At 41.5% G+C, this 60948-nt stretch overlaps 2 protein-coding genes across 2 annotated transcripts; one reads left to right on the forward strand and one right to left on the reverse strand.

Moving 5' to 3' along the window:
* Nucleotides 1–11991: 11991 nt before the first annotated feature.
* On the forward strand, nt 11992–13302 carry LOC142401371 (paraneoplastic antigen Ma1-like). Its single transcript, XM_075486771.1, has one exon. The coding sequence runs from the start codon at nt 11992–11994 to the stop codon at nt 13300–13302; it is 1311 nt and encodes a 436-aa protein (XP_075342886.1).
* An 8453-nt stretch (nt 13303–21755) lies between these two features.
* Nucleotides 21756–54144, reverse strand: ttc3 (tetratricopeptide repeat domain 3). Its single transcript, XM_075486847.1, has 46 exons — nt 54039–54144; nt 50967–51046; nt 50841–50874; nt 49776–49932; nt 49605–49686; nt 49062–49115; nt 48467–48599; nt 48192–48277; nt 47207–47301; nt 46728–46790; nt 45892–45946; nt 45367–45529; nt 45031–45055; nt 44846–44921; nt 44319–44349; nt 42756–42816; nt 42374–42443; nt 42118–42270; nt 41597–41677; nt 40645–40754; nt 40413–40539; nt 39736–39858; nt 39550–39651; nt 38432–38524; nt 38286–38350; nt 37965–38101; nt 37245–37565; nt 36736–37011; nt 36613–36650; nt 33751–33807; nt 33585–33661; nt 33351–33506; nt 32667–33219; nt 32498–32566; nt 31930–32079; nt 31676–31815; nt 31427–31495; nt 31246–31342; nt 26980–27083; nt 26263–26347; nt 25536–25637; nt 24719–24927; nt 24507–24621; nt 23419–23550; nt 22804–22896; nt 21756–22510 (listed from the first exon to the last, which is right to left on the reverse strand). Exons 2-46 carry the CDS (start codon nt 51033–51035, stop codon nt 22400–22402), a joined length of 5199 nt encoding a protein of 1732 aa, XP_075342962.1. The 5' UTR covers nt 51036–51046; nt 54039–54144; the 3' UTR covers nt 21756–22399.
* Between the last annotated feature and the right edge of the window lie 6804 nt (nt 54145–60948).

Below are 60948 nucleotides of genomic sequence, written 5' to 3' on the forward strand. Positions count from 1 at the left end.
ATGGCCACCCTTCCTGAGTCTGGTTCTGCCAGAGGTTTCTTCCTGTTCAAAGGGAGTCGTTCCTTTCCACAGTCGCTTCATGCACGCTCAGGACGGGAGATTGGACTGATGAGAAGTTTCAGTACAATCTGTTGGTTTCCTTAGATGATCGGAAATTGTTTTTGAATTGGCTCTGTATGTATGAATTGGACTCATTTTAAATCTAATTTTTTGGGATTTGATTGAATTATGCTTAAATTGAATTGAACTCCAATTGGCTTGAATTGGATTGTATTATTGATACCTTGAGATGACATTTGTTGTAATTTGGTGCTATATAAATACAATTTAATTGAATGTATTCAGATTAAAAGTACTGAGTAATAAAGATAATACAGCATTTTGTTGGATCATTGAATTTTGCACTTTTGCTTGAATAGCATATTTAAGCATTTGAATTCATAAAAAAAAACTGTCAGTGCAGTTTGTTATTTGAAAAGCACATTTGGATTTATCTACCTATCATTTAATTGTTCATCTGCTTTGATGCTTCAAATATGTCCAAAAGCTACTCCTGTGGACCTGCTGTGTGAAGACCAGCATCAAATATGCCCTTCCAGAAGCAAGGAATTATCTCACTGTTTAGACAGGTGACAGTTTTGAAATACAAAACCAGCTCAAAATAGCCTGAAGTAGCCTCGCTGCCAACCAAATTATACCAAATCACAAAGTTCCAACTATAAAGTATGTGCAAATCATAATGGTATGATAATACTGCAGTATATTGTTAAATTAAGATACTGACCAATAAGACTCCATTATATCTGAAAGATCTCATAGTTCAAAAGAGAGCACTTCACACTCAGACTGCAGGTTTACTTGTGGTTCCTGGAGTTCCTAAAAATAGAATAGGAGAGGCAGAGCCTTCAGTTATCAGGCCCCTCTCTTGTGGAACCAGCTGGCAGTCTGGGTTCAGGAAGCAGACAACCTTTCTACTAGGGATGTCCCGATCAGGTTTTTTTGCCTCGAGTCCGAGGCATTTGATTTTGAGTATCTGCCGATACCGAGTCCCGATCCGATACTTCTACAGTACATTAGAAAAATGAAGAACGGCGAAGAAAAAGATCCAGGATGTCCCTGATTTTTCATTTTATTCACTTATCTTATCATTTAACACTTATAAACAGAGCACTTCTGTGAGGTAGCAAGAACAAAAAAAGTAATCAAGTAATAAACAAATTCTTCACATTGTAGTTTAGTGCAACAATGTCTGATATAAAAACGAGCAGCAGCTCAACTTGAAATACCTGGCAGGCATGTAAACAAATAAGCAAATAAAAGTGCCACGGTGTTATAAAGTAAGGCCAGTGATGTGCTTTTCGGAACTGCACTCCTAATTCTTACTCTCCGCCTCTGGCTTCACAGAAGAAAATGTAAGTTTTTCCGGAGCAACAGTAATTATGTAATCAGAACAGACCCATTCCATATTTCATCCTTTACCCAATTCATGATTTGTTTTTGTTTTTTTAACAAGAAACCTCCCATTCATTACTTTAAGAAAGTTTCCTCTGAGCTGGCAGAAACAAAGAATAATAAACTTAAAAGAAGTCATAAAAAGAGGGATGGAGTCCATTACCTAGATGTGTGTCTTGCGTATGAACTTGATTATTTAAAACCGTGTTGATATCAACTGGGCTGTAGAGTAATCTTTCACAGCACCCAACTGGCATTTACAGCCGGTTTTCCTTTAGGTTTACGTTGCTTCATGATTATGTCTTTATACTTCTTGTAAAGAAGATTATACTTCCTTTTCAGAATTTAGTTCACTGTGATTGTTGTTCTTGCTGTAACAACTTCATAAAACAAGAGCAGATTTTTATCTTAGACTATTAATAGATTGGGGGATCTTTTGAAATATAAAAAGTAGAAGTGTAAGTTTGTGGGCTTGTGTGCTTTTTAGAAATACATGAATGAAATAAAAAAAATGTAAAAAGTTATCTTTGCTCTATTTAACAGTCCAGACCTGAACACAGTGGTACTCAGCTCGGGCCACAGCAGCATGGAAGACAGCTTTGAAGCTATGCTTCAGGTAATGATGCCTCACTGTTGGTATACTTAGTAAAAAGACCACTGACCAATCACAGCACTGCACCAAACCTGGCTGGATGTGCAGAGCAACCAACCACCTACATCATTCACTGAGCAGGAAGTCACCAACCTGCCTCTCTGTCTCTCTTGCTTCCTGTAAGTTCTGCTTTGCATCTTTTCTTTAGTCTTCTGTGATTTCCACATTATGGGTCAGAGCAAGATGCACTTTTTGGATATCAAGTTAAAAAAGTTCCCCGGAGTCAGACCTGAGGAGGAACTCACTGGCGAGTCCCGAGTGGCTGAGACTTGGCAACTAGGACTCACCGCCTATGGGGAAATTTGGAGGTCTAAGTGTGTGCTTTTAGGACTATTGGAACATCCTTATCTGATGGGAGAAAAGCCTGAGCTCAAGTAATTTGACTTAAATGGCATTTAGGGAAAAAAAAAAAAAAAACTCATGCTAATGTAAAAAATGATGTTCATTACCAAATTTAATGGAGAAGATGAGAAAAAATAAAATATATTTTGCTCAAGCTATCCACAATTAGATAAAATTCTATTTTAAAAAGAGCTTATTTTTCAATACTGTACCAACTTTATTTGAATTTGTGTTCAACATTTGCAATACGAATACAAGTTGTAATACAATGGATAGTTTCTCCTGCGAGGAGAGGCTGTCCTGTCACTAATTTTAACCCCTTAAATGAGAAGGCACAAACAACACTCAATTAGAGGACACAGATCAATCCAAAGTTACAGTTGCTGATGATTATGATGTTGATGTCCATCTTTCACCTGGTGGCTACAATTTTCCACCACTCAAACTGTTTCAGAAGTGCAGCATTGTAGACGTTTTGCAGTTTGTCCAGCACCAGCATAGTTCTGCATGTAGATCAGAGTTGCTGGATCATCACAAAGTTCCGTCTGCTCTTCAGCAACATCAAAGCTGCACTTGACAGCACCAGAAGAAGAGTGGAGCTTTATCTAAAGAGGGCCTGCACAAGAACTGCATCTGGTACGTACAATAAGACAAAGATTGACAGTTTTTTGTAAGGTTGAGAGAAAATCTTGAAGCTTCAGCTCTCAGAATCCATCAGCTAAATCCAGATATAGCTCTGACTTTTGGTTTGGGTTGGCTGATAGTTTCCAGTATCCCCTGATGTGCTAGAGCTTTCACAAGACTCAAAGTTTTAGTTTTTGTTTTGAGAACCAGAAAAGATCTTGAAGCTCCAAGAACTTGACATTAACCTGCTTATATTTCTTATCACAAAAATGATCATAGTTTTCCAGACATTATACAGACAAATCCATCCATCCATCCATTTTCTATACACACTTAATCAGTCGCTCAGGTCGCGGTATTCAGACACATTTGAACTGTTTGACGGAACACAACGAAACATTTTCAGCTGCTTGCTTCGACTCCAGATCTGACTTTGACAGCTGTGACTGAAAACTGCAGCTTTCTACGAGATGACTAAAAGAGACTTTATTCACTAGATTCATGTTTTTCCACCCACGGCTGATCCTGAGGGAATGGAAGTTTTGTTATGATTGAACTATGATTATAAATGGACCAGACGTCCACTGAATAATGAATGAACGAAAAAGAATAAAGTCAAAAGTTACGTTGTCCTCATGTCTTTTTTAAACACTTGGCCGTAATCTTTTACCTTATTATAGCGACATAACTTCGCTGATCTTCTATAATAAGGTAAAAGATTACGGCCAAGTGATTTAAAAAAGACATGAGGACAACGTACCTTTTGACTTTCTTCTTGTTGAGTTGTAAATACATTTTATGTTAGTTATCCCATATATACTCTGTTTTTGTATTGATTAAGAGTTTTAAGCAAAGTTGTGCTTTGCTCATTTGTGTGAAGGTCATAAATTCCACTGTTAGGAATGCGGCCTTAAACTGGATCCCCCTTCCTTTCTTTTGAGAGCCGTTTGTTAACACCCACTTCTTAATAAAATGGAGGCGTGAGGATATGGTTGGAGTGATCAGGATGAAGCTGTGAAAGCCGTCTCCTCATCAGCTCTCCTCATGAGTATAAAAAAAAAATCCTAAACATCTCTCTCTCCTTTATGAATTTGTAGGTATTTGAACCTGACACTTCTCTTTCATTAATATTGTAGATCTCCCATAGTCGATCCCCTATCCCACAGGTCGAGACTGCCTAGTTGCCTGGCGAACTTCCGTTGTGTTTTGCAGTGCGGTTTTTTTCTTGCATGTGTTTTGATGTTTGCAGCATTTCTCTCTTGCATGCGTTTCGGGGTTTGCAGCGCGTGTGCTCCAGTTGTTTTTGTGACTGCCGCATTTTTCTCTTGCAGCGTTTTACTGTTGGATTTGTTTCGCCGTTTGCACGTGTTGGCCACCGTAAAACAACGCCACCTGGGGACTTGCACCCCAGGATATGACAACTGAAACCCAATTGCTGTAAGGACACAAGATCGTGACTGAGGAGGCAGAGACAGTAGAGTAAAGAAAATATATTTATTGAAAATAATATTTATGAATAAAACTTAATTTAAGCTGCTGCTGCGAAGAAACGAAAGGTTAAACACAAGACGAATTTAGTAAAGTATTTTTAATGACAAAGCTAAAAGGCTGGCTATAACCATATTAAAAGCCAAATGACAAACAAAATTAAAATCAGTGGGCTGAGGTCTCAGGGGAAGGCATACTACCGGATGTGTGTCTCTTTCTTAAGCTGGGGTGCAACACTACAATTGAAAAGCCATCACAAACACGCTAAAAGTGCCCCAGTGTACTTGCATGCCAAAACGGAAGTGAGGTCCTCACCACCTGATAACACCCAGGCCACACTGAAACTCAAAAAAAGGAAAGGTTAACAAACCTAATAATCAAATCAATAATCAACCTAAAAGACAAAGAACTACACAAGTAAAACAAAAGTAGAACCAACCAAACACTGCACAACAGAACAGTACAAACAAACTAACAGCAGGGCTCTCAAGTCTCACGCATTGAGCGTGAGACACACGCATTTCAACAAGTTCACACGCTACACATGCCAATCAGAAAACAGAATTTCTTGCTGCCGGGTAAGGTCTGAAATAGCTTTCAGCTGCAAGCACGCATCCATGAATGCACAACGGACATAACCTATTATGCTCTGAATGCGTGCAGAAGTTGTAGACGAGCTGGAGGTGGAAGAGAACCGTCAGGATCATCAGCAGGTCATATCTTCATTTATTTGAATCTTTTGTTAGTTACCTTAGTTTTCCTACTCTTTGTAAAAGACCAATACCTGCCGATTAAAGTGTTCGTTGGAGTAGTAGACCTAAATATTCAGCACACACCCTTTGACATGAGCAACTTAATGAAAAATATGTAGGAGTGTAATTAGGCTTCCGTGGTTAATTTTTTTCAAAGGTGACTGGTATGAGCAGATTCCCAATAAGGCTATCTACAATTGCCAAACTGGTATTAGTTCTGCCACACTGAAATGCTGATGCAGAGAGGGTTTTTCCCATGGTGGGGCTCAATAAAACCAAGACCAGGAACACATTGGCTCTGAATGGAACTCTGTCATCCATCATGACTGTGAAAATGGCTGACATTGAGCCACAGTGCTTTAAATGGGAGCCCCCAATATCAGTCATCAAGCATCAAAATCTGCCACAAACACTTACAACACTCATAACACAGAGAGGGACTGCTCAAGGGGCCCATTCGGGGTTATGTTTGTTTTTCTTAATTTAATTTGTCTGTTTTTTTGTTTGTTAATTTATTTTAAAATATAGCAGAATTTAGTGTAAAAGTGAAGATTTGTGATTTTGGTATAAATAAAACAATTTCTTTGTTCTTTAAGTAGCTAAAAAAAAAAAAAAAAGAAAGAAACCACCCGCGCACAGGGCCCAGCCCCTGCCAAAACAGCACAGCAGAACTGTACAAACAAACTAACAAAACAGCACAGCAGAACTGTACAAACAAACTAACAAAACAGCACAGCAGAACTGTACAAACAAACTAACAAAACAGCACAGCAGAACTGTACAAACAAATTAACAAAGCAGCACAACAGAACAGTATAAACAAACTAATAAAGACAAAGCACAGCAGCAAGTGAACCTACAAAGACAAAACACATATTAGTCGGACAAAGGATTGCACCAAACATGATGATGAAACGGGGACCCTACTCACCACCTGAATTAGGTCACCACACAAGCTCAGCAAGAGGCTGAAGGGAGCCATTTTGAGGCTTTATATACAGCATGGGGAGGAGCTAAAAGAGGTGCTTACAGGTTGACTTGGGTTGTGTTAAAGACCTATAGGTCCACTACAATCGCAATAATACCGTATGGTTGCCACGAAATCCCACGGCACACCTGGGGGGTATTCCACGAAAGTAGCTAAAGAAAGCCAGGCTATAGCCGGAAAGCGTCGCTTGAACTAGCGCCATCTCCCAATTAAGCCTCAAGTCGTTCCACGAAGACATTTTAGCTGCATCTCGGTGAGGCAAATCCAAGCGAGGCTTACATAGCCTAGCTAAGTGCGAGTGCACGAGGAACGTAAGAAGCTCTGACGAGTGGATGGTGGAAAAACGGAGATCTGTGTGAAAAGGAGAGCAATAGCGCTGTTATTTTTTCGGCAGCTGAACAAATAATGCTGATGGAGCTGTATGAGGATTTTAAAAGTGTCATCACCAGAAATGGTAATACAGCTGCGATCAAAAAAGCGAAAAAAAACGTCATGGCAAACAACTGCAGACAGACTAAATGCGTAAGTTATGAAAGTTTCATACCATTGTCTTTGTTAGACATTTATTTTACTGTCCTCATGTAATTATGCTGTCCTCTTTGTGTTATAATTTGTTTACATAAAGCATGCTGAATTGTCTCTGTATGAGATGTACAGCACAAATATACTGGCCCTGCTCACTTTATTAATAACCCAATAATCGACACGTATCATCATACTTTGTGACTGTATTATCGTGAGTGTGAGACCCACATATTAATTTTTCACTGTTATATCTCAACAGGAGCTATCTTAACAGCCAAAAGCGTACCTGGCAGCAGGTGAAAGTAAAGTACAGGAAAATATTTCAGAGTGGTAAGTAGCCTTTGAAGAAATGTGTTTGTCCAATAAAGAGAGCACCAAACTAGATATGGAACACAAGAAACTGAAAATAAAAAAGATCAAGCTAGAGATTATGAAACTGGAGAGGGATGGTAGCATAAATTCATATAAAGGAGAATTTCATGTTGTGAAATGTATTTAATTCTGTTTTCTCTCCACAGCTTAAGAAACATGTAATAATAATTAAACAATTCAACACAACTTGAACTCAAACTTATTGTACGGTTCATACAACGTATTAGAAATGTGTTTTTTACATTTATATTCACAGTGGGGTGCCAGGACCTAAACGTGTGGAAAGTTATAAATCATCTCTGTCCATTTAGCCTTCTTACACTTGCTCTGACTTAAACTGCTACTGTGTCAATGCTAAATTATGAAAAGAAGTTCTAACTCAAGGGTCACAACAAAAAGGATCAAAGGAAATATGTGTCCCTGTATAGGTCCCTCACTGTGTCAGGAGAAACTAAGTCCTTTCAGGCGCTAGAACCTGCAGGGACTCAACGAAGAAAAGACTTGAGCCTGAAAAGTTGTCCACAAGACAAAATGTATAAAATATGAAGTATACTATTAATTTAAGATGGCTCTGTCAGAAGTCAGCCATAGTTCCTGAGAACTTTAAGCAATTAACCTGTATTTAATTTGGCCAAAGGTCATTTCTATCCGTGCCCTTGTTTTTGCATGTGCATGTGCATGTGCATGTGCATGCCCTTCTTCCTGGATCAGGATATGGTGTGAGGAGGTACCGCCAGCATGCATAGTGTAGCGTTATTGGGCATTTATATATGTATTAAATATAAGGAATTATAAGATGTTCTCACAGTCTCAATAAACCTTAAACCTCGAATATAGGGCACCACCTTCCTGTTGTTTTAACTTGTTTTTAAGTTACAGTCCAGGGAGGACAACTGTTAAAATCTTACGTTCTTGGTATGTTAAATTAATAATCGATTAATAATCAGTCTCATATCTCGCTACTTTCGTGAAAGTTCTCGTTTGGTTGGACAGACATTACGTAAAGAAAGCATACGACAAAATCCGTGATTATAACATATATATAGATATATGAACTATTTATTAAAATGATATGAGCAAAGACATGAACCTTAAAACAAACAGGAGATGCATAGAATATGGGTGATTATATAAAACACTCAGTGAATGGAAAATAAAATATGGGGAATGGAGAGATACTGGATTTATTCAAATAGTTTAGGTTTGGCTTACTATTTGAGGCTAAAGACTGACATCTTTGGATTAATTTATCATTCTAATAGTGAAAGTCTCGAAACATCCATCAAACCCACTTTAAGGTGAAAAACGGGTCGGTCTTACGTTACTGAAGTTCTGTTTAGTCGGTTCGGAACACGGCAGGTAGTGGCCACGCAGTCCGAGGGGTTTTCTCTGCTTTCTGCTCCCAGGGGCCTTCCGTAGTCGTGGATTACTTCAGCGGGTTTTGCAGCGGCCTAGACGGTTGTTTCTCTTCACCGGGAAACGGGAGCGCTGATGCCAAAGACTTCACTGTGCAGGATGATTAAACTCGTCCGAGTGTCAGAGTTGGTCCGTTGCTTCTCTGATGAAGCGAACTTAAGTTCACAGAAGATTAATAAAAGGTTGCTTGGAGTTGGCCTTTTTGGTAGGAAAAGTTCATTCTGTTTCTTATCCTTGTTCGGGTCTTTCTTTCTCGTCTTTCTTTGGGTCCTTCCTTCTGTCGTCTTCTGCATCGCTCATCCTCTCGTCTTTCCCCTCTCTCCTGAGACTCTGGGAAACTCCCAAAACTCTGGTAAGCTCTCCTCTTCTTCTCTTCTCAAGTCATCTCCAACTCTCTGAAAACCTGAACAACTGAAGAACGAATCAACTCTCTCTGAGCAACTGTGATCTGCGTTCTGAACTCTCCTCTGCCTTTTGGATTCGCGGTGTCCGTGGTTTGACTCTCAGAGGCGGGGCATGACGTAAGCTTACACTACTCTTTCAGCCAATGATATGCCTGAACTGTGGTGAACGTCTGCCTGTGTGTCTCTGTGTAAGACGATCTACTCAGCTTTTATGTGGGGATTTCTGGATGAAACAAAGAAATTCTTATTTCTCCATTACTCTGTCTCATAGAACATTTCTCTCGGTGATTCTGAAAACACCACATCTTGTTAAGATATGCAGATTAAAGGTATATCATAGACTTGTGATATAAAGACACAAAATAACACAACATGATACAGACGATTATGAGTCTCAAAATTCAGATGGATATCTGTAAAGTCATGACATATGAATAGCGAACCACACAATGTTAATTTTCTGTGTTAACAATGGGGATACCAAACAAATAACAAATAGATACCGAAGGGACATCGTTAAAAGTTAAATTGTTGCATATTTCTTGTCCATTTTACTGGGTCCTTGGGGATTTAAATGTTCAACTATTCAACACTGCAGACCACTAGGGGACAATGTGGTTCCATCAGGCAGGTTGGGCATTTTCCACCAAGATCAGTTCTCCGTCAATATTTAAGCCAGAATCGTACAAATTGTCTCTATATGCGTCTTGTGATCAAGCTGGAAACCTGAAAGAACTTGTATGAAGTTATCAAACACATTTAATACGGTTTTAAGATTCGACTAAAAGTGAGTCTTAGTAAGGTATTAGGACAGTCTTCTCAGTTCGCGTGTAGCCATCTGGTTTCTTCTCTGGTGAAAAGGGGTTTAAAGTGTCAACTTCGATTTATGGTCCAGATAAGATAGGCAGGTCTCCTACTTTTCCAAGAGTGAGTTCTTTGTTCATTTGAGCTTATTCCAATTTATGGCGAGTGTCTGTTGCTAGTTCGACTCCCCCAAAAAGCTTTCAAAGGGCCGAAGGTTGTTGTAAATTAGGCAGTTTTCTGTCTCTCTTTCCTTTGTGGAAAGAAAATGAAGATCTGGTGTTTATCCACATACGTAAACATCCCCCGATAGGAATGTTGATATCGTCAGAGGTTGAAGAACTCTTAATCCACACACTGTGACTGCTACAATAGCCTCTGTCCCCAAGCAGGACACCATTGAACTCTCCTGCAGAATAAGAGAAATGTTGGATGGATATACATTTGTTAAGACTTGGCAATTTGATGCAATATGTGCCTTATATGGCTATCTATAATAAAGTATGACGAGCACTTTAAATTCCTTAAGATGACTGTAGGAGCCAAAATGCACATTTGAGTTTTTTCTTACTGTAACACACCTGAAATATTGGCTAAAGCCAAGTATGTGTTGATATGTTTTGGTGCACTAATATATGTTTTAAATAAGAGTTTTAATAAGCATCTAATGTAATATATTGTATTTCTAACATTGTAGACAACTTGTTATATGAACTTTTATTTTGTTGACGGAATATTATAGCTTCCTATACGGCCTGCTGTTCGGTTGACAGGGTAACGAGGTTGTCATGGGAACGGGAAGAGAAGCGTAGGAGGGGATTGTGAACGGGAGAGACATCGGACGATACGGAGTTGGAAAAGAGTTTAATGAGTTATTTTTAAGTCAACATGTCAACTACAGACGTTTAGGAGAAAGAGCAGTTTGACACACTGTCTTTCTGTGTCCGTTTGGTTTCAGTTCATGAGTTATGTTTCGTTTGAGAAGTTTAGTTCACTTTCTACAGTTGGATACTTTCTACCGTTTGACACTGACAGTTGGATAATCTGTCTAACGAACGGCCAACTACGGAGACTCCGCTAGCCTGTTAAGACCGGGTCGCGGTGTTAAGACCAACAGAGGAGGCTACTTCGTGTCAGAAAACCGTTACCTTGGATGGTCATGGAGTCGGTACTCGGGTGATATCGGTGGATGTTACGTTTTTGGATACGAGGTGGATTACATTGTCGGCTGTCTGTGAGTAAGCGCTTCAGGTCAATAGACGGTATGAGCTCCATCGCGCGCCATCAGGGTACCCACAATAACTTTGCTTAACCCCGGCCGGGTATTTTTCTTTTTCTTGTTTGTGTATGGTTTTGTCAGTGTCCTGCATTTCTTGCCATTGTGTTTGGGCTTATCATTTTCAACTGTGGGCTCAAATAAATGGTTATTAGTTTAATATAACTTACGTAATGTTTTACTCTGTTTTATTTATGTGTGATTTATCAACTAAAATATGAACAGTGTGTGTTAAATGAATCTCTGAGGTGTAATTCAGAGTGGGGGCTCGAGAGCACAACCTTAGAAAGCACAGCAGTCATCAGTAAACATTTCTACTGTTTACCCCAGGCCTCTGGTAAAGTGAGTAATCATCTCTAGACCGTAAATAGCTTAACGCCATACAATGCTGATGAGCAGGTTGAATTTGATTGCTGTGTTTTAAAGGTCAATGTGAATTTAATATTTCTAATATTTGATGTTTTAATGTTGCTATTTTAATGTGATAACAGTAGTAGTTTTACTGATATTACTGAATAAGTATACTATGTTGCATATACTATGTTGGAAATTTAATGTTTAAGCTTAATTTTGCTATTTTGATCATTAGTGATTTTACTGATACTACTGTGAGTATACTGTGTTGACCATTTGAAGAAAAATACTAGTATAAATTTACACTGTATTGAAATATGGAGGCTGAACAGGTAATTATTTGGTGTAAGGACAAGGGTATTGATTTCAAAAGAGCAATAGTGCTTAGTAATGTGTCAGTAAATGTTACTGATGAGGTTGTGTACAATACATTAGATAATGCACTAGTTTTTGGTAGGTCCAAAATCATAGGTAGGTTCCTGGCAGCTTGTGGTAGGAGTCAGTTAATTCTCCTTGAGATATCACAGGATGTCAGTGTAGTTCAGATGCCTGAGCAGGTAGCCCTTAATACTGAGGTGGCTCCCTGGGTGGTCAGTGTTGCTGCTGAAGCCTTGTCTATGAAGATTCCCCCAGAGGAAGATTTTGAAGCCAAGTTGAAAGCCTTCCTGGCTTATGAGGGAAGGACTGTCGCTGATGTGCAAGGCCTGTTAACCCCTTCCATGCCAACCCCTGCCATGCCTGCAGTGTCATTTCCTGCTATGCCCATGCCAGCCACGCAAAACCCTGCAATGCCATCGTCTGCCATGTTACCACCAGCATCGTTAGACCTGAACGTGCAGCTCGTCAATGCCATCACCTCTCTAGTGGACAAATGTCATGCAGCCCCTGTGGAAAATCCAGTCCACCGAAAGCTTCGAGTGTTCTCAGGTATCAAGCCAACACCGCCTGGAGAAGAGGAATATGATGCTTGGGCAGAACAGATGACGCACCTGCTTGAGGAGTGGAAGTGTCCAGACCCCTTGAAGAAGCAGAAGATCGCTGAATGTCTTAAAGGGCCAGCAGCGGATATTGTGCGATGCTTGAGAGTGAGCAACCCCAGTTCAACGGCAAATGATTACCGAGCAGTACTGGAAACCGCATTTGGAACCACTGAGAGTGCCCTAGACTTCATGTTCAAGCTCCGAAACACCTTTCAGCTGCAAGGCGAAAAACTCTCAGCATATGTCCTCAGAATTGACAAGCTGCTGCATTCTGTGTTCCGAAAGGGGGGAATTCTGCTACGAGACATGGACAGGACCCGCATAGAGCAAGTTGCTCGGGGCGCACTGCCTAATGACTTGGTTGCTCTTCGCATCATGTTGGTATACAAATTCAAGCCTCCACCCAGTTTCACTGAGCTGTTGCGTGAAGTGAGAGCAGAGGAGGCTCTGATATTTGAAAGGCCAGCTGCCAGTCATGTCGCGGTCTCTGCTACGGTAGCTCCTGTTGAGTACAGCACCCGCCCTGCTGCATTTTCTTGCCCCAGTCCCGTGCCTACTGAACCTGTCCCTTCTGTTGAGAGTCTGACAAAGGAGGTGCAACATCTGAAAAATGAGATGACACGCCTGCTCTCCTTCTCCGTTTCATCGCCCTCAGCAGCACCACCGTTGACCTCACAGAGACCCAGCCAAAGAGTTGAGGCAAGACTGGAGAGCACACCCAGAGCACGACAGGACCGAGTTGACGTTTTCTGTTACAAGTGTGGGGAAGATGGCCACTTCGCACGTGAATGCCAGAATGCAGAGAACCTCCGAAAAGTCAACCAGCGCCTCATAAAGCTCAGACGGCCGACGGGAAACTCCCCAGGGACCCAGTAAGGGAACAAACTGGTGTCCCGGTGATGACACGTTCCACAAAGTGCAAACCGCTGCAAGGACAGAAAGCTACGCTCCCAGCAGGCCTTGTTGGCCCTAGCTCAGTTGTCTCAGTTCGAATTGAAAACATATACACCAAAGCTTTACTGGACAGTGGATCTCAAGTCACCCTCCTTTACCGCTCGTTCTACCACAAATACTTAAAGCACATACCATTGACTCCAATTCACTGCCTGGAGTTATGGGGACTCAGTGTTGAAGAATATCCCTATGATGGCTACTTGTGCTTAAGGCTGGGGTTCTGCAGTGACGTAGTGGGAGTGACTGAGACAGTTGAGGCACTTGTGCTGGTGTGTCCAGACCCGACCGTCAAAGGGGAGGCATCTATAATAGTTGGCACTAACACCTCTGTTGTAAAACGTCTTTTCAATTCCTGTAAATTAAAAGGAGAGGATTTCTTGATGACCATGAGAGTGCATCCTGAGATTAAAGAGGCATACAAGGTGTTCCAGAAAGCACCTGACGAGGGGTCAAAAATGAAGATGGGCACGGTGTGGCTCGCTGAGGCTAAGGAGAAGATAATACCCCCAGGTGCAACAGTGACCGTCAGCGGTATCCCAAGATTCCCTCACACGCTTTTGGACACCCAGAGTGTGCTAGTAGAGCAGGCTGAAGAATCAAGTGTTCCTGATGAGCTCATGATACTTCCCATCCTCAAGAGTGCTGATGAGATCCAGAACCGTCGCATCACAGTCGTTGTCAGGAACATGTCGACTCGAGAACTTAAGCTGAACAAAAGAATGCCCATTGCCCAGCTGTTCCCTGTGGATATTGTGAATAAAGGCCCCGCAACACAAAATGACTCCAATGAGCTGACTCCCGCTGCATTCAACTTCGCTGACTCTCCAGTGCCAAAAGAGTGGAAAGAGAGACTGTGCAGGAAGATGATGCAACGGAAGGAGGTCTTTTCCCAAGGAGAGTTTGATGTGGGCTGCGCAAAAACCACTGAACACACCATACGGGTGACAGAGGAGAAGCCATTCCGAGAGTGCTCCAGGCGTTTGCCCCCTGGTGATGTGGCTGACGTGAGACAACACCTGGATCAACTCCTCAAAGCTGGCATCATCTCAGAGTCCAGAAGTCCGTATGCATCCCCCATTGTGGTAGTCAGAAAGAAAAATGGCACCACACGTATGTGTGTGGATTACAGGACTTTGAATCGACGTACTGTCCCTGACCAATACACAGTGCCAAGAATCGAGGACGCACTCACCTGCCTGAGTGGAAGCCAGTGGTTCAGCGTGCTTGATCTGAGGAGTGGCTACTATCAGATACCCCTAAGCGAAGCTGACACAGAAAAGACTGCTTTCATCTGTCCTGCTGGGTTCTACCAATTTGAGAGAATGCCACAAGGGATCTCTGGTGCCCCTGCCACATTCCAGCGTGCAATGGAAAGAACTGTGGGGGACATGAACCTGCTAGAAGTGCTGGTGTATCTTGATGACATTATGGTGTTCGGGAAAACACTTGAAGAACATGAGCAACGGTTGCTGAAGGTCTTAGACAGGCTGAACGAGGAAGGGTTTAAGTTGTCGCTGGACAAATGCCAATTCTGCTGCACCTCCGTGAACTACCTGGGGCACATTGTTTCCAGGGAGGGTGTCTCCACAGATCCGGCTAAAGTAGAGGCGGTGAAGTCCTGGCCACGCCCAAACAACATATCTGCCCTCCGCTCTTTCCTGGGGTTCAGTGGGTATTACAGACGGTTCGTGAAAGAGTACTCACGCATATGCTACCCACTTAACCAGCTGCTGAAGGGCTGCATGCCGGCTGGCGTGCCCAGCCCAAAGTCCAGAAAAGACAAAGTGGCGACACAGGCCAAGCCCAACCAAGAGCCACAGCAAATGTTCCACTCTTCAGAGCCGTTCGGATCCAGATGGGGTCCAGAGTGTGAAGCAGCCTTTGAGATACTCAAGCAGAGTCTGTCAGAAGCACCTGTCCTGGCCTTTGCTGACCCACAGTATCCCTACACCCTTCATGTGGACGCCAGCCACGTAGGATTGGGGGGTGTGCTGTACCAGGATCAAGGAGGTGGCTTGCGTCCAGTTGCCTTTGTGAGCAGGAGTCTATCCCAGTCAGAGAAGAACTATCCCACCCACAAACTGGAGTTCCTGGCGCTGAAGTCCTCACTACAGCAAAGCTAGATGCAGCTGGACACCGCTGGCTAGCGGCACTGTCGACTTACGACTTCAGCTTGAAGTATCGACCGGGAAAACAGAACACAGACGCTGATGCGTTGTCACGCCGTCCTCATGCAGCAGTTCCTTCTGGTGTGTCCGGCCTGTTTGAAGAAGGGTGGGAGCAGATTCCGCCGGCTGGTGTAAAAGCAATGTGCCAAGTGTCCCATGCCTGCTGCTTAAAACACACCCAGCCTCACAGAGCAATAGACCTAATTGGAGCCCCCAAGCAAGCTGTACCCAAGGCATTCTGCAATGTCTCAGCTGTGACCACACACCATCTCCCCCAGTTGAGCACAGTTGATATTGCACGGTCCCAACGAACAGACCCATGCATTGGAGAAGTACTGAAAGCTGTTTCCCAAAAAGACTGCCATTGTGCTGACAGAAAGAAGCATGCAGACATCCCTCTGTTGCTGAAAGAATGGGACAAGCTGAAATTAAATAACTCTATCATCTACAGAGTGTCAAAGCCACCTAATGCCCCACCTCGTCAGCAGTTGTTACTCCCGCAAAAGTTCCGAGAGACAGTACTTCAGTCTTTACACAATCAGTCAGGCCACTTAGGATTTGAAAAGACTTACGGGCTTGTGCGAGAGAGATTTTACTGGCCCCGGATGAAGGCAGATATTGAGAAGTACTGCAAGAACTGTGCTAGATGCATCCAGCGAAAGACCTTGCCAGCCAGAGCTGCTGAACTTCACCACCTCAGCAGTAATGGGCCGATGGATCTCATCTGCATTGACTTCCTGTCTCTTGAGCCAGATTCCAAGAACATCTGCAATGTGCTTGTTGTAACTGATCACTACACCCGGTATGCACAAGCTTTTCCCACCAAAGACCAAAAATCCTCTACAGTTGCCAAAGTGTTATGGGTGAAGTACTTCATCCACTATGGTCTACCTAACAGAGTGCACTCTGATCAGGGCAGAGACTTTGAGAGTTGTCTCATCCATGAACTGCTGAGCATGCTGGGAGTGAGGAAGTCAAGGACCACCCCATATCACCCGCAAGGAGATCCACAGCCTGAGCGTTTCAACAGGACACTGCTCAATATGCTTGGCACACTGTCACCAGAGGTAATTTTGATTTTTTTGTCGTAAAGTGGGTGTTACTGACGTCCTCGTCGTGCTACTGCCACAGACAGCCCACAGACCTGCTGCCTATTTATTCATTCGGCTAAAATTCAAAATTAGTAACCCGGATTTTTTTAAGTAAGCGACGCACCTCCACGTTATCAGTGCTAGTGTACAGTAATTAATAAATTATAAACAGCATAGTTTGTGCCTGTATAAGCTTGCCCATAGGAAACCGTTTCATGGCCGAATATCTCAAGAGAGCAGCCAGACGCCTCGCGAATATCTTCGGAACAGCTCCAAATGACCAACAACAAGCAGGGGTGAGTAGAACATCATGTTATAATGTGAAATCAAGGGCCCAATGTCAAAAAACCGGTCTTATCCTTTAAGTGGAGGGTTTGGCACATGTGATCCTTTTGAAACCAGGCGGCCATTTTGGGTGAGTTGGCTTGGAGTGAGTTGTATGGCTTTGTTTTTGCTGGCATTGTTAGTGATTATAGGATTGTTTAGGTGAGTTTGTCTGCTGAATCTGCTAGTGTGTCTTGTCCTTCCTCCACCTCTGGCACCCTCTATATTTTCATTACCCCCTACCCGAACCAGGGTTTGAATCCCATTCCTGCTTTTCTTACCTCTTTTATTTCTTCCCCAACCCAAACCAGGGTTTGCATCCCCACCCCGCTATGACTGGTGTGCAGTTGGTGAGAGGCTGAGGTAGATTATGGTTGTTGTGGTGTGAGGGGCAGTGTTGGCTGGCATTAGGGGGGTGACTCTGGGACGCCAGTGGTCATTGTCTAGCCTCCTGGAGGTGTCGTGGGCCCAACTAGACAAAACACTGATGAAAGGAGGTTCCCACCTGATGACCCCAATGATATGTTGGTCAGCACTGCTCACTGATCTATATAATAGGGAGTGTAGGGAATTATTCACTGAGTCTGGTCCTTTATTTTATTTTATTTTATTTTTATTTTCTTTAGCACAAGTTTCTTGTGTTTATATTGAATAGGTTTTGGAACATCATTAGGTTATTTTCCCTTTTCTTTTTTTCCCTTTAATAAATTGTCATTTTTATATACCTACTGTCTCTTGCCCTGCTGGATTTATTTGGAACCTGTATGTATGTTATTGTGTGTTATTTTCCACATTAATTTCCTGGAGGGTGAAACTCCCCCAGGTGGCGTTGTCGGTTGACCTCCCTCCCCGTAACCGCATTGTGATTCCGCCACATAAGGATGACGATAAAGTGGGTCTTTCCATCGAGGGCCAGCTTTTCCTGGAGGTCATGGATAAAGAGATGTTTATGGACGACACCGACAGTTGGGTGGCACCCCTTACATTTCGTTCCCCACGGCAGCGGCTCCCAAACAAACGAGAGCAAGCTCTCAGTCGCCTCACTTCTCTTCGACGTACCCTAGAGAGAAAGCCTGAGATGAAAACTCCCTTTCTGAGCTTCATGCAAAATATCTTTGATCACGACCAGGCAGACTTAGCTCCACTATTGTCAGAGGGAGCAGAGCGATGGTATCTACCCATCTTTGGTGTATATCACCCTCGTAAGCCAACTCAAATCAGAGTCGTCTTTGAATCTAGTGCCCAGCACCGTGGTGTCTCATTGAACAACGTGCTACTCACCAGCCCGGATTTGAACAAGAGTTTACTCTGAGTCTTGCTGCATTTCCGGAGAGAGCCAGTGGCTGTGATAGCGGACATCGAGCAGATGTTTAACAGTTTCATCGACAGAAAAGACCATCAAGACTTTGTTCTGTTTCTCTGGTTCAAAGACAACAAACCCAGCAATGTGATTGTCGAGTATAGGATGAATGTCCATGTATTCGGCAATAGCCCGTCTCTGGCGGTAGCCATCTATGGTCTTCGTCATGCAGCACAATGTGGAGCAAATTAATACGGCACGGATGCCAAACACTTTGTAGAGCGCGACTTCTATGTTGATGATGGTCTTAAGTCCCTCCCATCAGTTGCCGAGGCCGTCGACATACTCAAAAGAACATAAGAAATGCTTGCCGCCTCAAACTCTGGAGTCTTGGATGCTTTCCTCCCAGAAAACCATGCAAAGGGTCTTCAGAATCTGAACTTCGATGACAGCTCAGACTTTATCCAACATAGCTTAGGGCTCAGCTGGGATCCCAAAACATGACCTCTTTACTTTCAGAGTGGCAGTTACAGCGAAACCTTTCACCCGTGGAGGTGTTCTAGCCATTGTGAACAATCTCTTCGACCCCCTTGGACTTGTTGCGCCGATCATAATTCAAGGGAAGTTCCTACTGCCAGTGGTGAGGTCCTCGACTGGGATGGCTTTCTTCCAGACGAAAAGGAAGCCGAATGGAGAATGTGGAAAAACTACTTACAGTCTAACTGACTTCAGGATTCCAAGAGCTTACACTCCTACTACACTTACCACAGCCCGCAGGAAGGAACTCCACATCTTCTCAGACGCCTCGGTGAAAGCCTTCGCCGCTGTAACTTACCTGAAGGTGATTGAAAGTGATGGAGAGTGTCACACAGGCTTTGTCCTAGGGAAAGCAAAACTGTCTCCTGCAGCTGCCCACACTATCCCGAGGCTGGAGCTGGGTGCAGCTGTATTATGGCACGTTTCCACTAGCTCGCTTCGGCTCGGCACGCTATTTCCACTAGCACGCAGTACCTGCAACCGGGTAGACTTTTGGTATCACCTCACCCCTGGTTCCAAGCGAGCCGAAGCGTTACTAAAACGTGACGTCAGCCAACTGCCTTCCACTGATTGGCTGATGAGTGTCATCACTTTTCAATACTGTTTTGTCTGGCGGCCAGGAGTCTTCTCTGGCTCTCTTCTCTTGCCTTCTGTGCGACCAAAAGCCACAGGGTGAGCAGCAACGCGAGCCCCTCGATGTCCTCCATGCTATCCTCCTCATATGTTGTTGTTCTGGTCTTCAGGATTTGTACGTTGCTCGGCGCCGTGTAAATGACGTCACGGAGGTTTCGCGCAGCCATGTTACGACGACCACGTCGAGAAGGCACAAAGTGATACTCGGTTGTAATGGAAACACAACCAAACCGAGCTGTACTGAGCTGTGCCGAGCCGTATCAAGCCGTGCCGAGCTAGTGGAAATGCGCCATTAAAGGGGAAAAAACTGCTTAACGTTCGCATCGGTCAAGAAGTGCAGCCGACAGAGCTTCTCTAAGTCTGATGTTGGACACAGACACAACAGATAGCAACGAGGCAGGAGAGGGGAGATCCAAGGGAAGTGTGAGATCACTTCAAAGAAGTGACCAAAGTCTGTCCGATAGGATTCAGTTTTAACATGATGATAAAGATCTGAGTCAGGATTAATAGCCTGAGCTGCTCACACACAAATGTCTCTGCTTCAAATGAAAGCCTCCCACTGTTTTTACTGGGATCCAGAAGAATCAGCTTTTTAAATATTTTCATTGTCAGCTGATCAGCACCACTTGCACGATGGTCTATAATGTTAAAATGCTAATTAGGTGTCACTAGAATCTGTGTCGATGTCCTGTTTGAGTACCATTAAATTATCACAAAGCGCTACTCAAACCTAGATGTTAGTCAAGTTGTCTTTTTTCACACATATCCTTGCTTGTACAAATGCTTCAAAGTTGCCATTTTGTTTATTCAGTAAATAGTAGCCAAAATTCTAAATTTTATTCATATCTAAAAGCAAATGTTTTTCTGGTTGCGCAGCCATGTTACAACGACCCCGCCCACGTCGAGGAGGCACGAAGTGATACTCGGTTGTAATGGAACCGAGCCGTGCCGAGCTAGTGGAAATGCGCCATTAGTGGTGGAAATGGCGGAGTTAGTGGAAAGTGAGTTGGACATCAGTGTAGATACATTGCAGTGCTACACAGACAGCAAAGTTGTCTTGGGATAAATATATAAAGAGACCAGGCGGTTTTATGTGGACGGCCTTCTAAGAACAAGAGAAAAGATGCCTCTTGTCATCCGAGGCCGCAGCCATATCGCAATGCTACTCATGAGGCATTACCATGAAAAGGTGAAACACCAAGGTCGTGTCTTTACAGAAGGATCTGTCCGCACAGCAGGGTTCTGGATCATTGGGGCCAGGAAATGTATCAATGGTATCCTTCACCAGTGTGTTATATGAAACAAGCTTCATGGGAGAACTGCTGAGCAGATGGCAGATCTGCTGCCCATTCGCCTAAGCACAGAGCCACCTTTCACCTAGGTGGGACATGACGTGTTTGGCCCTTGGGTTATTACCACAAGACAAACCTGCGGAGGTCTAGCTAACAGCAAAAGGTGGGCTGCACTTTTTAAATGCATGAGCACACGCACATAGAGTTGACTGAGGCAATGGACACATCAAGTTTCATTACCGCCTTGCGTTGGTTCTTTGCTCTGCGAGGACCAACTAGGCAAATCCGCTCCAAAGCCGCTTGTGCCCATCTCCTCAGACCCAGATTTACCTTTTCTTTTGACTCCTGCTTCACTCCTGACACAAAAGGTGTGTACTTACCCTCCTCCTCCAGGAACCCATTGACAGCCAAGACCTCCTCCGCCAGCAGTGGAGGCAGGTCCAGCATCTGGCCAACACTTTTTGGAACAGATGGAGATGCGAGTACTTACCAACACTTCAAAACCGTAGCAAGGGGCAGGATGTGCGGCCTAATCTGAAGAAAGGTGACGTGGTCCTGCTTAAAGATAGCCAGGTGAAGCGGTGAAGTGAAGTGGCCGATAGCTTTGGTCAAAAAAATGTTCTCTGACCAAGATAGAAAGGTCAGGAAGATTGAACTCAAGGTCACAAGATCTGGGTCAGCAGACACTTTCCTGAGACGATTCTTCTCAAGAGTGCAGAAAACACGGAGTGAATTTAGTTCTCTCTGTTATTCAGACATGTTCAAGTTATTCAGATAGTGGTGTTTGAACAATATCGGGGGGGGGGTGTCATGTTCTATGAGATTTGCCTGTATTTGAATTACCTTTCTTCCCCCTACTGGCGTTTAACAGTAATTAATTATTTTCTTGTTTACCTCCAGCCTTTGTTCTGAAAGGTAGATTAGGTCACATGACACTGCCAGATCATAGTGCAGAGTCAAAGAGCAGCAACAATGCAGACTCAGTTTTAGTCCATATTTTCTTTGAATGGACATATTAAGTGAGATCATGAACAGTTACAACAGAAGCCATTTTACTTTAATTGTATTTTTTCAAAGTCCACTTGTCGGATTATTTAAACAGTGTACAGCACATTAGAAACACGGAAGCACATCAGCAGTTGTGTGCCACATATGAAGCCACTGAAGACACGTAGTTGACAGTTTAAAATAAACAAAACACATTAAAAGTACAAGTATTAAAAAACAACCATAAAGCTATGCTGAAGTTCAATAACTAGCACTTTATATCTTTAACTTAATCTTAAAAAAAAAAAAAAAAAAAAGGTCTAAAAGCCTCATTTTGTGGACGAGTCTCGTGTCTGATCCCTTTACCAGATACAGAAACAGCAAGTAAATGTTCCACCCTAAATCTCAAACTATTCCTGTACCTGGTTACAACTTTTGCACAAAAATGGAACTTACTTTGACTGTCAGAGAGATACAAACATACAGGAGCTCCAACACAAGAGTTTTGTTTCTTCAGGGCATAAACCGGTGCCTCCCTGGACATATACCTCAACAACAACAACAACAACAAAAAAAAAAAAAAAAAAAAAAAAAAAAAAGCTAAAGCCAAATTTACTTTAGATTTTCACAAGATCAGCAAAAAGAAAAAAAGATAAAAGCAGATATGTTGGCAGTGAGGGTAAGACATCACAGGGCTTGGCGTCTCTTGCCAGACAGCGCAGGGAACTCGTCGGGCAGCAGCGCGTGATTTCTGCAGGTGGGACAGGTGCTCTGCTCCTTCAGCCAGGACCGGATACACTGAACACAAACAGAACTCCACATTGAGAAGAAAAACAAACAAAAAAAAAAAAACAAAAAAAAAACAATCACAGACCAGAGCACACGCCAATGTATTTTCATGTTTTAAATGACTGAAACTGGGAGATCCATTTTGCTTTATCAGAAAAACACTGAGCTGCTGCTGGGTTTGTCAGCCGGTGGCAAAAACACTAAAGCTGAGCATCAACTAGAGTTTAGAGGATGGCGAGCTGCAAACAGCTCTGAAGTATTTCTATAAGTGCTTTTTCTGAGTACTGCTATGGTAGACTGACCTGTTCGTGGAAGCTGTGTCTGCACTCCAGCACGCAGGTGTCCTCTGGACTCATGTCCTCGTGACAGATGATGCACGGGTCCTCCATATTCAGCTGCAATCAACACTCACAGTCAGGTCCAACCATAACACACTGCTGCCAGTGCACACACTGCACACGATCAGCTGGTAAATAGGCCACACTTCACATTCAATGTCCTGCTGCTGTAAATACTTGGCGCAACAAATATGTGTTAGTCCGCTGCTAAAAATAGTGCCATTTCAATCTGTTCAATCTGGCTCCAATGTGGCCCTTGTTGGAAGTTTGTATTTTTGAGATGAGCAGTACTTTCAGGGTGAGGCTTTCTGATTGGTCGAGTCCTGGAATCTTATTTCTGTTGTAGTCTTGTAGTTTTATAACCATCAGAGTTTGTGAAAAATGTTAACTTGAAGACTGAACAGTGGATCAGCAGAACGGAGGAAGCAGCAACTTTCTGAAAGTTTCCCAGAGTTGACGTTTTAAGGCACAAAGTGCTGCAGCTGAAGCACTTCCTCCTTTTATAACTGAAATAACTAACTAACTCTATAACTGAAAGCCATTTCCTCGAATTAAAGCATTGACTGATGTTGGACTTACTGCGTTTGAAGTTTTGGCTCTCTGGGGTAAGAGTGGCTGCCAGACTTGGGATGAGTTTCCCAAAGGAGGGGTAACACACTGAGCTGGACTCCCACGGCCCACAATGTTGGCTCTGGCACCATTCAGCCTTTCCTGAGAGAACAGAAAAACAGCAAGTGCTGATCACTTATGGTCTTCACAGGTCACTGTAACAGCATTATGAAAAAGGTTATGTTGGAATATATACTTGAGAGACTGGACAATTATGTGATGAGAAAAACATTTTCACTTTTGAAAGGAGACACTGTTTCTTTAAGATGGTATGTGTTATAATAATAAAAAAAAAAAAAAAAAGACATTTAAAAACAACTTATTGCTATCTTAAAGGAATAGTTTGCCTCTTTTGACATGAAGCTGTATGACATCCCATATTAGCAATATCATTTATGAACATTGACTTAGCCCCCGCTGCGTCCTGTATGCCGAGTTCCAGCTGAGTTTTGGCGTTGACGAAGGTAGTCCGGCTAGTTGGCTGGGGTTTAAAAAAATAAAGCGTCTTGCTTCTCAAAAGAATATGTGTTCAAAAGAGTAATACATTTGTATCACAAAATCGTTCATCCAGAAAAAGTCAGACCTCACAATCGCTTGGCGCTATTTCTCTCCTTCGTATCACTGCGGGCTGTGTAAACTGTGCAGACCGAAGAGCAGACCGAGCACTCCCCTGCTTCCGAGCACGTAAACACCGTATGAAGGGAGGCAAAAATAGCGCCAAGCGATGTGAGGTCTGACTTTTTCTGAATGAACGATTTTGTGATGCAAATGTATTACTCTTTTGAACACATATTGTTTTGAGAAGCAAGACGCTTTATTTTTGCGACCCCAGCCAACTAGCCGGACTACTTTCGTCAACACCAAAACTCGGCTGGAACTCGGCTCACAGGACGCAGCAGGGGGTAAGAAAATGTTCATAAATGATATTGCTAATATGGGATGTCATACAGCTTCATGTCAAGAGGCAAACTATCCCTTTAATTCACACACCAAAGGGAAAAAATTAGCACTTTACCAAGTCTTTTTTAAGTATTCGACTTGCAATCCCCTCAACCTACCTGATGGTCCAGGATTATCTGGGTGACTCCACCAACCACTTCCTCCAACTTCATGCTGTTAAGGCTTCCACCTCTGGATAAACGGAAATCCTTAACGTATCTCATCAAGTCTGACCTGAACACACAACCAGTGAAATGATGTGAGATTTCATCAGATTCTCATCCTGCTGAGTACTTCTGTTTAAAGAGCAGAATCTGTGCTACAGTGTTACCTTGTGGAGTCGGGAAACATGGAGGTCAGAGTCTCCATGGCTTTTTCAAACACAGTGCTGTGTGCAGGCTCCTGTTTTCTGGTGGCAGGTTTGTGCTGCGTCTGAGGCAAAGCGGCTGCAGGTGGAGCCGAGTGATGGAGGAGCGGAGGAGAGCTGTTGGACGCCTGAGCTGAAGTCTGAGGAACGAACTCTTTGGCTGCCACAGAGAGCTGCAACATTCACGCGCACACACATTTATTGGTTAAATTAGTGAATGACCAGGTGTGACGACGCTTAGGCCCGATTCCTGCTGAATTCAGTATCTGCAGGTATCTGGTAACTACATGTTGGATAAAATGTGTAACTATGAAAGTACAGCTGTGCTGTAATAAATATGTCCTTAATCAAAACAGTGAGGGTTTAAAAAACTTTCTGAAAACAAGCTTCACTTAGTCACCAGTCAGCTTTTGGCTATCATCTAAACATCAACGGCTCATATGATCCCCTGCCAAAGGTGGTTGTCAGCAGTTATATTTGAGACATTTTTCTTTGGAGATAAAACTGAAGATTGGTCATTTCTGTAAACAGCTAGTGCCTCCTCTGTGGTGGCAGTTTTTTGCTTTGCCTCCATGTTATATTGTCAGCTGTGTGTTCTCTGGTAAAAACTAATCTCACTGAAAGAAAACTTCTTCCAGCTGGTAAAACACTGGTACATTTCCACTGTCGGCTGTCTAAGACATCTTATTATTCATCATACGGTACATAGACTGTGAGGACATGAACAGACAAATGGCAGCACATCCTTATGACACCTTAGGAGCTGTTGCACCGGTCTTACCTTCACAGCTGCAGCCTCCGGCTGGTTGCTTTTTCTGACTGGAAACACCTCAAAGAATCTCCTGCCATTCTTCACCTCATCAATCTGCTCCTTGTACTGTTGCTGTGGACAAAGATCAGTCACACTTTGAATATATATAAAAAAAACAAAAAACAGACTGTGGGGTTCGAGCATAAAAGCCTGTTTCTTTAAAAATAATCCGAATGAACTGCTGTTTACTAAAACATACGGTCAAATCCTGTCAGATGCTGTTGTGTGGAAAAATGCAAGCATCAATGTCCATACTGTTAAAGGATTTGTGTGTTACACTGTCAAGAATTATTTTACTCTACGAACATCAGATTTTAATTTAGATTTTAGAGTTTTCAGGTGTCAAGGAAATAAATATCATTTGATTATGTGGGAAAAAAAATCTGATAAATAAGAGACTTAAATACACAATTAAGTGCAAACTAGATGAGGCACATATCAGTTTGTAAGATTGTTCTTAAAGTTTTTTAAAAGCTCATCATGATTTAATCACAGGATGAAACCAATCGTTTTCCTCCAGGTTTCTCACTAAATCACTCACTTTGTGGAGGAACTAAATATATTAATATGAACACACCCTTCTCAGTGTGCTTTATGTGACCCATGTCTGTGCCCATTTTCACATCTGCACCAGTATCCCTACAAACACCCAGCGACACTGTAGATGAGCTCATGAGTGTAATGTTTGTTCATTTACCTCGGCAGCAGAAATGTTCTTCTCAACTTCGTCAACTTTGGCTCTGCAGCCGTTTCTGCTCATTTCCAGCTCCTTTTTTGAGAATCTGCAAAGATTAAGGACATTATAGCAGTTATCTCACACACTCACACACACACACACACACACACACACACACGTCCTGAAATGTTCTGGAGGTGCAGGTTACAGGTGAGAATGCAAATGTCTGAAACATTCACTATGGACTTTTTGCTGAGCTTTTCCATCGAGCCCTCTTTTAAAACCGGATCATCAGCAGTTGAGACAATGTACTAACGTGTCAGCAAATATTTCTGAGAAATGTGTGTTTATTTATTGAGCCACGTTGCTTTCCGCCTACTCAGATTCATGCGGAACTCATTTCATCTGCTGTTCTCAACGTGTTTTCGGTGACTTCTGCAGGGTATTTTCTGCATCACGTGCTGGCTTTGAGCTCTCTGGACAGCTTTTTGTGAGATTCTCCTGAAAACCTGTTTTTCATGTGTGAAATCTCTTAAGTAAAAAGCCAAATTACCCACAGCATTTGACTGGTTGTGAGAAGGAGTTGGTAACTAACTAAAAACGCCTCTCTGGTTTATAAAATACTGTTAGTGAAGGTGTTCTTCACTTGAGTGATGCATCCTTCTTTGTAAGAGTCTCTCCTGGTGTAGTCTGTTAGGAGCTATGTTTAGCTTGATGTAAGAGCTCGGCTCCTCTTACCTGTGTGCTGCTTCGTCCAGTTTGGTTAACAAAGCCTTGGCTTCTGCCAGCTCTCTGTAGAGTTCGTACAAACCCTGATCTCGGCTACTATCCACAACTGACAGCTGGAAGAACAAAATAAGAAGTGAAAAGACATTTTCATAATGTTTTAACCCTAAGATTGTTTTTTGAAAATACTGGATTTTGACATTAATATTTCAAAAGCTGGTGGCTGAAAGGGGGTTAAAGATAGATGCCTACTGTACATTAGAAAAATGTTGCCCATGATCCATAGTTTATGTGGGGCATGAAATTATTGATCTAATTTGCATATTATGACGTCATCAGGTGGCAGCCATTTTGAATCTCATTATGTTCAGGAAATATTGGAATTGAGTGATTATGAACTTGTTTTTTTAAAACTTTTTTTCTTTTTGTCTTTTTATCATCATCTATAATGATCAGGGAACAGGAAAGCAACAATAAAACAGAATAATGTAGTAAAATATTACTATATCATCATTACCATATAGTAGGAAAACACATTCGAAAAGTTGCCTATATTTTTTCAGGAAATGGTGGATATTGACTTGATGTTTGAACTTATTTTTTCATTTTTCTGTCTTTTACCATCATTCATAAGGAGGAAACCAACAATAAAACAGGCGAAAGTGGTAAAATACTGTCATCATTACCATAGGGTCGGAAAACATGCAAGAAGTGGAAGACATTGAACTGATTTTTTTTTTTTTTTTTTAACCTGTTCAACCTTATTCATAATGATCAGGAATGAGGAATACAATAATAAAACAAGTGGTAAAATGTCATCATATAGCAGAAACACACTAAAACAGGTGACAACACATGAGAGGACAGATACTGGCGCGCATAACAATTTGTCTCCGTTGTAAGGAGGTTCCAAAAGTCGTCAGTGAGAAAGAGGGAGAGAAAACCTAAGGGGGAAGCATTTGCCAAGTCATCCTCACCCAAAAAACCAACAGGCTCACTAAATGACTTTATCAAGTCCTCATATTCTTCCTCTCTCGGCAAATGCACCCAGCCACTATCATCGGTGACATCTCTGCCAACATGTCGTCTCCCCCTCCCACGCACACGAGGAGTGCAGCGGCTACTCGCCGCGGTGCCACCCACTGGACGGCTAATGCTATGGCCTCTCACGCCCCTGCTGCCACGACCAACACCTCTCCTACGGACACTACGGCCACGCTCGCCACTGCCACCCACCCCGTAAAAGCCAGATAAAGGGACAGAAGGAGTGTGTGTTTGTGCTTGAACATTTTGTGATCCGATGTCAGGATCATTGCGCTGGCGGACAGGTGCGCCGCGGCTAGCCGCACCACCGGGGGCTGGGTGGAGAGCGCGCATGCTAGCGACAGCAGACCCACTTCTCCCACCCCTGATTCCTCGACCAACACCTCTTCGGACACTGCGACCGCGTTCCCCACTACCACCCACTCCATTGAGGTTGGATAACGGCACAGAATGAGTTGGAGTGTGTTCTTGGAGAACAGCCTCGCTTCGCATGCCGGCACCATTGCCTGGGGAAGTTTCACCGTGGGAAACATGAGTGCTCGTCCGATCCTCATCCTCAAGAGGTAAAAACTCTCCTTCGGAGTCGGAATCGGCAAATAGCATGCTCAATACTTCCACACGGTTCAACTTCTTACAAGCCTTGGTGTAAAAACTCAGTAATAGTTCGCTGACAATAAAAATTCGACTCGCACGTCTGCTCTGAATCACTGCGTCTGTGTCTGAGCCAGCGCGGCTTTTTTGCACTGTCTTATAAAGACAATGTGAACTACAAAATGACTACAAAATGACGTGAGCTTGGTCTTGTTTGAAAGGGTAACATGTTTGCCAACTAGTGGTAGGAAGACTGAACACCTTAAAGCCCGTTTATTTGATCTACAGACTGTTTTGTTTATGCTGACGTCATGTCGCAATTCTGCGACTTTGGCGGTTAGAGGGTTAAGCTCGTTTCAGAGCAGCCCCATCGTCCTGCCCATCATTCCTACCAGCATAAATCTGAACTTTCAGAGCCTCAGTTCGTACTGTTTCGTTATTAGCCGCATTCGGACAGAGCCGTTCTAAGAACGGTCCTCCTTGAATTATGTTCTGATAACTGTCCTTCCCCAGGGGAACTGTTTCAGTCTACATTCGCACATGAGTCGGGACCAGGTCGGGACTGATGCGACGCAACCGTCTGCGACAGTGACGTGTTACTTTAGCGCCACATTCAACAACAATACAAAACAAAACCCGGTAAAAGTAAGGAGAGAAGAAAAAAAAACACTACCAAGAAGCTAATATGGAGAGCAGGTAGGCCACCGTGTCCATGGTCTGCATGATGGTGATATTAATCATGGACGATCACATGGGGCGTCTAACATGGAGGCTGGAAGAGCTCACAGAGAGATTCAGGAGACAAAGGATCGAGCGCAGGCCATACTTCTTCGTTCCATGAAGGAAGGAGAGCAGAGCACCGCAGACAAAGGGGACCACGTGTAAGTTTAACTTATTAAACACGCGCCGGTTGTGTCTGTGTCGTATGAGGAAACATTTCAGCCGTGATAGCATGACATGGGGCGGAGCTACCGACCACCAAACACCTCCGTCAGATGTGTTCCTAAAGAACCCAGAACAGACCCAGCCTCAGAAGGAGCTAATGCCCCTTTTCCACTGAACATTTTCGTAACGGTACGACTCTACCCTGATTGGGAGCTTTTCCATCACGGGTTGAAGGTGGGACCCGTTACGATTTTTAGTACCTGCTTCAGAAGTGGGTCTAGTCGGGCCGAGCTGACACTAAAACGTCACGTGATCAGTGCTGTCCACTGATTGGTCAGGTGAAATTACGTCATACACGCGACAAAGCTCGGGGAGCTTTAAATAATCACCCGCCATGTATGAAAACACACCTGCGAGAGCAACAGAGAATAAACAGAATTGCGAAGATGGAAGACCAGAGAAGGAAAGCCAACCCATGGACAGTGAGCGAGGTGCAGACCTTTCTGTATGGTGGCCAAGGACCGCATACAGAAGGAACTGGACGGAGCAACACGAAATGAGAAGGTGTTCCAGGAGATAGCCAAGCTGATGGCTAACCATGGCTATCACCGGAATTCTCAGCAGTGCCAAGACAAGCTGAAGAGCGATTACCGGCAGGTAAAGGACCACAACAGCCGGAGTGGGTCAAACCGAAAGACATGGAAGTGGTTCGACCAAATGGACGGCATTTACGGTCACCGCCCGGCGAACCGGGGCAAGGAGAGTGGCGTGGATACGCCGACGTCTTTGTTGGAGGCGATGGAAAATGGTAAGTGTTGTTCTTATCCCATTGGTGCAACGCTTATATCTTAACAAATGCATGTTTTATATCGTAACAAATACATGTTCAGTCTTTAACTTGTGTAAAAAGTTACACAGGTGTCTCATGCAAGTTGTTCTGAGTGAGCTAGCAAACAACGCTGTTTTGGAAGGCTAGCACAGTGTCTCACCGATGCGGTTACGTGTATGCGTTTCATATGTTCACACTTTTTTTTTTTTCCCTCAAGACTCGGTTTGTGCAACCGATGAGTGTTCGGTTGCTGAGGTCAGCGAAGATCCTCCAATCCCGCAGGCTTCAGAACCGACACTGGCATCGCAATCTGCAGCTGAGGCAACAGCTGCTATCTGCATTCCACCGGCACCAACACTGGCTTCGACGCCTGTATCTGAGACAACTCCTGCTGTTTACTTTTGTACTGTCTTTTTTAATAAAGAGCTTGGTTTAACTAAACAATATGGATTGTCAACTGCATTACACATTACACTCCATCGTTGTGTTTACTTTTGACTAACCGCGGCGTGACACTTTGTAGTCGCCTGAAACCGACGTCACGTTAGTGGTGAACGGGCCGACTCCGCCCACTTCCAGGTCACGGTTTGTGTGGAAAAGGAAATGGTACTGGTGCCGTGTCGCGCTATATCGAACCGAGTAGAGTAGGGCTAGCTCGGTGGTGGAAAAGGGGCATAAAATGGTTATAGGAACTGAGGGCCATGGTCCAGAGTTCCTGTATGTGCGAATGCGGGAAAAAACGGCCCTGTTCCTGAAAAGGTTATAGGAACTGCCAAAGGTTCCTACAGTGCGAATGAGGCTATTGTTACCAACCCTCAGCAGGAACTGAACTGGGGAACCCGGAGAACGACTGCAAATGTTCGGCTTTTTCCAACTCTGGATGAATAAATCCTGTCCAAAACTGTGGGTGTTTAAAAAGTAGACGCTACCTGAGCTCTGTAAGACCTCCTGGTGGCCGAGGTTAGCAAGTCTTTGCAGCGCTTGACTTCGTCCTCCAGGCTCATTTTCTCTGCTGCCGACTGATTGCTGGAGAAACAACAGGAACAAAGTGAGAGAGATGTCTGGGGCTTTCAGTGAAACCTGCCTTTTATCCTCCTGCTCAGAGCTCACCTCAGCTCCAAGAAATTCCTCAATTTGGCATCAAAGCTGCTTTTCTTCTCTCGGATGCTCCGAGTAAGACTGCACATAAGGAAAAATATTAAAGAGATCAGCCCTCACTTTATGTAGTGTTGACTCACTCTATTCAAAGCACCATTGTGGCACAGCCTTAAAAGTACTGGGGTGGACACTGCAGGGTGTATGCTGACATGCACGAGCCATGCAAAAGCCGATGGATGATCGTCATCAGCTCAGTCTCACCTCGACTGTTCCTCAACCAGCTGCTCGATCTCCGTCTTCAGGGACTTCATCACCTCCTGGTTGGCCCTCTTCTCCTTCTGGTCCTTTTTCACCTCCTCTTCCAGCTTGTGCTGGAACATCACCAGCTCTTTATTTGTCACCTGCAAGAGAAATAAACGCGTAACGGACACTTCAGTCACTCAAATCACACATAGATACATCAAATAATGCATGTATGAATTCAGTGTATTCAGTTCCAACTGTTTTAGACCTACTTGTATATTCACAGTGATCTTCTTTACATTTTCCTCGAGTAAAAGGAGTTCTTCTCGGTTGCGTACACTGACTTTGTCACAGCCGTTCGCCATTTTCTTGATCTGCTTCTCCATCTTCTTGTTGGCCTTCTCCTTTTTGTTAATGTCACCCTGAAGAAAAGAACAACAAAACCAAGCGACAGTGTCTTAAAAAGGCCTCGGTTTTACATCTCTTTTTATTTTGGGGGTCTTAAATGGTTGAATGAAAACAAAGCGCCTTCTTTGTTTCAGCTCAACAGTTTCAGATATATTAGCCCAATCTGATGTTTCTGCATACTGTGCACATTTTGGCCGGTCTTTTATGCCTCGTTACCGTGTCATGTTTGAATGCAAAATGTAGCAATAATATCAGTTCGACATGAGCGTAAAATAACATTCGGAGGTTACCTAATTTTATTCATCTAAAATCACCACACTGAAGGCCGCAAGACTTGCATATAAAAGGTAAGCTTCTATTCATCTTACAGTTAAAAACCCTCCACCTCAACAGAACAACCTTTCCGTTGTGGCAGATGGCAGGTGAACTCACCTGGCAGATCTCAAATCGCTCCAGAAGCTCTGTGTTCACCGCCACACTACTCATGGTCTCCTTACATGTCTAAGAAAAGAAAAAGAGACAAATGGACAAACTTCAAGCATTTTCGTAGTTTATTTTCCAGTGAGTTGAATTCAAAGTGTGGTGAAATGTTAGTGCTAACCTGCACTGCTGCATGTCTTTTCAAAATGTCCTCATCAGTTGGCAAAGAAGCAACTCTGCCTGAAGTTGAATCAGTTTCCAGAACTGTATCAATAGCATCAAAAGAATCGAGATCAAGCTCCTCATAACTATTACGTGAAAAGTGAGCTGCTCCATCAAAGCTGCCATCAATCCAATGGAAGGCGTCATTGCCTGATGACTGGAAGCCAGACATATAAGGACTTGGAAGAATGGGATTGGTTTCAGTGTCTGGAAAGGAATAACTGCCTGTATACAAATCAGGAGATAAAGAATAAAGTTCAGGAACAGCTATTTCATCCAGGTCATCCAGGCTTGGTCCGTGTCCGGCCTGCTGCAGGGAAACGGCGTGCTTAGCCAAGCCGATACAGCTCCCCATCCTAATGAAACGAAGAGACTCCAGGAGGAAGGGCTCGAAGCCACCTGCATCTTGAAACTTCCGCTGAGCCTCAGCAGGGAAATGTTCCAGTTCACCCACCAGCAGAGGGTCGCGAGCACCCAGGGGACCATGCTCTTCCAAGATCTGAGCAAAGTAGCTGCAGCAGAAGAGAGACAACCAGAAAGTTCATATAAACAGGGCCCACAGATGAACTGAGAACCAAAAAGCATTCATACATGAGAAAATGCATAAGCATTGTGCCACAAAATCACTCATATACACACTTACTCATACAAACACTCTCTTGTTGGGTCTGGGTTGTTGTCCAAAATCTTTTTAAAGGGAGATCTGTGTCTGGTGCCGTTGTACTGGTCCTCAAAATCAGCCACTTGCTCTCTGAGGTGACTGGGAACACTGAACGGGTCGACAGGGTGAAGGAACGATCTGTCCACAGAAAGCTCAGTGTTACCAGCGTTGTTAATTAGTTACAGTCTGTGCAGGCAGAAGGATGAAGGAACTTACAAAGAGTCATCTTCAAAAAAGTCTTGCTCCCACTCCTCTCTTGGGGTTACTCTCATCCCAGGCAAAACAATAAGACCCTGAGAGGAAGTCAACGAGAAACAGATGAGAGGCTTGACCGAAATAATGCTCTCCTTAGGAAGCAAGAATTAACAATCCAACTTCTAACCTTTTGCTCTTTCTGTTTCTTTTTCCGGCCTCGACTCTTACCCCTTATTGGAGAATTCTGAAATGAAGATATGTTCATTTAGCATTTAAATCAGAAACATACAATTAAATACATTTAAACATAAACAGGGTCCAATGATCTAAACAGAAATGGCTTAAATTTGACAGTAGAACCAGATACAGAAACACTTATTAACATTCTATATTAATTACAGTTTAAATAAATGTTTTGCTTTATTTCAATAACCTTAACATTCATATTACTTTACTTATTGAGCCACTCCACACCATTCAAGCTATTATAGCTTGTGTGTTTTGGGTGGGCAGTATAAGTCGTACAAAAAGAAGATGTGGCAAAGTCTTGTGTTGGACACACAAGTGTATTTCTTTAATGAATCAAAGTGTATTAAGTTTTTCTGGCAGGTTAAGAGACCCCACACCTACCAATCTGAGAGAAAATTAATAGCTCGGATTTAAGAGGAGTGAAGTGGAGTTTGGAAGAAAACTAATCGAAAAATGTTGAGGAGAAACTGTGGTGATAAAAGCATTTTAAAACAAACATTGAATTAATATTTTATAAAGTGTCCAATAACAAACTGCAGTTGTGCAGAACTGTGAAAGATACGAACATGCAGACTGAGCCAGCAAACTTTCCATGACCGGCTTAAGCCTGATTTATGGTCGGAAACCAGGTCGTCTGCGTGTGTCGCAGTTAACGCAGACATGCCCCCGCCCCCTACGCAGACACTCTGGTGCACCTCCTCAAAATTGTAAAGGTCAGATTATAGTTCTGCGTCTATTGTCTTGACGCGTTGCTTTGCTCTGGTCGCGAACCACTTTTCATGTTATGGTTCTCCAACCATAATGACTCTCGCGACACGCTGATCCTGGTCAAAACAACAATGGCGCGTCTGCAAGATACTATGGAGATGGATATGGAGTTGCTCGACCTTGAAGAAGAAAGGATTCTGCTATTGGAGTTGGCGAAAAGACGAAGGAGGAAGCGTAGGTGGTCTGTACGCCCGTTGAACCAGACCAGGGAAGAGACTGGGGAGTTTGCTACACTTGTTAAACCCGGAAAAGCCCACCGAGGACCAATCACAGCCGCTTTTGTCTGCGTGCGTCTGTCGCGTAGTCAGGATTTTTCTGAGGTGCACGAGAACGCGCGCAGAGCCTCTGCGTGGGGGAGTGGTCAAGATTTTGACGCTCGCAGAGGCTTTGCGCCTGAAGCATAAATCAGCCTTTACTCACCGCAGACATCGCCGCAGGGAGGAGAGAAAGGAGGCCTCTGATTGGTCAACTCTACATCCACTCTACACTATGCGTATTTCCGGTTTGCTAACCGGCTGACGCTAACCGTGACGATTCTTTCGCCTCTCTGCCAGCTCCTGTAGTAGCAATATTTCTTCTATTTCTAGATCGATCAGCTGCATCTCAATCAAAGTGCGCATTCGTCCAGTCGCCATTGTTGTTGAATGACCTCCGTAACCGTAACACCCACAATCCTAGCTTGTTCGTGATTGTCCCTCTTGCGTTGTGGCGTGGGATTAACATAGCGCAGACAGCGCTTCAAAAGTAGGCATAAATCAAAAATAACTGCGTCGTGTCTGCGACAAGCTCACTGCGACACACTGCTGCGAGAGTATACACGGCCCTTAAAACTTTGTATGAAGTTTATACTGTAAAGCATGCCCGAGCTACAAGGCTCTGAAGAGGGCTGAGCTTTCTCACTTGTTTCAACAAGATTCCATTATTCTCTATGTAACAAGGTTTAATTTGGCTGTGTATAATTCCATAAAATTATTGTTTTTAATCTGACATTTATAAGAATAGTCAGGTGGAACTTTTGTTTTCTTTTTCTGTACATTCTTTTATGGGGGAGCAACATTTGTGACAAAAGACACGGTCCTGCCAAAACTCTTCCTCTTTTTTGTGATGTTCAGTGTTGAAAGGTGAGCTCCCATTTTTGTCATTTTATTTTGTCAGGTATGCCCCAAGTTTTACTTTGTGCTAATGTTTGCGTCATTGTAATCGCAGCTCTTTTTTGTTTTGTTTGGTGAGGAAAGGTTGGAAAATAAAAAGACCTTCGAAAGAGCAGCAGTGTGGTCTCCATTAACCTTAACACAACGCAGAGCTTTCATACCGGTTACATCTATAAAGGAAATTATTTTTTTTCTTTTTGGAAATTACATAACCAGCAGACAATTAATCACAGCCAAAAGCCAAAGGACAATATTTCCAATAGCGCTGCATGTTCAGATGTATTTTCTGTACTTTTTCTCAGAGCTGTGGGATTGGTTGAAATCTTTTATCCCCGTGAGTATTATAGCTTGGCACTATTTTCTCTCTACCTTCGTATCACTGCCTGCTGTGTAGACCGTGCAGACCGAAGTGCAGACCGAGCAGTAAACACTGTAACAGGTGCGGCTGTCGGCAGGTGGCTAAACACATTGATATGAAGGGAAAGAAAATGGCGCCAAGCGATTGTGAGGTCTGACTTTTTCTGTTGAACGATTTTGTGATGCAAATGTATTACTCTTTTGAACGCATATTGTTTTGAGAAGCAAAACGCTTTATTTTTGTGGCCCCAGCCAACTAGCCGGACTACTTTCGTCAACGCCAAAACTCGGCTGGAACTCGGCTCACAGGACGCAGCGGGGGGTAAGTCAATGTTCATAAATGATATTGCTAATATGGGATGTCATACAGCTTCATGTCAAAAGAGGCGAACTATCCCTTTAAGTGGGCCAAATGCTTTGCAAAGGTACTCTTAAATGTAAATGTTTCCTAAAGTTTATTTCATGTGGCAACAGCTGTCAGTCGTGTGAAACATCAACCCAAGAAGCATGTTGGTAAGACTTACATTTTCATCTGACTTTTTTAAGACTGAACAATGTCCACCTGAAAAACAAAACAGAGAATGGAAATCAGAATGGAAGACCAACTGGTTCCAGATGAAATGTTTGCTTATTTTAAAAATACATACCCATCATATCAAAATATTCATCCAGTATTGTGTGGCAGGAGACATAGTCATCTCTATGCTCCTCCAAAGTCCAGATAAAGAGTCTCATGTCATGTGCCGGGGCTTGTTTTAGGTATTCAGTAAATATCAAACCAATGCTTGGAAAAAACTCAGGTTTAGTGTCAAGTTTCTCTATAATCATCTCTTGCAATGGTCCAAAGTTGAACACGAGACTCAGATCCAGCTGCTCGAAATGTTCTGCGTAGCGTTCAATGAAAGATCTGGCTGCATTCAGACCTAAAAGCAGAAGGCAGTAGGTAAGGCTTCAAAGCTTCCTCAAAGTGATAAATACAAACGTAGGTCACTGAAGTGAACTCGAAAGCGACCCAAATTCTGATATATTCTGACAAATCCTCTCACTGAAAAGTACTAAAAACGCTTACTGACTTGAAATCCGCTCATTAAACCTGAAACAGTTTAGGCAACTCTAAAATTCACTTAGAAGTAACATGAGGGTGATGAACGCTGACCTGCATCGTTGAGCTGGACTGCCCATCTGCTGAGTTTGGGATTTATATCCACGCAGCTACTAAGTTGCTGGATAAAAACTCGAGCCCAAACCCGGTTCTTCCTCTCCAGCAGCAGATCAACAGCTTGACCTAAAGTCTCCAATGGCTCCTGCTGCCAATTCAGTAGCCTCCGAGCAATCTGATTTCCCTTAAACAAGTCCAGCTCCAGCCAGGGCTTCAGACTGCTGGTCAGGGCAGAAACGTGGAGGCCCTTCTCTTCCCTCAGAGAATCCATGTTCTGGCTGATCTGAAGGAGAACTCGATCTCTGTACAGTAGCCAGGCTGACAACACAGAGGAAACACGGATCAACACATGCTTTGCTAAAGCAACATGGAATTTATTTATTTTTTTTATATTTTTTGGGGCTTTTTATGCCTTTAATGGATAGACAGTTGGAGAGAGACAGGAAGCAGGGGGCAGAGAGAGATGGGGAAGATGGGGCCGTCCGGTATGGGACTCGAACCGGGGGCCAGCTGCAGCGAGGACTGTAGCCTCTGTACAGGGGGCGGCTGCTTAACCCACTACGCCACCGACCGCCCCACAACATGGAATTCTAATGGGTTTAGTCGAAGCGACTACTGCTGCTACTATTGGCAGATTGCTTGAGATTTTACCAATATTTCAGTGTCTGAAGAAAAGTAACAAAAAGACTGCGTTACAGGAAAGGTAAGAAACATTACCTTTTTGTTGAGTCTGAACTGCTGAGTTGTCTTTCTGCGGCACAATGTCATCATTGATAGTCTGCTTTTCCTGAAACGTCTGTTTATGCTGCTGCCTCTTTAGTTTGTGCTCCTGCTTTGATTTCAACTTCTTCACACTGAAAAGAACATTTAAAATGCTGTTTATAAATCTATTAACTGTTACCAGGCAGACTAAAAACATGCCTTTGGTACCATGCCTCAATTAATAGAAGGATTCTATTTCCAATTCTCTAGGTCTTCATTACTACATACGCCCTCTTATGTAAAGTTGCATGATAGTATGATTGGACCTAAACTCACCTTGTACATTTTTGATTCACCTTTGGCTTCTTCGGAGTCTGTGGTTTGGTGATCACAGCTTCAAACTTAAAAGACAGAGGAACCCATATCAATACATATCCTGTGAATCATCTTAAAAGTCCACTAGCTTTAGAGTTTTACCTTACCTTACACTTTACCAAGCCTGTTGGACCAAAGATTTTGATACTACAGATTTGTCCAGTACAGTCTGGAGTCAAACACGGCTCTTTAAGAATATCCTGTGAAACAAAATTAAAGATAAAATCAAAGTAAAACTTTAGTTATGCTTATCTGTTCACAGCGAAGATGAGTTCTACACATTTTAGCTGTAATGCAGTTTAAATGTACCTTTTCGTATCTATGCTATGTTGGAGGCTGTGTGGCTCGACTGCTGCTAACCTCTACCACATATTCTGGGATTGTCCCAAGGTAAAAGTCTTCTGGAGGGATGTCCAGGCTTCTTTAAGCACAGTCTTTAACATTCAAATACCCCTAAGTTTTGATATCCTATACCTGGGTCACGTTCCTTTTTTGAAATGTAGGAGAGAGATAAAGCTGCTACAAATACTCTTGGTGGCAAGTAAGAAAACAATTACAAGAAGATGTTTAAGCCCGATTCAGCCTACCTTAGATGACTGGTTTGGAATTACTCTGGAGATATTTAGGATGGAAAAATTGACCTACCAAATAAGACTCCAAAAAGGACAAATTTGTTCAAATCTGAAACAACTGGATTTCAATCATAGCCCCCACGAGAGCAGACTTCATTTGATCTCACTGGTAATATTGCTTTGTAATTTACTCATTTTATTTGTGACTGATTATCGATCATCTCTAAGACAGCAGCGGCAGGGAACCCCTCCCCCATGTTTTCTGTACATAGTTTTGTAACTGTTCTTCCTTTCATTAAGTTATATCAGAATTCTCTATAAGTGAACTTGTGAGCCTCCTTTGGCTCTACTCTTTTTGGGCAATTTATCGACACGGGCTTTAAACGGTTAACTGTGTTTCCACCGATGCTACTCTTGTGCAGGTCTCTATGTTAACAAAGCAGAGTGGGTTCTGCAAGGGACAATCAAAGTCTGACCCACGATTTGAGACTGTACACTCCATGGACTCATATGCCCTGATGTGTAACTCATGTTCTGGATTTAAAACAAGAAAAACTGGAATGTCATATGTGTTTAACTTTACTAGTGAAGTCATACAGATGTAGTCTCCTGTCCATTCCAAATAAACATACAATTTAAAAAAAAAAAAGTACCTTTTCATTCTTTTCAGTGAAGGTTGTCGTCTTCAGGTTCTTCCAGCAGTTGATGTGGAATTCCACCTGACAGCTCTGACAGCAGCATATCTGAATGTAGCCCTATGTAAACAAGCGCAAATGTTCAAAATTCATAAAGTCTTGAAACATCTGAGTTCCTAAACAATCCAAGTGGATGTTATTTACCTTGAAATCTGGGTCAGTGAAGTAGATTTCAGTTTTCAAAGGGTACAGGCATTTCTCAAGGCGACAAACGGCATCGGGGACAGGAGGGAATCTGCACAGCTCTACAGCACTCTCCAGAAGTTCCTACAAAGACAACACAAGTGAGTCAACAACAAACACCAAGAGCATTTACCATATTTGACTTCACAATTTTTTTACTCATTTTCTGAGAACTGATTCTGGGCTAAAGGTTTGTTTTTGTTTTTTTCAAATATGCAGATGATACTTTTTTAATTACAATTTAGCCTTAAATGCACAAAACCAGTAAGAAAAAAAGGATAACTACAGAACTTTACATTAACAAATACATAATTGACTGCAGTTGTGAGCAGATAAGTAAGTCCAAGCAGTTTCATGAAAATTGATTAATCTGCTGCGGTCAATCATACTTCGGCTAATTTATCCAGCTTACATCAATAGTCTGTTTCACAGAGTGGTTGCCCTTTATTGGCCTGGTTAAGCTGCCATTGCTGCCCTAGTTCCTCACACAGAGCAAACAGTCGCTCAACGCCAAATCAGCGTATGCTTCCACCCAACAAGGCACTCAAAGAAAATCCCGCTCCTTCAATTTTGTTCCGCAAGAATGTCGAGAAAAATGATCTCACACAATAAATAACCCGCAACGAACAAAGACCTACCTTGAAATAGTCTGGCTGAGTTTCTTTGACAATTTCTTTTGTTAAAGGCCAGGTGAGTTTGCCCGGTGTTATTTGATTCTTCACCATCTGCAGAGAATCCGAAAACTGCTGCAGAGCAACTGCAAACCTGCCCCAAGAAGAGATGCAAACATTGTTCAATTTTCTTTCTTTCTTTAAAAAAGAAAAAAGATTGAGATTAAAAAAGAAATTAAAAGCGTGGAAACTTCTGTACCTGTTTTCCCTGAGATACACTCGGCCAATGGCGTAGTAAACCAGGCACTGAAAAGTGCGCTCCTCATACGACTTGATCTTCTCGAGGAGTTTCTGTGCTTCTGAGAGTTCCTGAGTTTGACAAAGACACCACTAATGCTGTGATAACAGCAATGTGAACATACAACTCTTCTTATCAAATTTGGATTATTTGCCCTGTCACAGTAAAATATCACAGGACTGTGAATGCATTAGGAAAGACTAATGCTTTTAATGAATTAAAACAGTTTCTGTGACTATCACGTTCATTTAGGAGCATTTTGTTTAAACCAGTACTAGTTAAAACTAACTTACCATAGGTGACTGTGCATGGTCAGTTTTCACCAATGTATGAAACAATATGTTGTTACACACACATGTTGCATTATATTAAATATCAATTCTATATTTGTGAATGGTTTATACTAATTTGATTCTTTAGTGGGACCAAACAGCTTGAAGGATGAGAGTAGGGCCCGGCAACAAAACAAACTTAAAGTTAGATCAAATTTCAGCCCTTCTCGGTGATGAGCATTAAACATTTTCAGTCTAACCACTGATGGTGCAAATGGCCTTTTTTCCTCAACACAAGCAAATAAGACAACAGCCAATGTGTCTGCAGTCTCTAAAGAAAGTGTTGCAGCTGACAGGGATGTGAATGAGACATTAAAGCTTTATGTTGCTTATGTGATGATGTGTAAAGTAAATATAAATAGAACTGTAAATACATAGAAATATAGCTAAAAATTACGCCAGCAGCAGCAGGACAAGTTTATTTATAAATAAAACTTGGCACTTCGTTTATACAGAGTAACTATGAACTTTGTACCCTCAAAATGTATTCACTGGCAGAAGAGTTATATCTCAGAGTTATACCTCAGATAAAGATGAATGTTAAGATGTAAACAGGAGGATTGTTTATTTTGTTTAGTTACCTCAGGCAGGCCAATTTCTGTCAGGGCTAACGCACGTCCAAACAACAACAACAGCTCATCCAGAGTGGAAAGTCCCAGTTCCTGAGAGAGTAAAACAAAAAAGAATCATTCAGTCATTCTTTATAGTTCACTGTAAAGTGGTAAAAAGCTTTAAACGTTTGATACAGTTCCTAAACTATAACACATCATTTCAAAAAGGTCGAGGAAACCTTGGTCACTCCGTGATTAAATTAATCAATAAGTTATTCATAAAATTTGGGGCATCGTATCCCAGTATTCGATAGTTTACAACAGTGACTGATTAACTGATTAACCTACTGCAGAAATTAAGTTGCATTTAAATGGTATTTATGATATTTCACACAATAGATGCACAAACATTAGAAAAGGGCTAGAAAAAAAAATTGCATGACGTGTTCTTGAGGTTTCTACTGTAATAATCACATTTAAACAACTCATTAAGACAGTCTCTAAACTTGCTTGCAAAATGTTGAGAATTGTGGCACATGAGAGGCGACTACCTTGAGTGTCTGGGTTTCCAGCAGGGCCAGGGCCTCGCTGAATGCCTGCTCGGCGTTGCGGCTGCGCAGGTCGTACAGGGCAGTGAAGGCATCCTGCACCGCAAATCTAAACTCTTTACCCACTTCAGTTTTACCTTCAGCCAAGTCCTGTGTCTGAGCAGAGCACATAAGGCAGCAGCTCGGTGATTTTAATCAACTTAAATGACTCTTGCACTTAACTTGCAGTTAAGTAAATGCAACGTGAACAGGATCTTACCTCATCTTCAGCTTGACCATTTCTGTTCTTTGACTTCTTTTTCACTGGGGCGTTGGACTCGCCCTTCTCACTGGAAGCACAGAATCTGTAGTCAGTTCCCGTCTTAAATGATACACATCTTTGTCTACTGAAGCTACGTCACGTGTTTAAAAGATGAAGATGTTAACAAGCAACTGAATACAGATGGAAGCCACATGGATTTTGCGTCCTTGTAGAGCAAATTGCATCACTGTCAACAGCGGGAACCCTCATTTCAATGACAAAAAAAAAATAAATAAATAAAAAATAAAAAATCCAAATTCCATTTCTGAAAACAACAGTGAGCTGGGTAGACATCTTTAATAATCATTTAGGGAAACATCCATCATAACAGCGTGCTAACCTTTTTGACGGTTTTGGGTCTTTAGTGCTGACCTCAGGCTGTGTAGTCTTTTCATTTTTTCCTGGGAAGAGAATATCAGCCATGAAATGTGTTTTTCTTTCTTTGCAATTATGCCTGATGCTACACCTCCTTAGTGAAGAATATTCAATGTTTATGGCCTGTGTGTACTATACTCCATATGTCTGAGGCTGCTGTAATATGTGAATGATCCATATATGGGATAAATTATGTCTCTATCTGACTTAAATACCCTTTATGATTAGACTGAAACTTGTTTGGAAAATGTAGATAAAACAACAGGATTCCTACGGTTCTGAGTAACCATTAATATTGAAAGATCAGTGTCTGAATTTGTTTCAGTCAACATTATTTTTTAAATCACTGAAAACATTCGGCTGCAACTTTTCAGCACTCTCGTTTCCTCCGTATAATACTGTAGAAGAATTTAAAATGTTCCTTATAATTTCAAAAAGCCAAAGTTGGCAATATCTTGTTTTGTCAGACCAACGATATAAAACACAAGTAATACATTAACTATGACATAAAAACTGAGGAGACCTTTACAACTGAAAGCTGATGGAAGCAATGAATTTTTAGTGTTTATGAAGAAAAGAAATGTAATGATTTGTGAAATTTAATGGTTTAGGCTCCACTTTACTGTAATCCTTCCTTACTTTAATGGCGCAAAGTGCAAGTGTACCACACACCAAAAACAAATGGATGACCATTTGGATCAGCATAAACTTAAAAAACGTGAAGAGCGTTTTTATACATATTCTGAGAGAATACTTCTGCTGAAAAAGCTGCATGACAATGAGAGTAAAATGATTAGAACTGAACAGCAGATCAAAAATAATAAATACAGTAAGCTATGCCAAAGAGTGAACTCTAATAAATATGGGCTACAAATCTATATCTATTTATATATATGTAAAAACTAAACATTTATGGCAGAAAAAACTGTAGATATGATCTATCTTTAACAGCTTAGTGTGACACATGGTTTTATAAGAGGATGGCACACTGAAGAGACATGATACACACATTTACCAATGCTTACATGCTGCTCAGACAACTTACAGGTGGAGGTATCATATTTATTTATCTATATATTTATCATATCTTTTTTAACTCCATTTAACTCGTCACTTTACTACACTTCACTTTATTCTTTGTCAGTACCTGACATTACTTTTGCTCTTTCTTGATGTTTGTTCACAATTTCCTTCGGGATCAATAAAGTATCCATCCATCCATCTATCTATTAAGGTATTCTACAATTTCATACCAAACTGAAACTGGACATTTTTCACAGGCAGGCATTGTACACTTCAATGAAGGCAATGAAGGTTTCAAGCTAACAAAACTTCACAGGACAACTAAAAAGATTAGAGTGTATGTAATCAAGTACACAAACTAACATAAAAATAACCAACAGATGGTAGCTGATGTTAGGAGTAAAAACTGTTGACAAAGAGCAGCTCAATGTGCTGGAGAGAACTACTATTAAGAGTTCAGCCTGTGCCAAAGACCACCCGTCAGTAGGTGTCAGCCCCCACTCACCTGTCTTTTTGCCCATTTTAACCTCTGTGACCTGTTAACACAAAAGTTAATTATCAATTAAAGACACATACATTTCAGGACCTTTTATAAATGTCCTTAATTTATAACTCTAGAACTTTTACGTTGCATCAGTGCTGATTTCAAATAAAACATTTTTTTTAAAAAGTACAAAAAAACCCATCTGAATATCCTCAAAAGTGAACAAAATATTAACAAAGTTCAGTTTTCATAATAAATTGCTTCGGTGGTCGATTAGTCATCAAAATGCCTGCTGAGTCATTTCTTTCTCATTTAATGAAATGTATGCATCGTGCATTTCTCATGCATTAATCAACCATCTGTCAACCGGAATCGCAACTGAATAAGCTGATGAAGGTTCTCAGTCATCCAGGTCATGGTAAGCATAGCAGCTTGAATAAGGGCAACTGGACTCAGCAAGATCCAAGAAGTCCAGTTGCCCTTATTCAAGCTGTTATGATTACAACTGAATAAAAGTATCATGCAAACATTATGAGTGAGTTACTGACCTTGCTTGTTGGAAAATCCACTTTACCAGAAGTCTTTACAGATTGCGATCGTTTTGTCACTAGACCTACTTTGAACCTACAGCCAGAGAAAAAGAAAATTTAAAAATCATTAAAAAAAAAAAGAAGAGTTTACCAGTATGTACATTCATCATCTTAGCTCAGTCTGTATGAGGATACACGCGTACCTTTGAGGATTCTTTGGTCGTTCCACTGAAAGAAAAGTACAGCGCTATGAGTTTCAGTTTCCATAAGCAGGAAATGAAAGATAAGCCGGATATGAGTCTTTTCCTCATTTATGACATGCAATAATCACATCACTATGAGGTTGTAAAAGTAAAACACCTACTAACATTTAGTTAAAAATAGAAAAAAAAAATCTAAATCAAAGCCAGTTTACTTATATTTGTCTAGATTTTTCTGTGTCATGTCTGATGTTGAATCTGTAATATAGGACAAGATTTGGCCATCTTGAAGTGTTACTAATTCATTGAAATTAACTGTTGTACATGAAGTAAAAGTACCAGTGCTGAGTGAAATCTCAGAAATGAATTTCTGGTGTTGCTGTTCCAGCTCTTTGAGTCCCTCCTGGTCATCTTTACACAGTGACTTGGCTGAAGAATTGGCTTGAAAAGCTAAAGCGACTTCTCCCAGATAGAACAGGGCCTCACAGAAGCGGTAGTGACCCTGCAAACGGACCAAGCAGCATTAGTTTTATCATTGCTTCAGTGGCAGACATCACAATAAGTCTCTACTGTAAGACAAGGCAACACGGTTCAAATCCTAACAAAAACTATACTGATCCCACCATTTTAAAAAGGAACCAATTAACCAAATGAATAGAGTAAAGTTTCACCACGCTACAATGGCGCTCAGAGATAACTAACTTAGAATTGGTGACTCCAATCTGAGGATGAAGATCAACCTTACAGACGTCAAGATGAGTTCAGCTTTCGCAACTCGGAGAACAAATCTCACATTAGAGGAGGTGGGATGTTTATTCATCTCCGACACGAGAAGCCACATTAAAACAGAGATGAGAAAAGTACCTTTGCCCAGGTTGGTTTGATTAGAGTGGCCCGCTTTCCATCACCAACTGCTTTTCTGTGGAAAAAATAAAAACGTATATCATGATGATATTCATAAAAAAAAACAACAACAAAAAAAAAAAAAAAAACAGAACAATCAGCTGTTTATCTTCTAATATTTTATATCAAAGGGTAATATGACATGTAAGGTCACCAGCAGGGATTTAACAGACTTTTCTTTCACCAAAACAAATACTATAAAACACTGATGAGGAAATACATTTTAAATGCAAACATGTCAGGATGCCTTCCCCCTCCCTTCCTCAGTAATCTCATAAAAGTCTCACTCTACTAAAAAAATAAATAAATAAATAAATTTAAAAAAAAAGTTAAACCTTGTTAACATGTCCATAACATGTTTCTCTGTGTTAGAGCCACATGTAATGAGTCATATCAGCCACCCTAAATCTGCAGAACACCACCTACGGTTTCAGACGCATGTTCCAACCCGTCGTGACTTCTTGCCGACATTCATGACAATGAAATGAGAAGCTAGGACAAGCAGCAGAAGATATCCGAGCAATCGCTCGCATTCCAACTCTCATGGCTGACTTTCTTTCGTTCCCGTTTTTCCTGCTTTGACTGCAGTCAGCTTACCTGGATCAACTGATCCGAGTCAATAAACAGCATCCTAACAATGTTTAGCGTAATCATGATTGTTAGGGTAAGTTTACCTAGATGACCAAAAGATACCCTGAGTATGTCGAACCAGCTTCATGGTATAGACTCCAGCTTCTACAGTGAAATTTCAAGCTTCAAATCCATCACAACAGTGGTAAATAATAAGGTGTACTTACAGAAACTTTTTACAGCGGAGATAGCACAGGGCTCTGTTTCCATAAATTATGTGGTTGTCAGGGCTGGAAAGAAAAACAAAGAATCATGTCAGTTACCCAAATAGATCGATTCACCAGGTTATTGGGGTAAAAATGTATCCAATCTAGTAATTAGATCTAATTTAAAATCTAATTTAGCACTTTGAGATTTTGTTGTAAATGTAAAGTGCGTTATAAATTTTTTATTATTATTATTATTATTAATAATCTAGTATGAAAACCATTTAAGATGGCTTGTTTTCCCTTGAGTCAGACAAGTGTATGTTTGTATTACAATGTACAGTCATCATTGTCCTTCACAGGGAAAATAAAATGACCAATGAGCTTCATCATGTTGTACAACTCAACCCAAGGTGACATATTTACAACAGTGCAGATTTAGGTTTCATGTCGGAGAAGAAAAAAAAAAAAAAACAGCAAAAAGTTAGAATTTTACTTACTAATGTTTGATGGCATTGGAATAAAAGGTGACAGCTTCTTCATACTGCTGTTTCTGAAAGCTCTCATTTCCCTTCCTCCTCATTTCATCACTTTTCTGGAAGAGGAAATATTGAAAAGGAAACCGTTTATTTCCATCAGTTCGAGACAAACATTCAGGGCTGAAAGAGCTCAGAGCTGCCGTCTTCATTCAAATTTGATCTCAGTCAAACACTTGACCTAATTTCAGTCTCTGGTGATCAACTCTGAGTGAGAGCTTCTGAATGTTGTTAAACTGGTTTTTTACCCCATACAGAAGATGGGGATAAATAAAGCCACTGATTGTGCGCCTCTTTATTTTTGTAACCTGGTGAGTGGAGCACATGACTTTTGAATTTGACTTTTAAAAATAGGAAAAACAGAAGAACAGAGTGCGAGTTCAGTCAGTCTCTATATGCGTCTGTACGGCCCCAGAAAATATATATATTACAACTTTTGTAAACTGAGAGCTGGAACTTTGGGGGGGGGGGGGGCTGTTCCATTGTTCGTTTTGTTTTAGGGGATGACAAAACCCGGGCAAAACCAGTTTGTTGCGTTAACCAACAGTGTTTTGAAGATGAGAATCAGCGGATCAGTGTCCTGTTTCAAATTGTCTGCCGACTCATCGTCTTGTCTTTGTTAGAAATGTGGGTGCGTAGTGCCTAGAATGCGCTTTTATTTGGAAACATTTGTGCACACTTAATGACATAGAAGCAGCTGCACAGAACTGTTCCAAACCCTAAATAACAAGTCAGTATGGGGCTCACAGTGGATTACTGATAAAGTAATTACAGGATTAATTAGGAGTCTAATCATTAGCATTTATTAGATTGAGGCAACTAAGAACAACATCAATAATTTGTCTGGGAACACACAGTATTGTTCGTGATCAAGGCCAACAGACAAGTGTTTAATAAAAATATAGATAAATTAAAGCGGTCGCCTGCAAATCGTGTTGTTGAGTTTTACCTCTATAAGATAGTCATCTGGTCGGGCGTACAGGGCCTTCAGTGTCCTCTCCTGGTTGCCACCCATTTCCTGAATAAACTTGGCAACTGAACAGAAACAAAATAACCAAATGTAACTTCATTCTCCACTGATTTCTAATGATATTCTTGCTTTTATCAATCCAAAACACTGAACATTTCCATGGTGTGAAACAGCTCAAATCTGACGGCTTATTAAAGAAAATGGTCTGCCCGGACATTTAAATCAATCCTCAGAACTGTGTGACCCTTTCTTACACTCTGTGAAGATGAGATGGAGGGCTGTGAAGCAGGTGGGCAGGTTGCCGAATTCCCGGAGGCGAGTGCATATATTGTGATCTCCTGTTCCCTCCAACCAGCGCACTGCATTTTCAAAAACCTCTGAAGAACGCTGTTGGGACAAATCTTACTCAGTATTTTTGTACAGACCTTTGCAGAGTGGTAACAGCAATTTAGCCATTCAACTATAAGACTTTTCCCCCCCCCTTAACAATGAACTGCTTTTGAAATGCGGAAAAACCACTTGACATTTCGGCACAATAGTTACACAACAAACATTCGTCTGTGTCTCAGAGAGCTGACACTGAAAGCTTAGTTTTCCAAAACAATGTGGATCAGATCCTTCTGGACTAAAAGAAAAGGGAAACATCATCACATTTGTTCTAAAAGCTGTGCAGTGCTCAATCTTTTTTTGCTTCTTTCCTTAAACAACAACCATCAATACAATTGAAGCACTTAAGAGGTATGTTTTATGTATGAAAGGATTCTAAGATAATTGTTCTGAATATATTTGGTCTCCCACCTGACAAACTGCTGCATGTTCAGTGCTGATGATTGCTTTTCTCAGACTTACCAGATTAAACATGTTGCTTATGGTGATTACATGCCTTGGTTGGTCCCTTTTCATCTGGAACGGGGAACAAACAAGCAGCTTTCAAGTAAAAACAGGTCTTCATTTTGTCTACAGTGGATTTTCCTGAATTGTTTGACTGAGACTACCCAGAAATCTGAAATAGAGAGCTTGGCTCAAGTGGTTCACTGAAAACATCTTAAGTTCAAAGTTAGAGGGTATCAAACTTAACTGCAGTCACATTCTGAAAGTGAAAATGAGACTTTTTTTTTTTTTTTTTTTTTTTTTTTTAAATCTGCCAACCTGGCAAATACCTGATCATCTGTATCCTTTCAGTGTTGACTTTGGCCTCTTTCATACACACAACTTATTAAGGGGTTATTTTGCTCAAACTCTGGACTTCGGTAAAACAGACGAAACAAAATCACTACTGAGACACAGCATCTAACAGCTGTAACCACGTACTGGTGGAGCTCTACGAGGATGATCAAACTGCAGTTTTAAAGCAACTTGAGAGTGGAGTAAAGTACAACATTAATGACTTACAGCTCCAGTCTCCATGTTTAAGAGGATTGTTTCCACTAAATCGATCTTGCTCAGGTGCTTCATTTTTAGTTCTCCACTGTTCCTACAAGGACACAATTAAAAACTCTTTAGCAGCCGAAGCAGTGAAAATTCCAAGTGGTATTCAATGCTAATGATCATTAGCGTTCCTACCTTGAGCTGATTAAACCTATTTCCATTGCCCAGGCAGCAGTGCTGGTCTCCTCTTGCTGCAGAAGAACGGGAAGCCAGAAGGCACAAACTTTCATCCTCTGTGCAGCTTGTTTTCTGATATCCATCGGGATATTACGCCACTTTTCAAAAATCTCATCTGAAAAACAAATCAAATATTTACTTCATCATTTAAAAGAAAAACAGCAGCCAAATAACCAAATTGTCAACATCTGTAATAATTATTATCACCTTTTTTTTTTTTATCTTAAAAGAAGTTCAGAAATTTGTCAAAACTGAGGCATTAGAAACATTAAAAAACAAACATGTCATAATGCGTGTTTCACCACAAGCCTGAACATCTCACCTCAGTCTGAACTCATGCTAACAGATAGACATGCACTGGTGTTCGTTTGGTTGTTGCTTTGAATAGTTAAGCAATACCAAGGAACTCATGCCAAACTTTCTTGTATCATTCATTTTCTAACTTAAAGGGGAAAAAACTGCTTAACGTTCACATCGGTCAAGAAGTGCAGCTGACAGAGTTTCTCTAAGCCTGATGTTGGACACAGACACAACAGATAGCAACGAGGCAGGAGAGAGGAGATCCAAGGGAAGTGTGAGATCACGTCAAAGAAGTGACCAAAGTCTGTCCGACAGGATTCAGTTTTAACATGATGATAAAGATCTGAGTCAGGATTAATAGCCTGAGCTGCTCACACACAAATGTCTCTGCTTCAAATGAAAGCCTCCCACTGTTTTTACTGGGAGGTAATCCAGAAGAATCAGCTTTTTAAATATTTTCATTGTCAGCTGATCAGCACCACATGCACAGTGGTTTATAATGTTAAAATGCTAATTAGGTGTCACTAGAATCTGTGTCTATGCCCTGTTTGAGTACCATTAAATTATCACAAAGCGCTACTCAAACCTAGATGTTAGTCAATTTGTCTTTTTTCACACATATCCTTGCTTGTACTGATGCTTCAAGGTTGCCATTTTGTTTATTCAGTAAATAATAGCCAAAATTCAAAATTTTATTCGTATCTAAAAGCAGATAGTCCTTACCTGATGGACGGAAGGTGATAAGTGTATCATTTGTCTGCGTAGGCAAAGCAAAAAAGAAAACAGTTCAGCCACAGAATAAAACACGATGAAAAAAAGACACTGTGGATTAATTGGTTAATAACTCACCACATATCTCCGTCTCTTGCCGCTCTCGAAGTCACCACCAAGGTCAGAATCAGAGTCAGAATCCGACATTTTGCTTGACTCTGTGAAATTGAGCATAAATCATCAGTTCAAATAGTCCATTTCAAAAAAGCATGTTGAACATTAGATAGGACTGCCTTTTCCTCCACCAAATATCATATCCATTATTTTGCCATCAAAGCTACAATTCTGTAGTTTGTTACATTAAACAATAAAGATAACTGACAAAGGAGGCAGACATTGGTTCAATGTGAGGCCAACTGGGTTGTGTAGGAGCTTGTTACAAGTCTCTGTAAGGCAGGGGATCGCACCATTTAGACATATCAGAGAACCAGTTTAAGATAAAACAAGCTAATCAACTCCCTGTCACTGCTAGAGAGCTGTCCTTATGTAAGCTCGAATGATTTATCACAGCCAGGTTCAAGTGATGACGTGATTTTTGTATTCAGCCTTCCCAAGAATTGAAACCAAGGCCAAATCTGAGTTCCAGGCTTCATAACATAAACTCTAAAGTTCAGTTCCGGAGTTAAACAATAAAATGATTGACAAAACTGATAAATGACCAAACATTTTAGTAATTTCTTTCAATCAGAAGTGGCAGAATGTCCCGTTGAATATTAGGAGAACATTTTGTACATAAGATGAACAGGGAAATCAGATGAAGAACAGAACTGATAGTTCAACACAAAGTCTTCTGTAATGAATGGAGATTTACATCCCTACATAGATAACATGGCATTGCAGTGGATGTTAGGTCAACAACGCGAGTTCATGTAGGACCAGTGCGGTGCTGGAACCTGGTTTCCTCTGCCCACATCCAGGCTGCGCCTCAGCCCGGGCTCCAGAATTAACACCCAATAAGGGCCAAGTATAGGTGCATTTTGGATTCAGTGGATGAATAAATTAAAGTCAAAAATGAAAAAAATGTCAAACTGCACAACTATTTCATAATTTCCAAAATCCAAAATTCCACAGGAGTGGAACCGAGTTCTTGACTGCAGTGTGCCAGACATTGTGACTCTGTGGACCGTGTGAGAAGACGTTCGGGACATTTTGTCGCTTCCAACGTTCTCTGGGGGACATCACCGTACATGTTAGTGCAGTTTAATTCACTGCACATACGTCTTTAGGTCACCAGAATGGAGATGTTGTCAGATGACACGGTTTAAAAATCAGGATTTTATTAGAGCAGAGCGAGTCTGGAAACGCTTTAAGTGACCATGAGTCAACGAGCTGATTTTCAGTTTCTCAACGAGTTTAGTCATTCGACAGGAGAAACAGAAAAATGGGCCTCATGCAAGAACGTTTTTATATTTTTATTCTAAATTTCTCTCACTTTTTTTCAGAAGGTCTCGTACGAACACGCCACGTCAGATTCAACAACTTAACTTCTTAACTTACATTTATACCTGGAACAAAGTATTAGCTATCACTACTTTTAAGAGCATCAGTGAGCAGAAAAACCTCCTTTTAAGAACAATTCACAATTCTTTTTTGGAAGAGAATGTACATTTCTTAAATCTGAAGACGCAATAACGGTTTCAAACCATTCCAATGCGCATCCACATTCCCCTGAGTTCTGCGAAACCGAATCACAACTCTGATTCAGTTCGATGACTTGCTGTTTGAAAGCACACACCAGAGTTTATCGGTTCTCTGTGAACAAGCAGAGGAAGGGCCTGAAGAGAGAAGCCTTTGTCTGGTTGTCATTTGACCTCGTGAAGGCAGCTCACTTTGGTACAATTCCAGCAAATGTCACAAAATGTCATCAAATACTACATAAAAGTAGAGCAGGTAAGTAAGAAATGCGCAGTTACATTTGTCTATGAATAATGTGCTGCACGACTCCCTGTGGAAACAGGAAATACCTACAATTTAGGATGAAGTTACTCCACCCTCTGGCTGCAGTTGTGAATAACTAGTTGATATAAAATTACAGTCTAGATATTTTGAAGCCCTTTTATGAAAGACGAAAGCCTAAATTGTCCCTCAAGGAACTTATCTAATGATTAAAAGAACTACCATAAAAATTTAAAAGGAATTAAAATCACCAAAGGGTTTTGGGTTTGAACATAGTCTTGTTTCTACTTGAAACTTGAAACCACTTTTTTGATGAAAGTGTGCGTGTGTGGGGCAGCTTGAAGAGTGAAACCATGGTATAGCACTCAAACTCCATGTAAAAGTACTCTAGCTACACGCCACACAAAACACATTCTTCTTACTGCTTCTTCTTCTTGTTAATCTTGAGTCGGTGTAATATATCAGCACTGTCACAATCCCTGGCTTTGTGTTCTACACACACACACACAAGCACGGCGCTCCTCCCTGAACTAACAGGACGAGTTACCACACGCCCAAATCCCGCTTCCTGTAGCAAAACTCAACTTTAACTATTACAGGGAAACAGGAAGCTACATACAAAGTTCACATTTACATAAATGTCATCGCACTGGTTAATGCTGAGTGTCCCAGAATTGCCACGTCGTTTTACAACCAACAATAAAAGGGTGAGGTTGGGTCGAAACTTGTCTGACTTCATGCCTTCATTACTCTTCACGCTTCCTGCTGAATGCAGAAACAACGACAAATTAGCTTACGTGTAATCTGCCCCAAAAATTATTTTAACGTTGTATAATGGGACGCTATTACGGTTATAACTAAAGGTAATGTGCAAATTGGCGATGGACTCTCACAAAATTTCGCAACAATATCCAATATATCAGAATCAATAAACCCTGCTGGGACTTATTTCACAGTCTGTTGACTTGTCAAAACAATGTTAGCATGTAGCACACGCGAAGCTACGCAGTCGCTGACAATACCGAGTTTATTGACACGTGAACTAAATTAGCTTACCTTGCCTCAAAGGTAGCAGTTTAAGCTTCATCGTTCAACCTTTTTTCTAATGATGTGGTATAATTTAATAGCTATTACGAATCATTTCGACACTTTATTGTACTTTGTTTAACCACGAGGTAAAGAAGGTTTATAGATTCACTAGCTATCACTAATATTTCAAAAAGTCAAATACTGAAATCCCCAAAAAAGTCTTACCTTATGGTAATTCTTTTAAGGACACTTAACTGTGAGCTTGTCTCGCTCTGTTCATACTAGTGTCCGGAAGTTAGGCGCCGTTTACACACGCAGCGCGACAGAAACATGCGTAAATGGGCAGGCTTTCTTCTTCTGGGCTTTTATTATGGCAGATTTTACAATACAAAACGTAAAGGGAGTCCCCTACAGTCTGATGCTGGCTGCTTAAAAACTATGTTTATATCTAGGTGTTTATATTTCTGCAGCTTTACACCATTGGATGCTATTGAAAACACACAATGCATATATTAAATCTACGTATCTCTAAAAGAATGACAGTACAAGAGAGTAATTATTTTCATTTTTAATGAATGAGTATTTGGTTTACCTTCCTTTTGGATAAATCAATAGAAGCTCTCAACCTTGGTGAGCCTTATCACTCACGCCATCATCACATGGCCTGACTCTGTTCCAAATAGTTTCTTGAAGTTTAATTCCCTCTCTAGCCCTCTCTTTTTCATACAACTACCCTTTATTGCCACAAATCTCTCACTTGGTTTCATTCCCTTCTAAGTAGAGGCTTGTCCACTGACACCACTGTTAACAGCCTTGTTTTGAGAGGACGATTAAGTTAAAAGAAGACGTTAGCTCCTGTGAAGTTAGTTACACTTGACTTTTTTAAGGAACTGATTCTGTTGCAGAAACTAACTCGTACGACGGACACAATTTTCTGAGTTGTGAGTTTGTAACAAGTCCTCAGGATGCAGTTTTCATTCTGCATTGAGACATAATGAAAAAGATCAATCACTTTGTTTAGTCCTCCAAAAGATAGTGTAATCATATCTGTGGTGATTTAACAGGAAAACAACTCCCACTTTATTACTGACAAACAGAAGATAAGGAAAAGAGTGATGAGTTGGTAGTTTTTCAAAGATAACAGCAGAACATTCAGCTATAGTTCTTGAGAAAGTAAGCCACCCCATGCCAAAAATATGGAATCGCTACTTCTGAACAATATTCATTCAGCTGTTTTTTTTTTGTTAAACATATGTGACACAAAATAATTTTGGTTGAGTAAAAAACAATTATAATTATGATAAAAAAACATTGTAATTAAAGTATTTATGTCAAATCAAGTACATGAAAAATGATGGAATCAAGCGCAAAAAGAAAACCAAAATCACAATTACTACTTTGTTGCATCTGCGCAGCTTGAATTCTTTGAGTACTTTACAGTTAGAGACGATATTCTTTATCAATCAGATTCAAACTCTTTTGTCACAGACCATTTTTTCAGTTTCCACCATAAAATTTGAGTCAGAATGAGATCCGAACTGTTATCATATCTTTCTAAGTTTCATTGGATCGGCACCAAATTAAAGTTCCAGCATCATCTCCTCGTTCTTTGCAGATTGCTGATTCATCTCACCTTCATCCAACCATACACAGTGCATGGCTGCTCTCTTCAGCCCACTGTGACCTTACTTTCTTCTCTTTAGGTGTTAGTGGTGGTTTAGGTTTGGCTTTTCTGGATGAAAATCCCATTTCCTTCAGCTGGTTTGTTGTTCACTTCTTTTGTGGTGCATTTTCTATTTAAGGATATATTGCTTTGGGTTTTCTGTCCTGATGCTGTAACGTCTTCCTTGGTCGACCTGCATGTTTTCTATTTACAACCTCTCCATTTTGTTTGTACTTGCTCCAAATTTTAGACACAGCTGAGAACGAACAAAAAATCTACCACATTCAAAACTTAATTATTTTCTTGAAGGAGTTTTACTGTCCTACGTAATTTCCACTGACAGCTGCCTTGTTGGGGGAGTGTTTCCTGACAATCAGTGAGGTTCATCAGCTCATTAAGGGTCTGCAAGCACTCTCTTTTAACTGCAGACTCATTTGCATATAAAACTTGTGCCATTAATAGTTAAATTAAATGTCATTAAATGCAAATTATCAGGTGATTTCATGTCTTTTTCTTTCCTTTACTTGTTTTTTCCCCCCTTTCTTCCATATTTGCTGTCTGGGGTTGTACAATCAGTGAAACACATAAAAAAATTCCACTCTAATTCGCCCTCAGCTCAAAATCATCCCTCTGCTTGAGGAGGACGTGGAAGAATGTGCCAGGGTAAAGGAAGAAGTTCCTGTTGAGCTCCAGGTCCTGAGCATTCATGATACGATTCACCAAAGCCTGTTGGATGGCTGGAGACTGACAGGAGTGATGCTGCACGTTGTGACTCACGTTTCTCTGAGGCTCAATGACTAACAGACCAAGCTTGCTGTCTTCATCCTCCCTGCTATCTCCAGTAGAAGCTTTGAGTGCCTTTCTGTTTCCGGCAGCTTTGATAGTGTTGTTGTTTCCTCTCACCTGATGGAGTTTAAAGTCTTCTCTGGATCCATCTGTTTTACAGCCTCTGTTATCTCCTGCAGTTGAACTGGGTGTGTTAGAATCATTCACTCTATGAGCTCGACTTACCAGGGTAACATTAAAAGGGAGACTGTTAGAGCAGCTCATATTGATTATGCTGGATATGTTAGTTTGTCTTGGGCCTCTGGCTGTTCCATATGAGGGTTTTCTTGGTCCCAGAGCTTCAGTCTCCTGGATGTTTCTGCGCAGATAGGTTTTGTAACCCTGAACCAGGTGATTTAAGCTCGACTTGTAGGACAAACGCAGCACTTCAGCTGATCCCATTGGCACAGAGTGCAAACGAACCTGCAGGAGGAAGAAAAAATGGTGCTTTGAGACCTACTCACTCCCCCCATGATGATTAAGTACATTATGATTTACATTCAGTGCCGGAAAAGGCAAGCAACAGTTTGTTCTTTAATTACAGAGTGGAAGTTTGGTCAGTGAGCATGTCAAGAGACCAGCATTCATTTTCCCCAACACCGCTCCCCTAAAAAAATAGTCAACTGTAAAACTACATCACATCACAAGTGTAAATGCTACAGATCAGACAGGAAGCTGTGGGTGGCCTCAGGAAACAGGCAAACACTCATGTACACTTAAAGAATGTCTCTCTTCAAGTTACAGTTCAATATCCAGGCCGGCACGTGCCATTATTGAGTCCATATCCACTTTTCCTTTATGATTTATGAGCAATCAGTTGTTTAATTTACTCATCCATTAGTTTTGAAGCAATATTATGAATGATTTGGAGTCGTGTGTTTGACCACCTTATAAATAATCAGTTTGTAAAAAAGTTTCTCTCTATAGCTCTGTTTTCGGTCTCTTCACATTCCTGAGAGCCGTGTTGGGAGATCGCTTATAAATCAAATGTTACTGCTAAATGTTACTACTTGGATCCCACTGATCCAATATTACGAAGATTTTAACAATATTATCTTCGTAATATTGTTAAAATCAGGAACATCTTGTCTCAGAGTGATGCAGAAAAACTAGTCCATGCATTTGTTACTTCAAGATTGGACGACTGTAATTCTTTATTATTGGGCTGTCCCACATATTCTCTGAAAAGCCTTCAGTTGATCCAAAATGCTGCAGCCAGAGTTCTGATGAGAACTAACAGGAGAGATCATATTTCTCCAGTTTTAGCTTCTCTTCATTGGCTCCCTGTTAAATTCAGAATAGAATTTAAGATTCTTCTCCTCACATATAAAGCTCTTAATGACCGAGCTCCATCATATCTTAAAGATCTCATTGTAAGATATTTTCCTAACAGAGCACTTTGCTCGCAAACTGCAGGTTTACTTGAGGTTCCCAGAGTTTCTAAAAGTAGAATGGGAGGCAGAGCCTTCAGTTATCAGGCCCCTCTCTTGTGGAATAAGCTGCCAGTAAATGTCCGGGAAGCAGACACCCTTTCCACTTTTAAGACCAGGCTTAAAACTTTCCTTTTTGATAAAGCTTATAGTTAGGGATGGCTCAGGTGATCCTGAAACATCCCATAGTTAAGCTGCTATAGGCCTAGACTGCTGGGGGGCCTCATCTGTCACACCTTTCCTCACTTTACTCTCTTTTTCCCCTGTTTAATTTCTCAAATGACATTATGTACATGTGATATTATTGTGGTCATTAACTCGTGTTTCCCTGTTCCAACAGGTATCCTTTGAATGGTGTTACAGTGGTCTCCCCCCCTTCTGTCTTCTCAAACCCCAGCTGGTCGAGGCGGATGGCCACCCTTCCTGAGTCTGGTTCTGCCAGAGGTTTCTTCCTGTTAAAAGGGAGTCGTTCCTTTCCACAGTCGCCTCAGGCACGCTCAGGACGGGAGATTGGACTGAAGACAAGTTTCGGTGCAATCTGTTGGTTTCCTTAGCTAGGAAATGTCACGCCATGGGTCTACGTTTTTAGTTTTAGGTTACGTTTTGATTTTCAGTTCATGTCTTGGTTTTGAGTTTTAGTCTTGCCATTGGTTTTCCCCTCACTTCCCATGCTTGATAATTAGTTCATTCCCCTCACCTGTTCATTCCCCACCAGCTGCACCCACTCACTAATCACGCACTCCCTATTTAGTTCCCAGTCTCCCCTGCCACTTTGTGAGATTCTTGCCATCCTTACCCTCCTCCTGAATTTGCAACCCCGCATGCCGTGCCACAAAGTCACTTTCTGTTAAGTATTTAGCCATGCAATTAGTGATGGCAAAATGAGGCTTTGTGAACCAATGAGGCTTTCCAGCCCAAAGGTTCGCCAAAAGGTTCATTACCCGAAGCCTCATTGAAACGGTCTCTCTAGTGACACCTGCTGTGCAAAAGGAATATATGACAGACTAAATTAACCCTGAGTTAGAGCATCCTGCAATATAAAATAAACAATTGTTGTCACTGTGTCTCAGTGAAAATAAATGTGTAAAAACTGCATATATGGAAGTATTATTGAGTGCTATGGTGTTGATCACTCAAATGAAATATATCAATGATGCACACTGACTACAGTGCTTATGGAATTGGGAGTATGGAGTCAGGAATAAACTGTAACAGAGCAGTATGGGCAACAAGACAAATATAAGTTATTGGTTTTTATTTAAAAAAATGTGTGTCAATAACGTTGCGGTTTAATATGCCCAGAAGAAAAAAGAGCGACAACAACTACCGATAACTATGTTCTTCTCTCGAAAAAACACACACTGCACCGCGGGCTTTAGAAGAAAAAAAACGCTGAGTCAGGATGCAGCGGCTCAGTCAGAAGAGCAATGAAATACACGCGAGTCACTATTTGTCCTACTGTAGCCTACTTTGTATTCTTTTTTCATAATCATTTTTCATTTTCTCCCGTTCTAATCCAATGACTCGGGTCGCGGTGCTGATCTCCACAATTTGAAGCCTTCAGTTCGTATTGATTCAAATTATTATTTTACAGTAGGCCTACAGTAGTTATTTGTAAAAAAAAAATAAAGGTTACTACTTCACGGATTTCGCCTATCACGGGTTCTTTTTGGAACGTAACCCCCGCGAAAAACGAGGGTTCACTGTATATCCTATATAACTATTCTAACACTATTCTAACCTAATTACGATATATTCTAATGCAGTATAATAATAATAATAGATGATATGACTGATATAATAACTGAACTTAACCACTAACTCTGATACAACCAACGCACACTCTACCTCTCACCAATACCAAACGCCAACTAAAACCCTCGAAGTGCCGCAAGGTTCAAACCCTTTTTATGCGATAGTGACGCTCAAAATGAATCAGTGACGTGTACACTGAATCCGAGGCCTCGTTTGTCATCAGTCACGTGATTGTTATGGAAACGATACAAGCCTCGAACCAACGCTTCATCTGGCTCGCCCCTTTTTGCTCGACACATGCTCCGAGGCCTCGCTTCAAACGCCACATCACTACATGCAATGCTTAGTCTTTTGTTTTTGTTCATAGTCCTGTTTATGTTTTTTGAGTCCACAGTTTAAGTTTTTGAATCCGGCTCAGCCGCGCCTTTTGTTCTTTGTTTTTGCTTTAATAAACCAAGTTTTCTTTTTGAAGTCCGCATCCGTGTCATCCCTTCCCCACACCATCCTGACAGGAAGTTGTTTTTGAATTGGCTCTATATGAATGAATTGGGATTATTTTATAAATAATTATGATTACAATGAGTTGAATTCCAATTGGCTTGAATTGGACTTTATTATTTAAGTGCCTTGAGATGACATTTGTTGTATTTGGCGCTATATAAATAAAAATGAATTGAATTGAATCTTGCTCAAACAGTGACTTAAAACCGTACAGCTGTGGTTCAAATAGCTGTTAATTCATGTTCTTAGTCACCTCATAATTACAGAACTATTGATTGATGCCAATTTGTGTGTTTAAGTTGCGTAATTCAAACCACCGCTGAAGCACATTTTATATACAATTATAATTTACTTTTTTGCAAGAACTTGACCCAACATACAATATAGATAAACAAAGTTCCCCATGTTAATGTCTTGTGACTTTTCGGGTCGCCAACACTGATATATGAAAGGAAAGGTGGTCATTTCTGAATCACAAAACCTTACATTTGCAATGCAAATGTTCAATTCTGGGATTAAATACATAGAAGGTGTCCATGGTTGGATGCTTTTCAGGCTCTTTTAACATGAAGTCAGATGTGTCAGAATTTGCTGTCGCTAATTGCTACAACTTGATGGTTGAAATTAGCATAATTTACTAATCAAAAAGTCATCATTAATTTCCATATTCTGATGTTTGTCACTTCTCTTCCACTCAAACATTTTCCGTAACGGGAAGTCCTATAATTTAAAGAACAGTGAAGAAAAACAAAGTTACTGAACCGCTGTAGCTCAGTTCCATCGCAGCTTAAATCTCAGGTCATCATTTCAGTTGCATCAGTTTTGAATTAATATTCCACTAAACATATCCCATCCCCTTTTCTCATTCTAGTACTGATCTTTGCCGGATGTCAGCCAAACAGCAGATATTTACACTAAACTACTGACCTGGTGGATTCGTATGTGCAGATGAATTGCAGCT

This window comes from Odontesthes bonariensis, chromosome 16 (genome assembly GCF_027942865.1).
Source record: "Odontesthes bonariensis isolate fOdoBon6 chromosome 16, fOdoBon6.hap1, whole genome shotgun sequence".
Taxonomy (NCBI): domain Eukaryota; kingdom Metazoa; phylum Chordata; class Actinopteri; order Atheriniformes; family Atherinopsidae; genus Odontesthes; species Odontesthes bonariensis.

Coding starts and splice junctions, on each gene's coding strand:
- LOC142401371 (XM_075486771.1), top strand. CDS start 11,992: ATGCCTGAGCAGGTAGCCCTTAATACTGAGGTGGCTCCCTGGGTGGTC.
- ttc3 (XM_075486847.1), bottom strand. CDS start 51,035: ATGTCGGATTCTGACTCTGATTCTGACCTTGGTGGTGACTTCGAGAGC. Junction 40,540..40,644: donor GTGTATCTCAGGGAAAACAG/GTACAGAAGTTT, acceptor TTCTTGGGGCAG/GTTTGCAGTTGCTCTGCAGC. Junction 39,652..39,735: donor TCACTGACCCAGATTTCAAG/GTAAATAACATC, acceptor TTGTTTACATAG/GGCTACATTCAGATATGCTG.